General features: G+C 37.2%; 1 protein-coding gene across 1 annotated transcript; it reads left to right on the top strand.

Moving 5' to 3' along the window:
* The first annotated feature begins 20,109 nt into the window (after positions 1-20,109).
* TRPA1 (transient receptor potential cation channel subfamily A member 1) lies at positions 20,110-50,601 on the top strand. Its single transcript, XM_058034059.1, has 27 exons — positions 20,110-20,244; positions 22,637-22,799; positions 23,869-24,044; positions 25,760-25,867; positions 26,287-26,395; positions 26,732-26,877; positions 28,148-28,284; positions 30,612-30,660; positions 33,483-33,582; positions 34,372-34,472; positions 35,747-35,916; positions 36,017-36,181; positions 36,816-36,930; positions 38,178-38,344; positions 39,192-39,285; positions 40,226-40,285; positions 41,204-41,302; positions 42,101-42,171; positions 42,592-42,739; positions 43,332-43,421; positions 43,656-43,825; positions 45,901-46,030; positions 46,157-46,339; positions 47,284-47,352; positions 47,960-48,070; positions 48,531-48,628; positions 50,370-50,601. The coding sequence occupies exons 1-27, from the start codon at positions 20,125-20,127 to the stop codon at positions 50,599-50,601; spliced, it is 3,381 nt and encodes a 1,126-aa protein (XP_057890042.1). The 5' UTR covers positions 20,110-20,124.
* The last annotated feature ends 21,488 nt before the right edge of the window (positions 50,602-72,089 follow it).

Genomic DNA, 72,089 nt, shown 5'->3' with positions numbered 1-72,089 from the left:
TGCATTTTAGAGAAAGATTCTGTTGGACAACAGGATAAAGTAGTAATTGCTTCAGACTCACTGGTATTCTGGTGGGCTTTCTTACCTGTGGCAGTATATCCCACCCATGCAGGTTCTCAGGGAACTGAAGGTTCACATCTGACTGCACATACCCTGGGGTCCAGTGAAACAGAGTTTGTATATGCAGCTCCTCTTGACTCATAGCTTTTCTCCTTTGTAGTATTTTGTTACATCTTTCTTGCCATTTTGGTTTTTTCCTCCACACTCTCCAGTTTAAAAGTGTTCAGTCTTCCTTTCTACAATAAGGAGGAGAGGGGAAACAAAAGCTTGGGTGCTATGAACTCAGATTTACTGTGCAATGGCAGCTCCATTTCTCATGTACAAATGAACCCTGCAAGATGCATTTCTGCTTTTCTGTTTTCATTGACATTAGCATAAATTGTGTCTAAAGGTCTGACACTTCTTTTATGGACCATTTGGATGAAAATGTTCTTCCATATGTGCACTTCACTGCCTGTACAGTTTATATGGATGCAGCTTTTGCTGCACTGGAATGCATACATGGGTTTGCAAAAAGATAAGAGTGTTCAAAGGGTAAGCCCATGGATGGGAAAACATGCAAGGAGATTTAACAACTAAACAGAAAGCTAGATTAAAGGATGGCATTTTTCACTGTGTTCCTTCCTCTGCTAATGTAAGCTCTCTCTCATTTCCACTCAAACGTGGCTCAAGAAGTAGACCAGTCCCCTGCAAATGGGCTATGTCAAAACAATGTAAAGTAAAAGGAGCACAGGAACATTTACTGCCTTTCTTATTCCACCATAACCCCTTAGCACATCACACCTGGCAGTAATGTAAATATTGTAGTCTCACTGTATTTAAACAGACATTTAAAGTATAAATATAAGAAGAGAGAAAATACCTGAAGAGATGTTTAGAAAAGTGACATCTTTCTCATTTAGAGGCTGATGATTAAACAACAGGTGTTTTCTCATTTGGTTTTTGGTTTGTTTCTTCTTTTGAGATATGTTGATATTTCCCCAGATATATTAGGTTGATAAGAAAATAGTTTATTTCTGAGCACTGGACTGAAAGCTAACACTGCAGTGAACATTCCTTTTCCTTCCATGACCCTATGGAAGTTGTTTGACCTCTCTGCCCAGTCTAACAGGCAATCTGTAAAGCCAGCAGGAAGAATATCAACTCCCTACCTCAGTTTGATATTTGAAATACTCAGTATTTGCAAATCACTTTGAACTAGAGATCAGTCAAGCATGAATACAACTCCCCATCAGGGGCAGAAGACAGTAGCCTTCCACTGCTGTAATATCTCATGGAACCTTTGTCCTGCTCCCACTCATGCTTATAATAGAGTGATTACTTTCTCTTCTCATCTGATTGATAAGTTTCTCTCTTCATCTGATCACTCCTGATTTCTTTGGTTAAGAAACATTGTCATTAACCAAATTATTTTTGTGTATCATCTACTAGAGAATTATGCATTCAGCTACTTGAAACAAGTTTTTCCAGTTCCATAAGGATTTTAGGAGATTTTTTTCTGTCCAGTTTGAAACAGAGAAGAAAAAGTAATGTTTTTTGTGACCAGGTAGTTCAAGCCAAATTTTAATCTTAAAAGAGAAAGAGATTTTTTTAAATTTTGCCCTCTACATTTGCCTTTTTTTTTTATATAATTAGAAATTCAAAAAAGCTGTTTACAATGGTGCAATCTGTGGATTTTTGGAAGATGAAAATGGGATATTTTCCATTTTGAAGTGGGAGTGCTCCCCACACTTGAATTGATTATTTCCTGGATTTCAACACTGACATGATGTAGACTGAAGGAACTGAAGTATCTGAGGTGTGTTTTATTTGCTGAATCAAAACCACAGCACCAAAGAGTTCTCCTATATCCTTGCTGGTTTTGTATTTCCTGATGCAAATCATCTCTGTAAGTATTGACATGAAATCTCATGACCACAGGAGAAGCAGCTGTGAAACTGAGGCGTATCTTTGGAGGAATTTGTTAGAAAACCAGTGACCATAAATCCTCTGCAGGCTGCTCAAGTGCCCGCAGCTGCAATAGTACAGAGCCTTTCCCACAGTGGAAATGAAGGCCAGGGTGTGATGGTCTAGAGTTCCTCATCCCTATGGAATTAATTTCCAGTCAGTTATCTGCACGCCAGGGCTACTGACAGGGCTGCAGAGATAGCAAAGCTGAGGAAACACTCTGGCCTGTGTTAGACACTGTGGAGTGCAGCAAAGCCAGGAAGCTTCTCTGTTATCTGGGTACATCACACCCTGTAATGGCAATGTCTGCATCACCAGACGTTCTGGCCAAAGAGAAGGATCCATGTGCAATCAGAACCAGACCAACCATCCAGGAAATTCTACTGTCACTCAAAAGAGCCTGTCCCAATACCAGATTGTTTTGTTTCCTCAACATCATGAATGTATTTACATATTGCTAGTGCTATGTGTTGAATATCAACATATTGTTAGCCCAATACAAATCTTTAATTAATTTTAATTCCTTTTTTAACCTCAGTTTTTCAAAAGGCTTCATTCTGCTTTTAGTTTTACACTTTGTTTATTCTGGGTCATAATATTGAACATCAAATCATTATTCAGAAATTTTGTTACTTTTTGCTTTATACTAGAAATTCAAATTGAGGGGAAAAACCCCACAATTCTTTTTTAGAATATATGGAGAAAAAAGCAGCACTCACATGATATTTCTCATATGACCCATAAGAAATGCATGTAAGTATTTTCAGCCCAAATAATAAGAGGCCAGACAGTTTTGTGATGATGGGTAAGGTGACAACTGGTGATCATGGAGAGCTTCAAGATTTCATAGTCACTGCCACTACAAACATTTTCAGTTTCATTAATACAGTTGTTCATGACAGTTACCTAAACATGCCAGTGGATTGCACAAGTATCTGTTCATCCTGGTTTCAAATTATGTTTGGTGTTTCTCCATCCAAAGTTTACATGAGTTCAATCTCAATAATCACAGAGTCAGAGGATGAATAAGGTTGGAAGGGACCACAGAGGGTCACCTGGTCCAACCTCCCTGCTCAAGCAGGGTCATCCTAGAGCACAGGGCACAGGATGGTGTCCAGATGGTTCTTGAATATCTCCAGTGATGGTGTTGGATAAGGACATGCTGTTCTAAATCATAGAACATGCACAAAAGATGAGAAGACATGGTGTCCTAGGTTGTATTCAAATTTTCAATTATGCAAGATTTAATGGCTGGAGCTACTTCCAAGTTACTGCAGAGAATATAATGAATGTTACATTTGCCCATATCAACCCCTCAGAATCAACATTTAAATTGCCAAAATTACTTAGTCTACCTCATGGGAAAAATGTTGTAACACTAAACTAAATCCTCAACTACTTTGAAATGCAGAACAAAAACCTGGAATAAAAGGCACTGAGAATCTGTTTTGAATATGTGTTTCAAATGTTCTTTTCCAGACAATACACAAAAATTATTAAGAAATGTTAATAGCTAAAGTTCTGTGGTTTATTCTTTATTATGTTGATGGAATAATGTATGAGACAACGATCTAGCTCTACCAAATATTAGAAACCTAAGTCCATTCCTAGCTCCATCTGACTTTGAAGCCAGTGTGATGCTAAGTACAAAGTGTCTTCATGGATTTGGACTGCAAATTTTATGCTGCTTTTAAGTCGTGAGCTGAATTTTTCAAGGGATGCAAAAAAGTAATAAAGGTTCCTACTGGTACATTGGCCAGAAAGTGAAGGTCAAAGAAAACAATAAGACAGAAAATGTGACAACCAACATGGAAAAAGCTTAAGAACTCAACCATTTTTTTACTTATTTTCAATGGTAATCTCTCTTCCTACATATTTCAAGGTGGAAGCAGGGGCAATGAAGTCCCTCCTATTTTAGGATGAGACCAGGTTCAAGACCACCTGATGACCTAATCATATATCACACCATGGGACCTGATGATTTGCATCCCAGAGTCCTGAGAGAATTGGTTGGTGTTACCAAGACACTCCCAAGGATATTTGAACAGTCATGGAAGTCAAGCAAAATCCTCAGTGACTGGAAAAGGGAAACAGCAAGCCCATATTTTTAAAGGGTGAAAAGGATGACCCTACCCACTAGTGAGTCATATCCCAGTGCCTGGTAAGATCATGGAACAGATCCTTCTGGACATGTGAACAAGCATGTGTGATGGGGAACATACATCAGGTGAATAAGTCTCTTCACTGATGCTGTGGATTTTAATGAATACTTACATGGATAACATGAATCCTTACATTAATCCCTTCTCATGGAGGCAGTGGTAATTACTCTCAGGCCAGCATGGCACAGTTAAAAGAGTGGAGAATGAAAAAAATGCTTCAAAAATCTTCTTAAACCACTAATTTTTGGTAAAACTGGTTCTCTATTTGACAGACTTATGTACTCAAGGGAGATAGTATTCCTGATCCTAAGAGCTACCAACCAAAATCATTTTGTATCCAAGAGTCTCAACATACCCTTGGATGAAGTGTGAAGATCAGCCATTTGAGGACTTCAAACACAGACAAAAGATGTTTATAACTCCCTCAGGGTTAAAGATTTCAGGTCCAGGTGTCTTGGTGGATCTGGGCATATGCCAATGTCACAGTCAGAGAAAATATGGACAGTCTTAAAAGGCTTAATGGCTTGGATACACTAATGACTTGTGTTTGCCACCCTAGGGAGTCACTGGAAAAGCAGATGACTGAACTTGAATCCTGTCAATGGCAGGCAAGTGTCCAAACCAACAGATTCATTCTGCTACCTTGGGAGTTTTTGCTTAAAGTTCTCATGTTTAGAAGATTTTGGTTTTAATGCACTGTCCAGAACATCCATGGAAAAGTTGGATACCTTTTGCTGGTTTGGGCTGGGGAAAAGTTGGAAACACAGAACTTTCAGTTTCCTCAACCTAAACCAGCCATGGGTAAGCAATGCCCTGTGCAAAAATGTATTGTGGTTTTAGCTTAAAAAAAATCAAAAACAATTTTAGATAGAAAAAATGTTTCAGATAGAAAAAATGGTGTAGATAGAAGAAAGAGTTATAGATAGAATAAGCTAGTAAAACCTTGCCTATTTTCCATTGCTATACTGCACACAGTGCACAAACTGGGTAAGAAATTTTCTGTTACTGCTGAGATCTGTAATTACTGACTTTTAAAAATTCTATTAAGAAGCCATTATATTTTAAAAATTTGTTTTTAGACTATAATCTGAAAATACTGCTATGGCGAAGGCCAGTAAAAATCACCAACCCACAAGGACTTACATTGGCTATGTTCTCCCTTTACTCCTCCTACCTACTATATCCTACTTTGACGTGGATTGTAAGGCAGATGAAGTGACATCTGTGGGCTTGTACAGTGCATAGGGCCAGGAAGCCAGGATTATAACATCTGGATTCTGCCTCTGAACAAAGAGCAATTGCTTGGGGAATCTGCTTGCACTATAATTGAATATTGCCTATAATGGACTGTGCTGTACTTGAATTGTCTGGTTTCAGATTCCCCTGTGCTCAAGCATCTGCTCTTCAGTAGCCTAACCCAACCAATTCACAATTCAGCATAGAATTACTGCATTTTTTCTTGTTTTATTTCTCACACATTGTGCTACCATCTTCCCTAATGCACAGCAACATCACTGAGGTGAAATTTCTCAGTGCACTCCTTTTTGTAGCCACAGGACTTGGTTAGCTGTTGGGCTGTCAAGTCATAGCAACGTTTTAGCTACAATTTTCTGCTGCTTTCTTTTTACAAAATTAGATACTTGCCCATCTGGATTGTATATTTGGCTTGTCTTTCTAAGATTTTCTTTTGCCTTTCTGAAGTACATTAAGAATAGCACTTTTTTCATGGAAGATTACATCCCACAATTTGGAGCTGATCACTCACTATCAGATATATACAGCTGTATAACATACTACATATCTTGGCCCTATTTAAAAGCAACATATGTAGCTAAATGTAAATTTGTAAACGCATATGTATAAATATTTTTCTTTTGATTATGTAATCTTGGGACATTTTAATCTCTGGTCAAAACCCATATGTAAATACATCTTTTTAAAATACACTGGTGAATATAGTTCACATTATCTTGTGAGAATTTCAGCCACCAATTGTGACAGATCCAGCTTTGTTTCTCTTCTGAACAAGTATCAGCCACAAAACTCAAGTATTGACTCTATATTGGAAAAAATCAAGATAAGATGGATTTAAAATGGAAACACTGAGCCCATTAGCTAGGACAAACAGTACTGAGAGAGAATTTATTAGATCCACCTAGTAGTGGACCTATTTGCAAGGAATTCTAATGGACTGGCATGCCATATTGGTCTTTCTAAGTGGATATTCCAGAACAATCAAGGTTTTATTCTCAAAACTGGACTACATAACTGAGGTTATTTTCTTCTATTACTGCTATTACTTTCCAATTACATTGCTCTATTTCCTCTTTTTCCTTCAATTTGTCAAATCCTGAAGCACAGTCTATAATGATTATGCTGCTTTCACTAACTAATAAGACATTCCACTGAACTGAGGTTCATCAGCTTTATTGCCCCAAAGTTGATAATTGTTTTACACCAGTTCAGTGTAGGTGGCTTAAGCAGACTGATGGCTTTGTGCAATTGCATGTCAGGTTTTCTTTTCTGTCATTAGGGAAGTGCAGAAAGAAACTGTGTGTATGTACTGAACACTTCATCATCTGGGATTTGCTTCCTGTTGTATTGTTTCCAGCAGTACAATTTTTAATTTAGACTGAATCGGGAATTAAATGAAGTCAGTTTACTGTGTTTGTAAGACTACTATTAATATCCAAGCTAATATTTACAGTCCTGACACAATCCATGTAATAAAGTTTCTACTAACATTATAAACATTAAAAGGGCCCCAATGTAAATATTTAAATCACACAGATCCTCATCCAGCTTCAGATAAGGTATATGGAGGTGACAGATGCAGACAGTATTTCAAGCCTGATAGCCAGCTTCTGACAGAGGCAAGGCATGACCTAAGGCTGATGGAGAAGTTGTAGAGCCCATTTTTCCATCATCTGATAACTTAGTTTTTATGAGCCTGTTGAAAGACATGCAGCATTTTCAGACTTTTAGCTTGTATATCTGAGAGTCTTTTAGACACAAACATCTTACAAATCTCTCTAAAATGTTCTTATTTTTTTCAGCCACTCTCACTTGTATTTTCATTTTTCATGGCAAGACATTCTCAGCTGGAGTGAGCAATTATCTTCGTGTAGTTTTAAGGATACTTTTAATGAAAAAAATATTTTTCAAATGGCTTCAGACCTTGACTAAACAGAATGAGTCACACTAAGAGATGTGGTAATGCCTGTAACCAGATGTAAACACACTGATGTCTTGTGACTTCCTGTGCAACACCATTGACGGGCATATGGCTGTCGTCCTATTTGTGGCTCTGTTTAAGTAATGCAATCACTATGGGCTCTCCAAACACACGTCTGGAAGTTCAATGCAGTGGGCAAAGCTGACAAGTAAAGCATTTCAGAGTGTCTAAGACAGTCACTAACCTTTTTTTAATGGGGTATTTATGATGCTTTGAGAAGCCTGGTCTAGTGGAAGGTGTCCCTCCCCATGGCAGGGGAGTTGGAACTAGGTGGTCTTTAAGGCCCCTTCCAACACAAACCATTCTACCATTTACTCATGTGGGGATCCATGAAATGTACCAATAGGAAATAAAGCAAATTGGCTCCTGTCGTGGATAAAAAAATACCATAAAAGTCTGGATTGCTGGGATACTTATAAAAACTGATGAGTATTTACAAATCAATTCTTCATTGCCAAAGAGGAAGAGACAGTGTAGAAGCAGTAGCGGCCAAGAATTCTCCTTATCCTCCCCCTGACCTGCCTCCCCCTCCTTCCTGCCTTTGTCCAGCCTCACTCACCCTTGGCCTCTCAGCCTGTCTTCCCTCTCTTTCTTTTCTTCCTGACTCCCCTGATATAAGGTTTGAAGTTTTTCTTCTCATTTTAGAAATATCTGGTACTATACATATAACCTGAAGTCCTCTGTGTACTTATGAAAGATAGGAACTTAACACTCTACTAATTATCTGTCATTTACATGTCATTCCACGGAGTTTCTGACAAAATGAGAGATTTTACAGTTATTTAATTACCTAAAAATCCAGTGTCATTTCAGTTAAAATTACTGCTAGAATGCACTATAATAAGATGTCCTATTTTCCAGCAACTAAAGAGCGACTGTTGCAGTTTTAATGCATGATTACTAAATAATAACAATGTTAATATAGGTTTTAACTTTATAAATACTCCCATAAAATCTACAGGTTTTGACAACAGCAAATATAATGGTTAATAATATTGGAAACAGTTAATTAACCTCCTTCTTGGTCCTGAGACAAAGTATAACTGAAGCTGTTCTGAAAGTCTGCTTTCACATCATATTTCATACAAATTAATGCAGACATATATTTTGACATATAAGTTTCTTACTTGAAACTGAGCAAATTTGGAAAGAAGACAAATAAACTATGCTGATTGCTAATTTTAATTCCTGAATAAAAATACAGAATCTCTCTGAGGGTCAATATAATATGCTCAGGGAAATCACACAAGCTGATTAGACATAAGAGGAAAAGAAATTCATAACAGCTCATACTTTTTTATCACTGAATGTAGACTTTTAGATAAAAACACAAATATTTGTGAAGTTCTAATATCTACATAATTGAAGAATGAGCACTAGTTGCTTTAATCTCTTTAGTTTTGAAATCAAAAATACAGTTTCCATTTCCATTGAAGGTATCCTTTTCTGGTTTTTCAGGCTGGTGAAACCCCAAAAACGCAATGGACAGTTTTATTTACCCTGTATTTGAGAATCTGAGAATTTGAGAATCCTGTGCTAGGAAAGGAGTGGCTCGATGCCATCCTGCTTTCCCAGGGCAGTTGCAGAGCATGCTAATGTTCTTGGTGCTGAATCAGTAACACAAACCCTGGAACAGCCATTGTATTACTGGAACAATTTTGATTTCTAATGAATGCCAGAAATCCCATTCAAGAAGAAATGAAGGATTTAGAATTTTTTTAAAGATATTTTCCAGTTTGGCAATAATAGATGGGGTGATTCACAATGATCTGTATTGAAGGAGTTCTGTCCAAATGTTAGAATTCTTTAAAATACATGCTAATGCCTTAAATACCCTGGATAAAATATTTCACACTGTCATCCCATTGAAGTCACTTGCATTTGTTGTTATTAGAATTTTCCCCAAGTAAAAAAAAAATTTATCCAAGAAGCAAGTGTGTAACACCCTGTTTGCAATGTGATATTAACTATTATAGTTTAATGAAATTAAGTTACAATTAAATTCTATATTTAAAACAATCTGTTTTTTCATGAAAGTCACATATTCATTGAGAAGACAGCACAGTTCTAACAAGAAGCTTGAACTTCATACAGGTTTTATCTTCATATACACTCTACATAATTTTAGCCATAATTATCTTGCTTCTTGCTTTGAAATCTAGTGCAGTATCTCTACTCCAGAGAGCCAAAATGAAATCATTAAGAGACGAAAAAATTGTAAAATAAATGAGCAAATTAGCTAGAGTGTGTTCAAGTGGATGTATTTAGACAACATTTCTGATTAAAACCTTCTAATTGTGAACCTTCCAAATTGTTTCACCTTTTACAGTGCTGAGTACCTGGTGTGTTTTGTCACTGAGCATGCCCTGTGCATAGGTTTCCTCATCTTCAGTTTATAATTAATTTCATTAAAGCACAACTTGCCTTCAAGAAAGAAAACACTTGAATATTTTTAATGCTTTCTTAACTCCTCTTTTCTCTCCCTTCCTCAGAGCACCACCATATAAAGACAACCTCATAACTCCCTTTATCCTTTTATTCACTTTTTTTAATGTTTATGCAGTGAATCTATGAATCTCAGCTCTGTACATACTAGATGGCATTTGTAAAATTTTTCCTCTGACTTTGCCACTGCTAAGCTGCTTTTGGTGCTGTAATAATATTTTATTGTTTTCTCTAATGCAGTGTACTTTGCTTTTCAGCTTCTCTCTGTATACATTATCACACATGACACTGCTGTTTCCATCCCAACCTCTCCCTTAACTTGTGTCACTTCAGTGACAAGAAAACAAACTTTTCACAGGTACTTCTCCTAATCCTTTTGTGTCAGTTTTAAAAACTGAATTCTTAAAAGTGGGTAAAAAATATTTAAGCACTAAATACCCATTCATTTGAGCAGGGCTTACCTTTAATCTAGCACTTACTGACTTTTAAATTTGAAAGAATGCTTTTGATATTCATATGACAAAGTATATAAAAGATGCAATGTTTATTTCCACATGTATGCAGCCTGGGTACTCCTCTAGCTGACACAGTTGTATCCTGGAGGTTTTCCTTCATCATGTTATACTGTCTCTTCTTTGCTTTTTCCTTATAGTGGTATCTAGGAATTAGGGGCCTAAATAACCTTAAAGCATGGGTCCCAGTAGTTCTCAGCCCTCATACTTGATTTGTAAGTCCCTACCCCCAGAGGTATATGAGAACAGCTGACCATCAGTTTGGCCATCAGGAAAAGAGAGAAAGAGATAAGGGAGACACCTTTGAAACACTCTTAGTCTATGTCTTAGAAGTGAAAAGCATGACTACAATCTCAGGACAACAGAAAGGGTGCAACAAGGTCATTAGTCCCATTAAATGTTCAGAAATTGTCCTAATGTACACTCAGAATTCTTGAATGTGCTGTCACTTGCACAGCTACCTCTTTTAATATTCACAGAAGGCAAACCCTACAAATTGCCAATTTAGAAACTGTAAGAACAAACAGGTCTTGAGAGGCTATTGGAATTTTTGAAAATAAAATGAATGGTTTGGTTTGCTGAGTCTGACAAAATCGTGGCTGTAAAGGGCTGTATTGTCTTCTTCCAAGTAAATCAGAGCATAGAGAGAGATACCACAGTGAGGGAATGATAGGTTAAAACAGAACACAGTGTTGATCAAGAGGAAATTATCATCCCTAGATCATGAATAAATTTAATTTGGGAGAAACATCCCTAAGTATGAAAGCAGTAAGATATTAGGGAAAAAATAGAGGCAAGAAACTTAACAGGTTTCAAAGTAGACACTGTTCACTTGGCGAATGATATGAGGGAACACCTGGGCTATCAGGTGACTGAATTTAGTGAAAATCTCTTTTTAAAAAAATGTTCATTTTGAAGTTTCCTCAAAGAAAATGTCATGGTGACTTGGATTTTTAATTTTGAGAAAAATAGGTTTTCTAGCTGACAACCACTATTCAATATCCACAAAATTCCAACGATGTCCACATTAATAAACCAGTGCACTGTATTATTGAGTTATCTTCTGTAACAGCAGCCCATGAACACAATAAATACCATGCCTCAAGAATTAAAACCTGTACAGCAGCACTGGAAAACAATTCAAAGTGCACTGGTAAGTTCACAAAGTCTGTCAAGACCATTCTTTCTTGGTTCTATGTTTTTAAAGATAATCATGTGGTGCTATAAAACTTCAACGAGCACTTAGACTATTTTTGTGTTCATATCTACTTTGTATTTACCAAGACAGAGACTTCATCTCCAAAGAGACAGATAAATAGAATTACATAGTGATGCTAGACAGCTTTTGTAGGGAGAAATGTCCACGTTGCTTGACTGTTGAGAAGTTAGGAAGCTCCATCTGTCTCCCCAAGTCACTAAGCAATCTGGTCAAGGCCAGTACTAGCATGACGGAGTGGCAGTGCTTGGTGGGTTTCTGCAGGCTGGGCAAAGATGAGCCACAGAATGAAGAGCCCCAGTCATCCTTAGCCAATGTCAATTTAGAAGACTTTTCTAAATTTCTTTATCTAAAAATAAATTTAAATAAATTTTTATTTGAATTTTGAATAAGTATTTTATTCTGAAGATTTTATTACTGTCTGGCTACTATATTATCAAAATGGTAGAAAACTTGAAAATGTTACTCTCTGAACCACAACTCAATCCTTTGTTTGAGAATCAGCAAGGCTTATGGATTCTGAAAGAGTATGAAATCACACAGCACTTATATTTGTGATACTGCTTGAAGTATATGAGCTGCTTTCCCCTGACTGCACAATTATGTATTCTAGTTTATGTGATAAGACAATGTAATTGATAGGTGTTAGTACAAGAAAACTTTGTTCTTTATCAAAATGCTGACCACTATAACTATTTCAGCTTCAGGAAACTGTGTAATCTTGCTTTCAGTCTAATGCTGATGGGGCCAAGGAGTCCTCTGAGAATTAGTTCAAATGAACTGAGCAGTATTGTGATACTTTGAAAATAAAGTGCAGAAGACAAAGTAAGATTTATATTTCAAAGAGAAAGCATATGCAATTCTTACACTGTTTCATGTTGCATTAGGAATTGATCACAGTCCACTACTTTTTATATTGTAATTCTAATTTTTGAAACATTTATTAGTAAAGTGAATTTCAAAAGCAGGCAGTTTTCCTCTTCAGTGATGTTTAGATTTTCCATTAAAGGCAATTAGTTCACTGCAAATAGGTAAACAAGCACCCTCCTGTGACTACCTGACAAACTGAAACTACTCTAAGATATTGCATTAGGAAAAACCTTCTTGTATGGAAGGTACATTTGCAGCCAGAACTGAAATGGGGTTGGATTAGAGGTATTAAAAATAGAGAGCTTCAAGGATGCACCGATGCTCCTCCCACCCTGAGCAATGCATACCTGCCTCTTTTAAATAAGCATCTCTTTACACAAAGTGAGTCACCAGATGACACAACTGGTGGCTTCACCTGCCACAAGAACTTACTGATATAAACATCAGATAAGGATTCAAACTGTCAAATCTTTGTGTTCTTTATATATGTGTTGCTTCAGAGAGAAATCATCTGCAAACTTCTTGAATGGTAAGCGTAATATGGTTTTCGCTCAAATTCTGTCACTCAAATTTTTGTTGGGCCTATTTTTCTTTTGCTTTTAGGGAGAATTTTTTTGTTAAAAATACAACATAGAAGGTTTTGGATTCATGTTGAAATGTAAATTTGGCGTAATTTCAGCTAATTGGAAAAATGTATATACATATTTTAGTTGATTTTCATAAGATCTATCTTTTAAAAGTAGGAAAAGGCAAGTAATATACAAATAATATTACATCCTTTCATGTTCAGTATGGAATTTACATTTATTTTTATTGGCAAAAGTTTTTCACAATCTGTATTTTTTTCTTTTTGGCCACCATTTATTTTCCCCAAGATATCCATATTAAAAAAAACATTCTAAGTATTGTACCTACCTTAGTGGTAGATATTAACTATATTTCCAATTGACGCTTGTAAAAAAGGAAATATTTAATTAAATATGCTTTAAATAGAATAAAATAGACTATTACTGATGAGACTCTGGTCATAGTTTCATAACTACTAAATATGAAATAGAAAATATATTTCAAACAAATACCCATACCTACTCCATCTAATAAGCCTACATAACCTCATCTTAGGCAGTGAGACTGACTGATTTAGGCAGAGAGTCTGACTGATTTTGACTTAGGTACCATCCTTCAGTTAGGACAGGAATGGTCAGGGCTTGTGGAAATCAAGTCAATAGCCAACAAGTCTTAAAGAAGAGCTAAAATACCCAGTACTGTTCTGTTTCATTGTTTTTGCCTATTTCTTCTTTCCTGAATTATAGTTGTTTAAACTGACTAATTTAAAACAAGACTATGTATTTTAAAATTTCTTTTTTTTTTAGATCCAGGTATGTGAGCATCATTTTTGCTTCATTATAGATGTAACCATTTCCAAGATAATTTTTTCTTTTATGATATAATATTAATATATATGTATATATATACAGCTCATGTGCACCATATAAGTTACTTTTTAATAAAGTTAATTTTTGATTAGTCTTTTTTCTAACCTGATAGAAATATAGTTTAATACATCAAAAGTTTTCCTCCAGATTTCAGTGCAATTGTATGGGTAATTCATAGAGAAGAAATAGAAGTAATACAGAAAACTTGCAAAACACATTGTTGATATTTCAAAGAAGTGAAGACCTGAGGTATAGCCTGACAACAAAAATAGAAATTGCATTCTATTTTTAAGAACATGCTGCAGTCTGTGATGATCCATAGAAAGCGCTTACTGAAGATTTCTAGTGTTACCAATTCCTGCAAAATAGAGTCAGTTCATTATTCCCAGTTACTTTAACAAGAGGGTCAGGTTAACCACTGGAAAGTCAGGATCTATATCTCTCTTCAGATATCAGAAACCATGGAAGTGCTTTCAGAAAATGTGCGTCCCTAAGAAAGTTAGAGAGTTAAGTGAATCCTCTTTGTTTAAAAAAGGAGAAATTAGAGTCAGCAGAAGTTAAGAGGAAGACAGACTTTTGATGGATAATATGGACAGAAAGAAAATAATGTCAGGGGAAGAGAAGACAGTCAAGCAGACTTGAAATATAAAGAGAGAAGCCAAGGGAGAAGAACAGAAAAGATAGATAATAGGAAGGATAAAGAAATTGTCACAAAAATGAGTTTGAAATGCCAAGATGAAGAAACTGGAGATCATATGTGCTGTTGCTTTACTAATGCTTTACTTTTCCATGTTTGAGATTGTCATTCTTCATTTTCTATATTTGCAAACTGGTGGCAGGGGAAACATCCATGACATTATCCGAAACTAGTTCCCAACAACTTATAGCTTATAGCATGAAAAGGTTTGAGCTCTCTGGTTCAGCAGTGAAATGTACACTGCACTCTGAGGAAATATATGACAAAATGAGGGAATTCCAAGATAGCGAGCTTAAAATTTACTGCATATTTTCATTAGAAAATATGCATGGAAAAATTTGACAGAATTATAAATATTGCAGTTTATATACTTGTGTTAATAAATTATTCCTACTTATTTTGTCCTTCTGTTACTGCATATGGTAAATACAAGTGCATCCCAATAGAGAGCTATGAATTACTAGGACACATTCTGGCATGTTTTCCTTCATACAGTCATTTTTAAGAACTTCCACCTTTAAAGACATTTATCAATAACAGCTCAATATCAGTAACCACCAAAGACTATATCTTAGGAATGACAAAAGTAATGTAAGGCTCTTTTCAGAGACGGAGAGAGAGAGTAGAAGTTGTGTGATCAAGATGTTTTTGTAGATTTAGCTGGATAGGATGTCCATAGGAGAAAAGGATTCCTAAAAGACAAACTAATGAATGAAAAGCACTATTGCAATGACGATGCTGCGTTCCCCGACAGGCAGCAAATATATAGGAGGAAAGTTCTGTGGATGCATATTAGTGATGCCTTGGTCATGTAAATCACACAGCTGCTGAGGAAAGACCAAGCAGCACAAAGAAATAGTGTTTCTGAATGTATTACTGCTCATCAAGAAAGTGTTTGAATTAAATTGCCGGTGAGATTTGGGTTTCTGAAATCTAGACTGTCTTGCCCCAAACAAACTCTTGTCTAATTCTCACATGTATAAATACCCTGAGGCACCAGTATCTTCAGTCTGATCTAGTTGAAGATGTCTCTGCTCTTTGCAGAAGGGTTGGACTAGATGTCTTTAAATATCCCATCCAACACAAACTAATATTTAGTTCTAGATATTTTATCAAGATTCTCCTTTTTTTCCAGATATGGTACAACTGAAGGTGTATCTCCACAATTTCCAAAACCAAAATAAGTTCATTCAAAATAAGCAGTGTAAAGCATATATTCAATGCCTTAGTCTCATTGGAATGAGGGATCAGAAAGTTTCTGAAGCCTGATAATTCAGTTTTTCCTAAATTTCATGGTTAAGGAAAGCCCAGGATGGAGTTCCCGAACTTCACAGATGGTTTCTGGGTCTGGTCAGTGCTAACTGAATGTGAAACCACAAAATCAGTGCTGAAGGCAGGAACCAGAAGATGAGATTTCCAGGGTGGTGGAGAGTCAAACATCAGCACTTTGACCCAGTCTCTGGCTGTACATGGGCACAGCTCCAATAGGAGGAGGAGAGAGCATTGCTCAGAAAGCAAGCTGCCATTTGGTGACCATGATTGTATTTATTACGAAGTAGAGAGAGTGTTTTAATCTCTTTCATTTGAGGTAGAAATATGATGCCTGCCATGTAAGAGGCCCTTCACTTGTTTAAAAGGTAGTTTGCAAGAGATGGATCAGCTCCCAGGAGGATTTCTGTCTGAAATGGGTACTTAAGTCACCCCTCACCTGTACACGCTCCACTCTGAAGCATCCAACCCGCCCAAGGACAAGGGCTTACACTCACTTTTGCTACCATACCCCTAAACTTCTTCTAGATCCAGCACAATGTTTTTTCTCTAGGAGCTAATTTGAAGCCAATAGCTGGTTCAACTGATTGCTGGGCTGTGCTGGATACCTTAGGAAGTATCCTTACCAAGAATGTTCTTGTGGAGTGACACCTGCTTATTAAATAGATACTAACCATAAAATCAATTTATACTATCTTTCAAATAATTTTATTTTATAATCAGATTTACTCTGCAGGCCTCTACTTAAATTTCTTCTTGTCCAAAATAGTCAGAGTAGGACTCAAAATCTGTGTGATATTATTTCATATAATGTTTTATCATTAGAGAAAAAAAAGGCTCTGCAGTGTAATAAAATGAACTATTGTTTTCTATACCCCCATTTTTATTTTTTTTTTACAATTAGGCATGTAACAAACCTGTCAATAACTTAAATCCTTCTGCTGAGCATAGCAGCATATTCCTTACTACAGCAAAATCTCACTAACAAAGAATGCAATGAAAAATCCACAAGACATAAATGTAAAGTGTTAGTCAAGTTGACCTCACTAGTTTGACAACGACAGTAGCATTTTTTTTTCCTTGGTACAAGTATGTTTCTGAAAATTTGTAGGAGACAATGCATTCCTGCTTGTCAAGGCAGTAACAGATTCATTTCTGAATGGCTGTAATTAATATCTAAAGTAGCATCATGACTTCACTTGGCTTACTGAATTAAGCTGATTCACTAAATCCTAACGATCATTTTACACATCATAATTTATATCATACTGGCGCCAAATAAATAAATTCCAAAGCAAAAAAACATACAGTTCATCCTTTTCATTACTGCCACTTGCTTGAATTTATGGTTCCTGGGTCTGGAAAATTAACAAAATTGCAGTACTGTGTAACTCAGGCTCCAGTATTCTAATGGTGCATATTTACTGTATATACAATTTAATTATTAAACAATCATATTTTAATGAAATGCTGTGGTATGATTACCCTTAGTGAATTTTGCTAGTACTAATGGATCCACTCCCTCCATTAGCAAGATCATGTTTGAAATTAAAGGGTATAAATGTATTTTAATCCACTCTAGGGAAAAACAGCTGTAGGAAGGGTTGCTCTTCAACTACTTCTGTGAAGTAGTTCCTTATGCCAAATCATTTTGCAGAAATAAAAGCTGTGGTCAGACCACTTAAAATTCCATTTGAATCCTACTGGGAATGGAAAACCTTTGTACTATTTTTCATACTCTGAACATTCTTCTGAACACTTACTAGAAGACTAAAATGTAGCAGTAATTTTAAAAGATATGAGCAGTATTATCAGATTCAAGCAAATTAGTAAAGCTATGGTTGGTTGAGGTTCATCAATTCTATTGTTTCACAGTATTTCTTAGGCTTCAATTGAGAGGATTTTAAGAAGAAATGGATGATATTTTTACTAATTTTTATTGATATTTCAGTGACACTTCTATTTCCAGATAATGATTCCTACATAAAACTGCATTTATTTTCTTTATACAAAACCAGATGTTGAGTTTAATGTCTCATAAAGAGGACTGTGAGCAACAGAAAAGTCAAGGGCAGAGAGGGAATTCAAAGGGATCTCACCCCAGGAAGGTGAACATGCTCACCAGCTGGGGATGCTTCCAATCAAGGCACCATGAAAGCGATGGGAAATACAGAGATCTCCTCCAGTTCTTAATCCCAGGTCACATAATTAGGATCTCTGCAGGCACTAAGAGCAAGTTTTCCTGACTATAGCTTTCTTGCTATAGTATAAATATCCCTTTTTGTCCTAATTAATGATGATGTAGCATCAAAAACATACCTTAATGCACTGCTGTTTGCAATACCTGTGGCTACAGCAGCTTATGAGGGGAAGAAAGTTTTTGTCTCATTTTTAAATGTTGTTGATAATTGACAGGAATGAGGGTTTATACCACAAGCACTCAAACCCCCCAATTAATCTTAGAACTATTTCAGTTTATGGTCTTAAAGCTACTTAGTTAAGGATTTCAGCAATTTACAACAAACAATTCAGGAGTTACAGGCTCAAAAAAAACCAGGATCAAAATAACAAACAGCATTTGTATAGAGAAGTCTGGTGTTATGCACACCAGTGAAACTCTCTGAAGGAATCAGCAAGCAAACCAAGGTACAAATGATGCCAGAGATAAGCGGATTTGGAAAGTTTTTCAAAAAGGTCCCGTCTTGTAGTCTTTTAATGAAGCTAAACTGTCATAGGACAGGCAAAAATGCTTTTCTGAATTTGGTTAAGCACTCAAAAACATGGAGTAGGAATACAACCTTCTAAAGCAAGGAGGTTCCTTGGGACCCCTTAAAGTCAGTGATGATTTAAGGTGCAAAAAAACATTCTGGTGACTTGGAAGGCACTACTGAATTCTCAGAATGACCAAAAATACAGATGATTGTGGCAGATCCCAAAATATTTGTGATGAATTGTCAGATGAGATTCAACGTTGATAAATTCTAGGTAAGTACCCACAAGAAACATAACCCTAACTAGCTGCATACCTGAATGCTATTTATTGATACTATCACCAGCTAGAAAAGGGACTGTGGTGGAAAAAAATTCTAAGGAAACTTAGCTCAGTGGCATACAAAAAAACCCAAATATATTTGTGAGCATTTATGAGAGGAATGAAGAAAAAAATTTAAAAAAAGGAACTGCCTGAATATACCTTAACCATGTAAGTCTTCCCATTCCATTTCTAAAAGAACATGGAAAAGATTCAGAGTAGCAGGATGTGGCTATTCAGAGATAAACAGTGGCATCTGTAAGAGGGAAAACCACATGTGCAAGGCCCCATCAATGAGCAAAGTGCATCAAAGTGCATCAATGACTTTGTGAAATAATGAGCACTAACAGGGATGAAAAAAAGGGGGAAGAATGCTCCATTTTTCAAAATAAAAGCACTAGGGACCACAAAGTGAAGCCAGTGGTAAAAGAAAACAATTTTTTTCACAAATATGTAATGAAATTATGGCACTTAGTGCCACAGGATGTTGTGGCACAGACAGTATAAAAAGGATTTTAAAAGGGAATGAGCGAAATAATGGAGAATTGCTTGTTGACAACTATTAAATAGGCTATATGGGGTGCGACACTTGGTTTTGGCAGTCCTTAAGCTGCCGCTTGCCATAAACCATGAAAACACAGGCAAAAAATCACCTCCTGTGCCTCCTACTGCTGTTCCCAACCCACTACCCGATCTTTAGCAGAGCTACTCATCTTAGGTTCAGTAAAGCAATAAAGTAATACGAGTTACACGTATTTCCGTAAAGACTGACTCAGTTACGGGCTCTTTAGGATTAACCCTTTAAAACACCTCATGCTCTTTCTTTCCCTACTCTTCCCACAGCACACCTCCCCAAACTGCCCGGTCAAACAAATTCTGCGAGAAAATGTTATGGTTACTCAGAGAAGCTAGTAGTAGCAAACCCGACCCGCTTTTTTCGGGGCGGGAGGGCGGTGCAGGGCAGGCAGCATCACTTGGGGCGATGCCTCCCGTGGGACACGGGCGCTCCGCTCCCGCAGGCCCGCCCGGAGCCGCCCGATGCCGGCCCCGCCGGGATCGCCTTCCCTGCTCTCCCTGCTCTCCCTGCTCTTCCCGCTTTCCCTGCTTTGCCTGCTCTTCCCGCTTTCCCTGCCCTCCCTGCTCGCCCTGCTCTCCCGCTTTCCCCGCCTCCCCGCGGGCCGGGTCCCGGCGTCACTCGCGGTGTCGCCCTCAGGTCTGCGGCGCGGCCCGGGCGGGCGGGCGGCATGAAGCGCTCTCTGCTGCGGCTCTGCCGCTCCCGGGACAAGGCGGCCAACTCCAGCGCCTACCAGGGCGTCGTGTGCGAGGCCGATGCCGCCTCCGTCGCCTCGCAGGATGTCTTCAAGGTGCGTGCTGGGACAGAGGGATGGAGGTGGAGGGTGAGGTGGCCGAGGGGCCGGAGGGTCCCTGGAGCTGTGCGGGCTCGGCAGGGATGATGTCCCAGGGATCCATTCCTCCATGGGACCCTGTCCCTCGCTCATGGGACGCGGAGGGAGGATCGGTGCGGGATGGGAGACAGGCTGGGAGCGTCCCTGGCCGTGGGGTGTGAGGGCTGATGTGGTGCGGTGCAGGCTGAGCGGCAGCGTGGGGAGCAGGGAAAGGAGGATGTGGGTGGCAGGCTGCTGAGGCAGAGCTCACATTTTCCCTGGGCCTAGAAAGAGACCCTCTCTTAGAGGGAAGCCGAGGTCACGATGGAAATGAATAGATCATCTTAGCAAAAATTATACGAAAGAGTTTAGAAGCACTGGAACTGTTACAAAGGGAAAGGGAACCATCAGTGCAACCTACACGAGTGATATTGCAGCCAGAAAGGACAGAATATCTTCCCATTTCTAACAGAGATTAGGATGAGAAGTCATGTATTTGTGTTGCTGCTAGGGACACCTAGACCAAAGTTTAGTGCAGCCTTTTAAAGCATAAGAATAATTAAGCAAAGGAAGAGTTTACTTACAGGATGGAAGACTTGGATAACTTTGGAGATTTTAACAGCAGCCTAAACAAATTTGACAAAGTTTGTAAATTAATTTAAATACCTCCAGAGCTCATTTCCATTCAGATATGTTTTCTGTGTACTAGCTATAGACCTGAGCAGCACCTCTTCAGCATAATACAGCTGGTCGCTCTGGTGGGTGATCTGCCACTACAGAGCTGTTCAGGCACAGGGCAAAGGAGTTGCTGCTGTTTAAAATAGCTTGCTTTACTGAGAACACCAAATTGACTTCTTGCTTCCTTATTTTGAAACTCTGCAGGATTGGCTGATAAATCTTACTTTGATCGATAGAAATTATTATCATGCCACATTTTGTCTTACACTGAGAAATAAATCGAATGTTAAAAGCAGAAAAATGTGGTCTTGATCAATAGAAATAATAAAGGCAGAATGCTAGAAGAAATAGAAAATACCAGGCTCTCTAATAAGGTTTTCTTAGACAGCTTTTTGGTGGGTTTAAAATGTATAGATGCTGCATGTGTAATTGAGCTGTTATTTTTGTGACAATGGATTAATCTTAACTATCTTTTCCACAATTATATCACATGTTTCAATTATCTTTTTCTGATTGCACTATTGAAGCTGATACCAGCCCCATATTTGGCCTCAGTCTTATAAATGTTTAAACACATTTGTAACATTATTGACATGAGTAACCTCACTGAGGTCAGTGGGACCATTAAGCTGAATGAAGATAAACACGTGCTCAAGCACATGAATGAGCTTGCCCTGTAATGTACATTTGCTTATGGCTGGCAAAAATTGTTGAGTCTTTGACACTCAGGGCATCCTGGAGAGCAAAGTTTTCTTTTTCAGATGTGAAGTGATTTTAGGGAATTCCCTCTTTTCATTCTTTGCTTACTTACACACTATTTGATGGTTTGCATTTCTTTAGATAAGCATTTTTTTTCATTTTTTTCCCACCTGATGTAGTTGAACTGTTTTACTTTTTTACTCTCTCTTAATTTTTAGTGTCTGTTTCTTAAATTCCTGCCCATTCTACTGCAATCATGTTATTCTATCACTTTACATATAAATATGGGATTTTAATAGCTTTTACAAAAATATTTGGAGACTATCATAAAATAATAAACAGCAGTGTTTCCGTAGTGGGCTTTGGTTGTAAAACATAGTACCTGGAATATATCAAGCTGTCAGTGGGCTTGCTGGGAAGATACTGAGATGTTTCAGGCTGAGATAATAGTCTGATGTTCTAAGCATGCTGCTGAAATTAAAAAATATATCGGTTTCTCTGACACAAAGAACATCACAGAAGTCCAATGGCCGAACTTGAAAGCCAAGAACATAGTATCAATCTCTGTAAAAAGATCTAAAGAAAGGAATTTATCAAGACTATTTATTTTCCTCTCTGTTGGATTCATTTTACATGGCCACTGCAAGAAAGATTATAAAAGTGTAATGGATGAATTTGCTTGAGATTTTCCATGGTAAAGGAAGGATCTTGATCTCACTACAGAAGAGAGAACAGTGTATTCAAGATGATTTTCGGTTTTGTTCATTTTGCACTGTTTCTCATCTGGATCTTATAGTGCAGTCAGTTAAACCAACAACCAATCAGAGTTTCACTGTTGGCTCCATCAGATCAGGATTTGTGAACTTCTCTGTGAGCCCAGACAACTGGGCAGGAGTTATTGATTGTTCACATGCCCACAAAATCGCATTACAGCATTGGTAACTTCCTGCCTTTTAGGAGAATGAGAAAATGAGACTGTTTTTACCCAAAACAGGTTATTTCAGACGGAAGTGCCTGTAGGCTCCGGAGCTTCATTAAGAAGAATCGTTCTGGGCTTACAAAAGTGGATGAATTAAATGCCACCCCGCTGCATCACGCTGCAGAAGGAGGACAAATAGAACTCATGCAGCTGATCATAGATGATTCGTCCTATGAAGGTAACACTCATTTTATAAACTACTTTATTTGGCACAATAAAAAACGTTCAATAACCAAGATGTCCATTACCCAACTGAAATAGGACTGATAAGTGTTATCTCCATTTATAGATTCAAATCTATTTCTAATTGTCTATGGCAGTTTGCATTGTCTCAGGTGTGTTTTGGGTTGCTTTTGTTTTGTAGGACAGTTTTCTCTCTAATGCAGTGAATCAATATGTCTTGCTTTGTTTGACACTCAGATATATAGACTTCAGATGTGAATAACTGAAATTATTGAGCAGAGAACTTGACTTTCTGTCCTCCTTATTCATGTTATGTGTCACTGGTACAATCAGCCTTGTGAACTACATCAGACTCCACTGACAGACTCTGTGCTACTGAGTAAACCTACAATGGTCCTGAACAGCTGGGTTTTTTTCACCTGTTGATGGCCAATCTAATTTTAGATCAATCCAGCTGGAATATATATATTTTTAATTTTTAGTCTGTCATTTTTGTCCCAATTTTTTAGGATATTTGTAGAAGTTTATCTTCTGTTTTCAAGCTCAAAATGTATGTTTAGAACAGACCACTTTTTTTTAAACGGTGTGAATTGATTTACCTTTGTGTTCTGAAGCAAAACAGAATAGATATGGTCTTTAATTTTCTTACAATTTGCAAGCACTCATTTGTTACTCTTATTTAAGTTATTTGCACTCATTTATTCTGTGCAGTCTCTAAAGAAATTACTGTGAAGTCAAATAAATAGGAAAAAGAAGAATCAAGTAGAGAGGGAAATCAAGTAACTCTTGGGTGAGGAGAAACATTATAATAGCGGACAAGAAATAGACAAGTGTTTCACCACTTCCATTCCTCTCACCAATACTGTATATTCAGCACATTTAATCAATTTAACACAATGTGCTGCATCTCATGAAATCTTTTCCTTTCCCTTTCAAAAGAAATGCAGTACCACAGACCTAAACCTGACTCCGAAGACACCTTTTTTTGTTTCAGTTCAATCAGAACATTTGATGGTTTTGCTTTGTTGTTTTTGATGTGCTTTGTTTTCTCTCCTTCGGTGCAGTATTAAATGTGATGGATTCTTCTGGAAATACCCCACTGCACTGGGCCACAAAGAAAAACCAGGTCGAAAGCGTTCGCTTGCTTCTCAGCAGAGGAGCCAATCCAAACATTCTCAACTCCAATATGATGGCACCTCTGCATATGGCTGTCCAGTCCCTGCACAATGAAATTGTGAAGGTAAGTCTCAAGTCTGCCTAGATATGCACACTTGATGAGTGGCTCAGGCAGCAGAGCTATGTGTACCAAGGCCTTGTTGATATATGCCATATCTCCTCATGTGCTTTCTTTAGCAAGCAGGATGTGCAACATGATGCCTGTAAAAATGTTGGTGTCCTCTTAGCACTGCCGATAAAAAGTAACTTACTGATTTAGAGAAATATTGAAGTTTGTGCTATAATATTAGTCCTTATGTTTCACAGAAAATGGTTTTTGATTTTTCAGACACAAGGTACTTTCTTTAAAAGTTCTTTTTAAAATGGAAACTTTATGTAGGCATATGTATTTCAAATTATAATATTCTGTTTCTTTTTTTTACAAGTATACAGGGTGTCTTAGAAGTATTAACATTCTTGAAACTAGTGTATTTCAAAATAAAAAACAGATTAAAACTAGTCAAAAAGCACAGTCCTTAGAACCAGCATTCTAATAATCAGTTGAATGGTAGCAGAACTAAATCTGCAATTAAGAAACACTAAAATATATTGTGATGAAATTACCGAGGTGTCCAAGTTGAACCTTGAAAAACAGTGATAGCTATGAGATTTGAAGCAGCATAATTTTTTAACCATTTGTCTAAATGCAGTGAGATTTTTTTCACTTCATGTTCAGTGTTTTTAAGTTCTTTAATTTTTTAGATGAATACAACCTTAAAATTGCAACACTTCCTTGTCTCTTTAAGTTTGTCTCATTTTCTAGCTCATCCATGCAAAAAAAAAGAAGTACATATTATCTATATTCAAGACAAATAAAGAGTTCTTTGGAAATGTTTCAGTGTCCTCAAATCTTTTACAAAATCTGTATTTATTATGAATTAAGAACAATGAAATCTGGAATCAATGACATTTTTAAAATGGGCTTTTTATCAGTTTCTGTGCTTTGGTTCTTGTTTAAATCGGTGCTCTCATTTTTTCTCCACTCTGTTGTTTATGCAAACTAATTCTCCCTTGGTTTTTGTTGCCAAATTGCCTGAGAGTGATTAAATGTACCAGTTCCTCTAGTGCAGAAAAAATAAATAACTGAAATTACTGAAAGACAATTAAATAAATATGTAGCTAGGGGAATAAATAAGCCAATATGGTCATTATAATTTCCAGATCCTTTACTTCTCAAAAAGTGCAGGAAGCAGCCATAGAGATAATTTATTGTACTGATAGTTCAGTATCAGCTGTTAGCATAGAGACTGGAGCAAGATTTCAGGACTGCAAGGTCCAACTTTTCATCAAGACCCATGTCCCCTCATTTTACTGTTCAATTGAGCAGATTTCTAATTGAGCAGATTCCAAAATATTACCATTTGCCAGGGAATTTTCTGTTGAAAACTTCATTTGAAAATCCTTATCTGCAATGTGCTACAGAAAATACTTTCTCCCATTATTGACAAATTCTTAAATCAGACTTTAAATTATTTGCAGCTATGTGCAGAGTTTAACTTAGTTACCTGGCTGCCCACTGGAAAGAATTGTACTTCATATCTGTTCATATCTGTATTTTTCACCAGCATATTTTGGCATTCTGCAATTATCCCCCTCATCTGCCCATGCATTATGGGCCTTTGGCATGCCAAATGAGGAAGTTACAAGGGTTCTATGGGTTGTAAATAACAAAGATAATGAAATAGGCTTTTATTGTTGTGTTTGCCTTATGATTGACTGAATGTTTTCCTAAACATTTAGGTTTTAGTCCAACATAGCAGTACAGATGTTAACTTGGAAGGTGAAGCAGGGAACACACCTATAATGGTAGCGTGTTACAAGGACAATCCTGAAGCACTGACACTCCTGGTAGGTATAATTATCCATCATCTTTTGAGATTATTCTCTCTACTTTGATGCAGAGTTATTCTGTTCCTGGGTTTGGTCTTTGTTCAGTGCAGGAAGGTTAATCATGGACCTAGTGTTCAACTGGCTTTGCGTGGGTTGCTAAGAAACTTTAATCTTTTAAGAGGGTATATTATATCTATAGCTATCTGACTGGCCAACTCAAGCAAAAAAACTGATTTTGAAGGTCATGAGAACACAATGAGGCATATGCATTGTATGGCTATAACATGCAAAAGATACTTATATAAAAACCTCATAATCCATTTGTATTATATATTAAAAAAAGGAGACAGCTACCCAGGAGACTATATCTGTAATAGTATATTCATTTGTCAGATTTTTCTGTATGTCAATAAGCTGTATTGAGACTTATTTTTCAGATTGAAAATGGAGGGAAAATATGTAAACCAAACAAAACGGGATGCATGCCTATCCATGCAGCGGCATTTTCAGGTGCAAAAACATGTCTGGAAATTCTTCTGAAAAAAGGTAAATACAATGCTCCCAAGTAGTGAGTAGCAATTTGCTGCTTTAGTTCTCAAATAACTGTGAAAACAAGCAATTATATCTGTGTTTAAACTTACAAGATGTTATTGCAGTTATTCTTATGGGCGGTTTATGCTGACAACTTTTGTATGATTGCAACAGCAAATTAGCTGCTTTCCTAAGTGTATGTTCTTCCATTGTTAAATGGCAGATGTGACAGGTTCTTGTTTTGAGAAGGGAGAATATTATTGCACACTTAACATGCTTGTTTTGATAGCCTTTATATCTTCTGATATCTCATTCTGACTTAAAAAAAATCCATTTCTTTTCATCTCTCAGGTGAAGAATTGGGTCACTCTGCTAAAACCCACATCAATTTCACCAATAATGGAAAGTGCAGTCCACTTCATTTGGCAGTTCAGAGTGGTGACCTGGAAATGATTAAAATGTGCATTGAATTTGGAGCTCAAATTGATCTAAAACAGGTAAAACTCAGACTGGAGTGAAATGTATTTTTGATAAAACCTAGTACTTTCTAAAGCTCTGAGTGGTATGAAAAAAGATGAGCAGATAATCATTGTTCATTCTCTCTTCCAATACAAAGCACAGGGAGAGCAAATGAAAGCAAGTCTTTGGTTCAAATCTGGCAGAATGTGATGTTTCTTTACACAAATTATATTGGGTCACTCCTTCCCAGAAGTGGAATCTTAAATCTGATACTTTCTGATCATTCTTCTCTATCATCAGCCTTGCCTTGGCCTTTGCAGTATCTGCTTTGTAAGCACACACAAATTTGTGATACTACTGCTGCTCCCATGGTGTATGACTGCTGGTGTAAGGGTCTGTGCCGAGATGCATTCATGAATAAACATTTTTAAAAATATCTATTGCTAATCAAAATTTTTGCAAGGATGAAATCAACTCATGAGAGCAAAACTAAATATAGTTTTGCCTTCTTTTACTGGTTTGATTCTTTGAACACACGGAATTTTCGAATGAGATGATTTATGCTGCTAATTTTGTGATGGGCAAAACTATTTTGAGAATGCTTATGGCATTGTGGAAAAGCCCATTCCAATGCATTCATCAAAATGGTCCTGCTCTAAAAATGAGATATATATCAAAGCTGGTTAGTCCCATCTTGCTAAACAAAGATCCCATTTTGGCAAGTATTGTTCTATTAATCTGTATATTGCTTAATTATTTTGTAAATCTAGTTTATAATAGTTTTATAGCATATTGGACAATGTTATTTTTTACCTGCAGAAAAGTTGATTTAAGTATCACTTCTAAGGAGAATTCAATTTTAGGAAGCAAATGAAATTTCAAAATAATGCATTTTCTGTATAATATAGGCCTATTTGTTTGCTTATTCCTTTGTATTGGCCTAGATATGGTTTTCTGTATCTTTCATTTGCTTCATCTCCTGCATTAAAGGGTGCTGCAACTTTCTGGTTTTTAATTAAACTACAAAAGGTTGTTAAGAGTATAATTATCTCAAATCTTAGGGACTTCATACAGAGTGATAAGAAGCTTCATAGTAGTCCTTTAAAACTATCTCTTTAGTCTTTTTTGGTTTTGTCAATCTCTTTAGAATTCTACTACAGTTAAAGATGAAAGCTTTATTGCTTGCATAGAAATTTAAGCATTTGAGAATTACAAATCCTGGGCTGGTTGACCAGTGTGTTTGATAGATTGGAAGTTAGGTTTCTGAGGTTTAAATATTTGTGTTTTGTCTTGTTTCCCCATTTATAGAATGAAAAATGCACAGCACTTCATTTTGCTGCCACTCAAGGAGCGACAGAGATTGTAAAGCTAATGATGTCATCCTATGCTGGGGAGGAATCCATTATTGATGCTGTAGATGGGAATAAGGAAACATTGCTTCACAGGTAGGAAGCTGCTGTGCCTGCCAGATTTCACTATGAATTGTGAACCACGATATTCTTAGTTATTCCTTGTGTTTGGAGCATCCTTCCATGTAATTTGGAGCTTCTCCATGGTATGGGAGATGGTTGTAGTGCTGTATGAAAGAGGGAAAAAAACGGTCAGAATGTTAAAAATCTTGGTGCTGATACCAAAATGAAAACAGTTGCAGTTACCTTGGAACCATGTCAAGGAATGGTCACTAACAGTTTGCATTAAAAATTTACTCCAGTAAAGTTGTAGGGGAACAAATTTGTGGAATTGTTAACACCTGACAATGTGGAAGAAATGCCTTTATATAATCACTTGATGTTCTCCAGAAAATGAATGAAAAATAATATGAACTTTTTTAAAAAATATTTTCCTTTATTTTCAAAAAACTCTTATACCTGATCAGGTAAAAGGAAATGTTTGTACATTTCCCTGTGACTTCGAAGTTGCAGAGCTGGTGTTTGTGTATGTCATAATCCTTAAGATTTGTAGTCTTTCATTCTCCATTTAAACCCAGAGCACTAGACTGTGGAGAAGTTTCCTAAATCCTTTGTAGCAGAAAGATACTCTAAGTTAAAGAAGCTGGTTCCCAACTCTATGGAATATAATATATTTCCCTATCTATACATTTTTTTACAAGAAAGATATGTTTCACTGCATTTAACTGTAATTATTTGACAGTGTTATTCTACAAGTTTTACAGTATATGAAGTAAGTGGTAGAAGCAGTGGAGATGATTGTTCATTGGACACAGTATAAAGTGGAATGATTCAAAGATAACTGAAGACATTAAAAGAGTTTGTTGTAAAATTAGGGTAATGTTTGGGTACACTTGGAAATGTTACCATGGCAGAACATGATTATAGATAAAGTGATGACAGAATGCCAAATCAAATTTTGCAGACACATACTATTTAATAGATAACTGGCTGCCTTATCTCTGAAAATTATTGTCCTTGGAAAAAGCTTGGTAAAAAGGACAACTCTATTTTAGTCCCTGTGTCTGTGAAACAGTAAAAAATTATATTAGCAAGAACAATCATGAAGGTAGAAAGTCACCCAGATATTGCAGAATATAAAAAAATACTGAGTAGGAACATAAGCAACTTGTTGAGAAACAAAGCAGCAGTGAAGTATAGGTAGCACTTGATGCTTTTGCATTCCTACTGCCATGTTCCCAACTAAATATTTCATAAAATGACTTTGCTTTCTCTTCAGTCACCTTGGAATTTATTTTAGCATTTGTGCAGCATTCAGTATTGATGTGTGGCTGGAAAGGTCCACTATAGATAATGGAGGCATCTCTACATATTTGGAACCATGACTTGATTTTTAAAATATGTCTTTTGAGCAATCAGTTCTAACTATAGTACACCCAATGTTTTATTACCTCTTATAATGCTAAGGCAACTGTTATCATCTGAGATACAGTGCAACCTTGGAACTGTCCTTCTGTGTTGCTTATTGAGTCAAAATATTTCGCAGAGGTCTGACTTGAGGAAATGTTTTGTGTGTGTGTGTATTTACTGTGCTATACTTTCATGCTTTGACCATTTTTTTCCTGTAATACATAATTCAATGCCTTACTGTAGAATAAAACCTGTATAGAATATACAGTATATTCTATACTGTAGAAGAAAACCAGATTCCAAATGTATAGACAGCTTTAAAATATTTCTGGTAAATGCCATAAACTTTTTATCTGTATATTTAACTAATGCTACTGACTATGCTCCAAATGCACAATTTATACCAATTAGTTTGTTCATAATTTTTCAAGTAGACTTGCCTGCCACAGTCAGAATACATGTTTAGACATTGCCATTTTAACCTCACACTGCATTATTGCACAAAATACTTTTGTACTTTTGTATAAAACCAAATTATTTTTGAATAATGAAATGAATTTGAGGCTCCAGGCATGCTTGGAAAAACTGCATATGAAATTTGTGGAATTCTGTATTGGCCTTGTGTGGCACACTGAATGATCTGACATATGAAATTATTGTTTCTCCTAAAACTCGGTGGTAAAATACCTGTTTACCTACCAATAAGATCTTTGTTTCCTGCAGTGAGTTTTGAATGCAATGACTGAACTGAACTTAGTTTGAAAAGATAACTCCATGCAAAAATATAAAACCAGTTTATTAAGATGAATTATGTAATAAGGGTGTACCTCTGTCTTTTTATTTTAAAATTGATTTATTTGAAAATATTAGAAAATGGAGAAGAATGCTATTCTTTGGCTTGAAATGTCTTTGTCCTTTTTAATATTACTGTATTTTTGCATTTTTCTCCACAGAACAGCACTGTTTGATCATTATGAACTGGCGGAGTATTTGATTTCAATGGTAAATATTTAATCAAGCAACATGTTTAGAGAGATTATTGCTGTCTATTGCTGCAGGTCTGCATAGAGAAAATCATTAGGTAGAATGTGTTCTCAGGTATAGGCTAATTAGATAGGTAGATATATGCATTTCATAATGTATAATTGAGAGTTACAGTACAACAGTAGTTGTTGATCCATAATATCATCCCACAGTTACAGAGGATGAAATCTTACATTTCTATTTCCATTTTACTTACACAGAAAAATTTCATAAACGTCTTTTACCAAATATGGTGAAGTGGTCTGGTCATTCTACACTCTTCAGACATGAAATATAAAAATAAAGGCTAAACATGCATAGAATTTCATCTGAATTTTATCAAGATATAAATCAGTTCTTTAAAGAATGTACATACAATTAATATGGGAACATAGCCATATATCAAAGTTCGTGTATGATGTAGAAAAAAATTTTATTCTGTGTAGTTTGGTTGTATTTCTTCAGTGAATAATTATGAAGAATAAAGAGAAGAAATATAATCAGGCATACTACTGGCTATGTTCCCAATTTGTCCATAGCTACTGGCTATGTTCCCAATTATGTCCATTTGTGCCAATTAAACTATGGCTCATAATCATTTTGTGCCCCTCTCAGCTGAGGTCATTTTCAGAAATCATCAGATTTCTTTTTTGTTTTATGTGTGTTTTGCTTAATTTCATGGCAATTATACTAAAAGCAATTATCTTCTACATACAGCTTTGCTTTTCTCAGAAAGTTTGTTATAGAGATTTGATTTTGTTAGAACTAGATGTTGGGCTTACTTTTGATTAAAATACAAAATGGTGAGGTTTGACTACTCAAACTTGTCTGACAAAACCAACTGTCAACAAAACTTATTACCTGAGAAATGCAGGTGCGAGTTTTTTGCATGTGGAAGCTTGTGTGTGCAAAACATTTTATCATAAATATCTTTAACACTGCATTTGCTAAGAATAAACTTTTGTTCCTTGAGCACAATTTGACTAGTTTAGCCTAGGGTGAAAAAGAAAAGGCGCAGCAAGGTTACTGCCTGAAAGGACTAGCAAATTCCAGTTCATAAAGGTTTTCCGGTTTTAGTAAAGAACAGCATCTATTTTACACATTAAATATTCACATTTTGCTCAAAATAAATAAGCAGTAATTTCACATATTTTCTTCCTGGTTTTTGGAATTTTTTCCCCTTTTGCTTCTTTCGTCTTTTCTAAAAGGAAAATGAAAGATCAAACAGGTATAAATAATAATTGATATTTACAAAATTGGCATGATTGTTTTTATATTAATATCTGTTTAATTCATTTATGTTAATGCATTTGGGGCAACAGAAATGGAAAATTAAATGAAGTTCAAAAACTATTTTCCAAACTCTCAATTTAGCTGTATCATAAATAAGGTAAATATATGTGGCAATATAGAAGTTACTTCTTACTGAGATAAGTATTTATGAATGCTGCAAAATTCATTTTACTGAAAGCTGAGCAATTATGTTAGCTGGTGTGAAGATAATTGAATATTACATAAGGAGAAATTGCTGCCCTGTATTCATTGAAATAAATGAGACACTTGGATAAAAAAGATCTGTTTCTTAATAAAAAAAAAATAAATTTTAAGATGTTGTCTGACCTTGTAGAAAGGTAAATGGGGAAAGGGTCTTGCATATATTACTCCCAAATATTTAATGAACATACATTGTAAACTCCCTATTCTCTGTGGTAATCTTTGCACATTTATTATGTGCTTCTTAGTACCACGTTACAGGTGTTACCATCCTGGAAAGTAAATATTACTCAGGATTGTTATTAATTCTCTCTCAAATTAAGACTGGACCCAAAGATGATTCAAGTTAATGGAAAAACTGCCATCGATTTTTTTTGTCAATCATCTTTGGATATTATCTGAAATAAAATAGATTTTTTTTGTGTACTTTGTTCAACTCATCAAGTTTGACTTGCAACTCGGTATCTAGAAAAAATGATATCTAAACTGTCATTAAATATACATACATCTCATTGGTTCATTTGTGTGTATCTTCCTGCTCCCTTGGTGGGATCTTTTAGATAAATATATTTATGCTTATAGTAGTGTTTTGCTGATATGACCATAGTGATACTGTGACTATAGTGATCATACTGTCCTGGCAATATGTGTCAGTGCAAAAGTAGACAACACAGAATAAAATATGCCCCTGTTGATACAGCTGCTTTGGCATCAAAATGGACTTGGTTCAAATCACTTATGCTGAAGGATAGAAAACTAATATAGATTGAACTATGCAGATTGAACTATACTAAGTTCTGGATGCATTACTTCTTGAATTGTGTTCATAAAGTGTAGAGGTTTAGAAAGATCTTTTTTTGGTAATTGTTTGATAGGTAAGACCACATCATTGAAAGGGCCATTTTTGCATTTTTCCATAGCATCAATCCTGGTATTTTCAAGTTAGAATTTTCAATTTGGAATTTTATAGTAAGAATACATGGAAAGGTTCTCTAACAAAAGATCATGAGCTGTAAGTTCAGTACACCTAGAAGTAAGCCACTATTAGTTAGGCATCTGAATTTTTATATATAGATGACTGAACTGTGGCTGATGGTTAGAAAGCCTGGTAGTTTTACGGAGACATATAATGTGTTTGCTTATTTTTTGATTTTTTGTTTGTTTATTTACGTAATGTGAAATTACTTATCTGGACCATCTGGAATTACTAAGAATGCCTGTATTTCTGCTGTGCCTATAAAGGGCAGCACCATTTTAAAGTTCCATTTATTCATTATTCACCATAAACTTGGAATTCTTTTTCTCAGGGGGCTAATATTGATAGTGTTGACATAGAAGGTCGATCCCCGCTCCTGCTGGCCACTTCCTGTGCATCATGGAAAATTGTGAACCTACTGCTTTCAAAAGGTAAAAAGGAATATACACATACTGTATATACATCTATATATACATATATATGTATATACTTTCTTTGAGCAGGGTTCATTCATTTAAAAACTCTGCATGCCATGCTTCTCATGGTGGAGGTGGCGCTGGCACTTCATCCCTGCACTCCTTAGGAGCTCACAAAGTAAACAGAACTGCAGAATAAATACACCACTTAAACAGAGCTGTGTTTCATACCAGCAATCTTTAGATGTTAAAGCCCACCATTTAATCCTTACCTGAGTTTTATAAAATCACAGTCACCTTGAAAAATCTTTGAGCTTTATTTCTTTCATCTGCTGCATTTTGGTGCAACTTAATGATTATTACTGTATTTCCTCTTGTTAATAGTGTAACGGATTTTCTTTAAAAGACTTAAGTAAGTTTTGAAACTGAAAAAAGCTTACAGCTTTAAAGATTAGAAGAGGTGACTGCATCTTTAAATTTCCTCTTTATTTGTGGGTGATCAGCATCTTGGAATGTAAGGGCCCCATATAAAACTTAGTGCTGCTTAGATGAAATACAAAATGCATACACACAAGAAAATGCTGAAATCTAGTTTAATTACAGATGATTTTTTTGAGAAACAAAATTCTATGTTGGAAGGTTGACTTGAAAGAATATTTTATAGATTTATAAGAATTATTTTATAAAATTTTATAGATTAATAAACATTAGTTCAGCATTTGTTCCTTTGTCTTAAACGTCATTATGTAGTGCCAAGAACCAGCAGTTTTGAAGTTGCTGGTATTTATTTCCATATTTGTTTAGGAGCAAACGTGTCATTAAAAGATCACCTTGGTCGGAATTTCTTGCATTTGACCGTGTTGCAGCCTGGAGGACTACAGCATCTGAATGAGAAATATCTGCAGGTACAGTAAACATCAGTTTATGTCTTTCTGTTATTTTTTCTAGGAAAATGAAAAGAAAAAAGCAGCTACCATTTTATTTTGGTATGTTTGTAAAATTTTTTGGTAATTGTTAAATAGTCTAGTGTCACAAAAAATGGCTTGAAGAGGTACATATCACATATCTCTCATGAAAACATTTCAAAGCAAATAATACAGTTTTCTTATTGCCAGGCAAAGGAATAACATAATCCCATAAATTATTTTGCTGTTGGGGGATTGAATAGCTCAAGAGGTAGGCAATAAAATATAGAACTTTTCACTTCTGTTTTCCCAGCTTGCATGCAGTAAAGCCAGGAGATATCCTCCTAATCACTCAAGATCTACAACTTTAAAAATAGTTTGCAGCATATTCTGCAGGAGCTTTCTGTGGACTGGACCATAATGAAGTCTTGGATTTGGTTTTTTAAAATATTTCAAACATAAATTTGTATTTGGCTATGTTGAAATGAAGCACTCATATTGATAGAGCCCAAGCTTGTCTGAAAAAATTAAATTTGCTGGCCTCCAGAGCTCCAGAAATAGCCTTTGAATTGTGAATCAAATATAATTCATCTTACAACATGTGCTGAAATCTGTGAACACCTTTGATTGTTATTCAGAATGTATTTGACCTCCCAGATGTAGTGGATCAGTTTTAAAACAGTGATGATAAGCCTCAGCATTGACTTTCTGATTATTGATCTTATCAATAATTCAGAGAAGTAAGTGGATAAGATGGTGGGAGGAGTTTTTTAGTTGCTTAAACAAAGGTTGTAGGATAGCATTAGACAAGGAAAATGGGGAAATGAATATGAAAAAGAAATAGGGGAAATAAATTAACACTGTAAAACAGTGAACTGCTGGGTTTTGACAGTCAGAGGTTTTGCTACTGAATGCAGACTATAAGACTGCCTTTAGGTTTGGTACAAGCCTTCTGCTGCCAGCAGTGAGCATTGCATTGGAATGGCAGCAAAGAAGAATTTCCTTTATTGTGCCGTGAATGGTTTGCAGTGAGGATGCAGGATGATAAACTCCTGTGCTCTTTGAAGAGTAGTTGTTTGAAAAAATGGTGACCCACAAATCAGCAGATAAAAACGGTGCTCTTTGTTCCTAAATTTTATTTTAAATTTATTTATTATTTTTAGATACTGCTTTAGAGTATTAATGCTGTTGTTGCAAACTATTAGAAACTATGGAGCAGAAGAGATATACATGTAATTCTGTGCTTTTTTGGGGTTTCTCTTGGGGGATAACAGATGGAACATATTAAAAACCTTGTAGTGGATGAAGATAATGAAGGATGCACTCCATTGCATTATGCATGCAGACAAGGTGTGGCCCTCTCTGTAAATAATTTACTCAGCCTCAACGTTTCCATCTACTCCAAGAGCAGGGACAAGAAGTCACCCTTACACTTTGCTGCCAGGTGAGTAGCACGGTGCAGGCTATGGAATCCATGCCTTGCCTTTCATCCCTGTGTCTCTGACATTAATTTCTGTGCATTAATTTCTGTGCATCTTGCAAAGCTATGGGCGCATCAATACTTGTCAACGACTTATCCGAGACATGAAAGACACAAGACTTTTGAATGAAGGTGATAAGAAGGGAATGACTCCCCTTCACTTGGCAGCCCAGAATGGTCATGAGAAGGTAGTTCAGTTTCTTCTGAAGAGAGGGGCTCTCTTCCTCTGGTAAGTATACAGATTTTCATTCATTAAGCCAAAAAAAAAAAAAAACCTATCCCCCTATGTTTTATGTTCATCTGCTGGGAAGTTAATGCAATACAAATATAAATGCAGTATATTAAAATGATTGTTATATTAATATATGCAAATACAAACATATGGTGTAAGAGTATGGTTATAAAATACTTGTAAAACAGAGAATAGCTAGCTGTAAAACCAAGTCTTCTAATGCTAGGTTTCTCTAAATCCAACTGAGAGAAGATTATTGAACATTTTCATGAGAAAAAAAATGGTTTGGAAATGTTACAGTCATTTCAACTTCACTCACAGGCTTGAGAAGGGTTTCTTAGTTTACAGGCATTCTGCCTTGCACTGTAAGTTCTGCCTTCAGGTCAAAGATCCTCAGATCTCAGAAAAACATGAAAAGGGAGAGATCTAAGTACTCTTATTGAGTTGAGCCTTCTGCTTCTGAGTGGTGCATTGATCATCACATAATATTTGACAAAATGTATGGACATCTCTGCAGCAGTCATGCCAAAGAAAAGAGGTCTGAGTCAAAGGAGCAGTCATTTGTATTCACTTTAAATTTATAAAAAGCTTTTTTATTTATAATTTCTAATTTTATACCATTGCGTGTAAGTGATTATAAAGGCTGGACAGCCCTGCACCATGCTGCCTTCGGAGGATACACTCGCACAATGCAGATAATTTTGGATACTAATGTGAAGTGTACTGACAAAGTGGATGAAGAAGGGGTATGTGTTAACATTATTTGTTTCTTGTCTGCTCTTACTTCTAGAAGAAATGTCAGGGCTAGGCTATTGGTAGTTTTCCACTGTGCATTACATGTGTAATATTTTATTTCCTGTGGCAGACTCAGTGATAAAAGATTTCTTGGATAAATATATGATTGCTGAAATTTTTATCCAATTCTTTTAAGCAGGAGATAAAATAGATTCAAATATTCTAATAGAAAACATGAATCACTGAATGTATTAGACATGTTCCTCTTGCCCCCTATACAATGCAAGAATATTTTAGCAATGTAGTACAAACACTGCTAATGCAAATTTAAAGAATTTACACAGATGTGAAAAAATCTGGGATCAACTATAGCTCATTAACATGTTGTTTATGTTGTTTACTGCACAGTGATGTCCAACAAAAACAGCACCTGTCTTGCTCTGGAGTTTGGACAGATGTAGTGTGTTTTAGGTCAAAACAGAATCCCTTTCAAGGATGGAAGCCTCTTGTATGAACCTGTCCTATCAGGAGTATAGGGTGATCATTTTAAAGAACTGTTTAATTCTCAACACAGAAGCTGTTGCTAATTGCTCTTGAGAACTGGTGTTGAGAACATTTAAAGTACTAGATTAGAAACAAATCTTCAGTTTAAATTTATGAGAAGCCTTAATTTCAATTCATGAGAAGTCCTTAATTTCAATCGGAAAAATCTGTGTGCAGATTCTGTGCTCAGAAGACTCTCAAATGTCAGTTTTAGTGTATCTTGATTCCTAAACCCCTGATTCCTTTACTTTTTCTTGATTCCTAAACCACTTTTCCTTTACTTAAAATTTAAAGAAAAAATAAATATTCCACTTAGAAAATTTCACTCTCAGATTTTCTTGCAGATTTTTTTTTTGTATGAGCACATCTGGATATAATTGGATGCCTCTCTTGTTGATTATCAAATAAGGTGTTCTGTGTCTGTAGATGCCATGATTTTTACCTCTTTGTGACTTGAAGTTCATTAATTACAAAACTAAAAGATATTAATGATGTTACCTATAGTGAATTTCCTCTTCAGATTTTGCCCTAGTGTAGCTGTAGGCATAAAGATCATGTCTGTAATCTCTGTTAGAATCTGACAATATTCTAATGTTTTGTGTTGCTAGTGAAAGCATTCGAGACTTGCAGCTGAGAAAAGCATGTGGCTTTTCAATGTGGGAAAGCACTGAAATGTACTTTTTTTAAATTACTCATGTACTGCTTGTCTGCACAGAACACAGCTTTGCACTTGGCTGCACGAGAAGGACATGCAAAAGCAGTGAGGTTACTTCTTGACTATGGTGCAAAAATTCTGTTCAACAAAGCAGTGGCTTCTTTTTTCCATGAAGCAATACACAATAGGAGAAAAGATGTGGTGTCTGCTGTCATTTTGCACAAAAGGTAAAGTATAGAGAAAACGCTTCTTCAATTTGTTTGCCCACATGTTTTGTTTTGGTTTTCTTAAATGAGATTAAAGTTCTGAAAATCTGTTGTTTAATGAGTAAAACTGAGTACTTATTTTACAATTCAAGAGGTTATGTTCTATTCTAATGAGCTCAAATAAAAAATCGTAATTGACATGAGACATATGGCAAGTTGTTTTTCATATTACATTGAGTATTTGGATTCTGTGTGTAAAAAACATGTACAAGCCATCAGAAATAATTTTGACCTTTCACATAATGCTTTAATGCCTATGAAATTTTAATCAAAATGTGAATACAACTGAAATCATTCAAGAGATTTAATTTAAAATCATGCTTTTTAATGTTGCAAATATTTTAAATTGTAGCATTTCAACTGCAGTTTAGAAAATTTTAGGTTAAGGCATAGTGAAGCCCCACTTTTGGAATAAAGCAATGCACCATTGCCTAATGATGACATCTTTTGGTAAGAGTTACAGGAATACTGACAGGGTTTCACTGTATTTACTATTATTTGCGTAATTTTGTAACCCAAGATTCCAAAGTTCGTTCCAGTTTCATATTTTTTAGGAGGCCTAAGCATAGTTGAAACATTTCTGTTTAATTGATAACAGAATTTAAGATGAATCATTCTTACAAAAGTGTCCAGAATATTACTCAGCTGCTCCCCAAACAGCTTAGTTTCCATTTAATAGTGCATAAAATTAGCACATTATATATTACACTTTTTAATATCTTAAATGAAACTCAAATAATCTAAAAGTAGTTAATTTAGAGCAGCTTTAATTACTTAATTTTCTATTATCTGAAATAATTTTTTGCAGATGGGAAGAAGCTGTTGTGACTTTCTCTCACTCTTCCAGTGCCAATAAGTGTCCTTTGCTGGAAATGGTTGAGTATCTTCCTGATTCATTTAAAGTAAGTTTTCTGCACATGTTAAAGAAACAACTTCACAAAATAACCTTTGTTGTTCTGCATTCATTCTTCTGTTTGCTGTGCTCTCTAATACGTGTTATTATAAAATAGAAAGAAGTTCACCAAATTATTTAATAGTATTGTAGTGATAGTCTCAGTTTGTCCAGTTTAAGTTCTGTATTAGAAAAGTTCCTAGCTTCCTGAGATCAATGGAGTTATAAAAGTAACATAAAAATTATGTATAGATGGAATGAGAGTCATAAGTGAATTGGGTTCAAAATCATCTGAGATATTTTCACTCTCTTAGCTAACTGCTAAATGACACAGCAGAAATGATTTTTAAATAAAATAGCAAGTGGTACGCACATATATCACTGAGGGGGTACTGGGGACAGGCAAAGGTGTTATAGAGACTCTGTCATCAGAAGGCATGAAAAGGCACTTCATTATTAAAAATCTGTAGTTCTCATAGAAACAATGGTGGACCTAAGACCTGACTGGCTTTTGGGAATCTTCTCTCACACTGTTGGTGAGCTATAAGTAGCACACTCCGGAGAACTAAATCTATAAACAATGGTTACAGAAAGAGAGATAATAGTTGTTTGAATTCTTTCCTCTAAGTTTCCCACAGCTTCTAAAATCTTGGGAGAACTGTGTCTCTCTCTGTTCAGAGGATAGGTAATTACTACATAGGTATTCATAAACTATTCACACTTCATACTGGTAAACTGGCTTGTAGCCTTGTAAACTGCATTTACATTTAACTCCTACAGGAAAACTCTAGAATTTTATGTCTTCAAAACCTACATCATAAAAACTGACGGTCATCACTTCTGTTAGCTGATCATTGTATTTGACAGTCATTTTCTTCTGGTCTAAACATATTCTTTCTGTTGAACATTGTCTATATCACCTTAATTCACTTTTCTGTTCATCTGCAAAGCTGGTGTTGGACAACTGCATAATTGAGTCTTCAGAGGAAAAGACAAGTCGAGACTTCTATGTAAGTAGATGAAAAAGTCTGGGAAAGTACAAAACATGTATTTTAATGTACATGTCAAGCTCATATATATAAGGTACTGTTGTAGATGAATCTCAGATCTTTGCACAGAACACAGGAGACAGATTTTATCCTTTGGACTGTCAATAGTTTGAAGTTCAGTTTCTGTAATCTTCATGCTTACATATTTTGATAAGTGTGACATTAAAGTTCTACAATCCATAAACTGTATCTTTGCTGTGGCAATTTTTGCAATCAAGCTGGGTATCAGAGGTTATGGGTATTTCAAAATAGCAGTGAGAGAAGACATGTAATATCTATTTATGAATATTGAAAGTGTGCTTATAATATGTAGTGCAAATGTCATCAATACTTTTGAGTTCAACATGTTTCTTTGTTTTGTAAATTCTTGTTGAAAATCTCAAGCAGTAGATTGCTTTTAATGCTAGGGAGACATGAATGTTCTCCAGTTATGTTACCTTTGAAACCATATTGAAAACCACCTTATCAGTGATTATATTGGATGGTATCCACATCATTAACAGAAAACTTGCAAATATTTTGCTACTGTGCATTTTCTTTATATTGTATTATCAAAGCCATATAACTTTTAAAGACAAGCTTTTCTTTAAAGTTGGCATTAAAAAATCACAGTTATGAAAATGACCTTTCTTAATTGTAACATTTTAGCAAGAAATGTACACTTTTTTTTAAAATTCAAAATGGCTGTTCATTTAAACACCTGGCAGTCACAGATGTGTATCTTGATGACATGTGTTCAGCTAACAGTGAATATACATCTTGATTCTGACTACCTTGACACAATATGCTCTCTAAAAGATAGACTTTTTCGTATTAAGAACATCATCTAAGACTGAGATAATAATTTGTATTGTATTTAACTTCTGGTGCATTATATAGATTGAATACAACTTCAGATATCTTCAGTGTCCCTTGACACTTAACAAGAAAGTAAAGGATGGTGAAGATATTTTCTATGAACCACTTACCACTTTAAATGTAAGTTTTACTCTGACATCATCGCCTGCTGTCTTGGTTTAGATAAAATGAAATTTTTCATCATAATATTTCTTCTCCAAAGCCCATAACTTTGTATTTTGAAAGGATATTGAAATTAAGTATGGGCCAAAGTTCTAAGTAATAAATAAAATTTCTTTTAGATTTAGATAAAACTATGAATGCTCAAGATATTGTGCTGTACGTGCAGGTAGTACATCAAAGAAAACCACACTCCAGTCATTCCGGTGACCATGCACTGGAATGTAAGGCACTAAAAAACCTGACAAGCTGATTTGTTTCATATGGTAATTGCAAAATATTTATAATATGAAACAAATTTGCTAGTTTTGTAGCATTGAAATCTGTTCTCTCATTCTTTGTCAGAAAATGTCTATATAACAAACTTTCTGGCTTAATATGTTTGCTTTTTGGGATTCCTGTTGGCAATTCATTGTTATACTGTCTAATAATAAATAAATAAATAAATAAATATTTTTCTGATTGAATGTAAAACTTGGTCTCACAGGTGTGGTTGAAAATAGTCTGTATAATTTTTGAAGCTTGAAATAGACTAACAGAGTTTCAGCAGAGAAACTGAAGGCCTTAGCAGGCAGAGGGGGCAAGACAGTGATGGGTTTGGGCCAGGTGCTTAATCAAAAGAACTTTGCAATATCTTACACATATTTTACTTTTCATTAGGCTAATAATCAGGTTAAAAAGGTGGCCTAGCCAGTTTTTTTAAACACTTTGCTTGCCTGGATGAATTAAGTTTGACCCTCCTGTATTTGTATTTTGCAGGCCATGGTGCGCCACAATCGCATGGAGCTACTCAGTCATCCTGTGTGTAAAGAATATTTGCTTATGAAATGGTTGGTCTATTTCAGTGGATATAAAATATAATACTGCATGTCAAGATAAAGACTATTTTGCCTGAAAGTTGTTTATTAAAATGTGCATGTTTATGGAGCTGACTGAGAAATGTCTTTTCCATAAAATACAACTTAGTATTTAGTAAAGATTTTTTGATATTTACAACAAAGGCAGCTATTATCTTTGTTTCCTCTTTGTTATAAAATATATAATTAGGTTGCCAAGTAAAAGTGAAAGGAATGGTTTTTCAGAGTGGCAAATACACTTTTGTCCACATAAGTGATGAACACATTCATCACAAAGGGACATTTTAAGAAATGCTTATTCCCTTGTCTTGAAGACATTATTGAATGTTAAATTTGAATGCATGCTCTTCTAAATTTGAAAAGTGTTGTAACTTTAACATTTTCACTTTCAAGGATGGCCTATGGGTTTCGAGCACATTTAATGAATTTAGGCATATATTCTCTTGGTCTCATCCCACTGACTCTTCTGGTCACTCACATACAACCAGGAAGACCTTTGAATGGAACAGAGCTCTATGAAGCAAGACCATTAGAATATGAGGTACTTTTTATTAATAGTTACAATCTGTTTAAGATTTTTACACCAAAAAGGTATGATTACTTAAATAATGTCTAGATTAATTTATGATCTAGCAACTCTATGGAATAAAATTGAAGTATATATTTCTAAACATTCAGCAGCAACCTCTGCTGATAGATAATTTTCAGTTTAGATAATTTTCAGTTCCCATTTCTTATTTTTTTCTGAGAAATTTATATTTAGTACATGGTTACTTCAGTTTTTTCCCTGAAGTGAATAATATTTATTTAATATTGAAGAAAAAAGATTCACACGAGAGAAAAAGAATGAAACTGAAACAGGAACTCAGAAAATATATGCTAGTAGAAAAATGAACTCAAGGGATATCAAAGGTTCATGAAGATATCCTGATCTATGAAAAAATCATGAGATCACATATACAGCTCAACCCAGAACATGGACTTCACAATAAATATTAATTAAACAGAATATAGATAGTAATAAGTATATGATACAAGCTAACAGGCAATATAATGTATATATAATAGGTAGAGATCAAATTAACATTCCTTTAATAATTTCTAATTTCTTTTGTGCTCTGATTTTGTTGCAGGACTCATACTTCACAAGAGTGTGTATGTGTTTAGTTTTAATTATGAGTTTACTGGGCATCTGCAAAGAAATATTTCAGCTGATTCAGCAGGTTAGTACAGAGAGAAATAACATTAATCAGACAATTTATGTGCATGGCAGTTTGTATGATATTGAAATTATCTGTTTTTTTCCTGATTAGAAGTCAAATGTCAATTTATACTTTTTAATTTATATATATAATGATTAAAACTGATTTTGAATGGTGAATTTAAATAGTGTATTGAACTCAGTGTTTTAATGATGGATGACTGGTAAATATTAACCTTTCTCTCTTAAATCCTAGAAATTGAAATATTTGTTGGATTACTCCAATCTACTGGACTGGACCATTTATACTACAAGCATAATTTTTGTATCTTCTTTATTTATTAATACACCAGCTCATTTGCAGTGGGAATGTGGAGCAATTGCTGTGTACTTGTCTTGGATGAACTTCTTGCTTTATCTTCAACGGTAAAAAAATTTTACAGGCTTTACAATAAAATATTTTAATATTTTCAGATATTTTACATACTCTAAATTGTGAAAGATCAAGTTTGAGAGTCCCATTTTTTATTTTTATTTTTTTTCAAACTATACAAGTTTCCAGATTAGGACCATAGGAATTTTTTATCTCTGATGAGCTGTAATTTTCAGTGTTTTTCATGTAGGTCATCACAACATATGTTATAGCAACTATAGAAATAACAATATTTATTTTAATATTAATTAAGCACAGCCATGCTGAATTTTATCTTTTTTAAATCATCTTTCACTACACTATATAGACTTTAACTTTAAAAAAACCCAGAAGGATATGAATTATGAACGGCATAAGGAAGTCAGGTTTTATGAGTAATACCTGGGAGAAGGTAAATTCCTTTATCATTTCCCATATTAAATGGCATGTCTGACTTTATGCTGTAGTGTCCTGTAAAAGAATTGCAATTGATGGAATTGTAAATTTCTTGAGTTGACATCATGTCTGTTTATTGCCCTTAGTTATCTTAAATCATGTCACTGGCACAATAGTTTCCAAGAGTTATGAACCGCAGGAGAGCTGGCTGGAGGAAAAAAATATTGTGGGTGTAGTGCTTGAGACAAATTAAACACATTTGTGTCTGAGCAGGACTGAATGTGGTAACTGCATAAATGTTCTTCCAATTCTTGTTGTATAAATGCACTAATCACCGCCACGAATTCTTGCAGACAGACAAACGCAACATTTGCTGATTAATTTCAGGGCTGTTTTACTGTAGTAGGGATGTTTAAGGACACGGTTTGTAAGCAGAGTTAATGTCAAAAGAGAGGACCTTTATGGTCTTGCCTCTACTGCAAACCTTTTCCTTAACCCCCCACCCCCATGTCTGGCCTCAGGTGACCAATGAATGGGTGTGTCCTGTCTGCTCCAAAGTAAACAGGTGATTGCACAACCTTTCTTCTGCTGATGGATGAAATGCCTTCCTGGCCTGACTGTTATTTCAAGTGTGTTGCAGTAGAACTCTACACATGATTTTTCTAACTCATTCAGGCTCTTTTCTCAAAGCAATATGTGAGTCCATTGACTTCAGCTGAATTTTGCCTAGTAAATGCCTAATATGTAAGGGAAGATTGGGTTTGCTTTATTTCCAGCTTGACCTTTTCAGTCTTGCACATAATGTTTCAGAGTGAAAGATACCCACAGGGATTTTCACAGTTGCTCCTGAGAGCTTAAAAAATCTCTTGGTCCCTGGATATGAGAGGGGACATAAATTCACAAGTTCAGGTTTGAAAGAAAAATTAATGTGCTTTATGGTAATTCCTGTTTTCATATTTAGTTTTCATTTTATTTTAGTTTCATATTTAACCAAGAATAGGAGAGGCTTGCCAACAACAGATTGTTGTTGGAAACACAGGTGTCTTAAAATTATGCTATTCTCCTTATCTTCCTGAACAGTGTGTTTCTTTTTGTTTGTTTGTTTGTTTTCTATTCTTTGTATTACACTAAAACTACATTATATCATTTCTTTCACATCTTGTAAAAAGTGAAGTCTTTTAAATCAGGCATGTAGCTGCTACATGGATTATGGTGCCCGTTGTCCTTTATTTTGGTTGCTGCTTTGCTTTGAGAAGCAGAAAAAATTTGGATAGTTTGCTATTGTCTTTTATTCTGAATGTAGCAGTGGTACAATACTGTACTGCCTATGCCTATGGAGGGAATAAATGTTATCCATGAAAAATACTGTGTTGAAAACTGTTCCTGTGCATTAAAATATAAGACTATGCAGTATGGAGTTGCTGTGTGTAGGATCACTTGCACTCTTTTGGATGTGAAAGTAGAGCAGGTTTTGTTACCATCACAGAATCTCTCAGAGAGGCAGTGTCCCTTTCCACAGATGAAAATCAGTGTTACATACTGCCTTACAGAAATAACTGAAAGGGACTCAAACTTCAGTATTTAATGCTTTAGGGGTAGACTTGGCTGTGCTAGATTAATAGTTGGAGTGAATTGTCTTAGAAGTCTTATTGTATGACTGATTCTCTATCTTTTTTGTTTACTTATTGCCTAGATTTGAGAACTATGGAATCTATGTTGTGATGTTCTGGGAAATTTTGAGGACTTTGATTCGGATTGCTGTGGTTTTCTTTTTCCTGATACTGGCCTTTGGGCTGAGTTTCTTTGTCCTTTTGGGTTCACAGGTTAGTTCAATACTCTAGTTAAGTTTTTATCATTATAAATATTATCTTTGACTAAAGCATCTCAAGACTTTATTTACAAATTCCATCAGTTGGGTTTTATCTTTATTTTGATGTTTCTTTTTGCAGCAAACATACAGCACACCTCTGCTTTCTGTAATGAAGACATTTGCAATGATGCTGGGAGACATTAATTACCATGATGCATTCCTGGATCCTTTACTAAGCAGTGAATTGCCATACCCATTCCTGAGTTACACAGTTCTCATTATATTTACCTTGCTTATTCCAATCCTTCTTATGAACTTGCTAGTAAGTATAAGCTATTTATTAATATACAAAATTGGTTAAACACGAGTATGTGTAGAGAATTCTAGAGTACTAGTAATTCTAGTATCCAATTACTTCAGTAAGTGACAGCCATTCATTATTTAACAAATATTTTCAGTAACATATTAAAATGTCCTTGTTCTCTGCACTTGTTTTCCATCCAGTGTACTTCTCTCAGTATTTTCCTACACCTCACTTCTACAGGAGTATTTTTATATGTTTAGGTAATAACTTTGATGGAATTTGAATTGGAGCTGCAATGTATTATTCTGAGGTCTTGATAAGGAAAATTGAGGAACAATGATTTTTGTTCAATCCCTTGTTGTGTCATAACCTAACACTAACAATAATGTAAATTAAAAAAATAAAGCCCAAAAAGCCCAAATTCACATATTCACTGTGCACAAAACAGCAATCAGAAGTAGTGAAAGAACTAACTCACAAACCTAACCTGAAAGTTAAGAATCAGAAAACACAATAATGGTGGAAAGGGGGGAAAATACGTAATATATCTTCAGCCATGATACACTGAATATAACTTTTGTTTAGGAAATCACATTTTCACTTGAGCTGGGCAATAAAAGTCAAAAACCTCGTGTTTTTTAAACTTGTTTATTGCAGCCATGATTCTACTTAATCAAGAGATCAACTGGTTTCTTAACATTCCAGCAGTAATGAAGAATGTAAAAGATGGGTTGTTATTTTGGCAAAACTAGCACTTCAGTGCCTTACCAACAGAGTTTTGTCAGTGAAAACACTCTCTACATTTATTGATACATATTACAAATATGCAAAAAACATTTCGAAATTCAAGTGAAAAAGTAATTTAATTCTAGAATATTTTCTTCTTTAAGTGCGAAAGAGAAATACAATTGAAATCACAGACTATGAAAAAGTAGATAATGAATGATGTCTCTTTTTCCTAGATTGGTTTGGCTGTTGGTGATATTGCTGAAGTACAAAAATATGCTGCACTCAAAAGGATTGCAATGCAGGTGAGTAAGACCATAAAATCATCAAATGTTGGAAGTACATATCATTGCTAGAACACCTTTTAGATAATTAGTTGGTTTATCATCATATTCCCAACTATCGTTGGTTATCCGTAAAGCAGATTTGGCAAGTTTGAACATTCTGAATCTCATTTTCACTCATACGAGTCATTGCCAAGGAAATGTACAAGTAAATGCATTTTTAAGAAATTTTTCAACCATCAGTTCAAGAAATTTTGAGTTTTTCCAAAACCAGAATCTCAGAATCAGTCACTGCAAAGCCTGAAATTGCAGTTTTCTTCTAGTAGAGAGTCTGTGCAGTGGAAAGAAGGTACACAAAAATCAAAAGGATACCAAATTCATTCTGCTGGACTAAATTCTCATTAGAGTGCACATCTATGTGGAGAAATTAATTCTGTCAAGATACTCAATACTGGTCATGACAATGTACTTTTAGTGTCTGGGCTGGACTATTCAGTTATTATACTGCTGTTTGCAGTGTGGGGTAGTACTAGTGAATGGAATAAAATGACATGATTGTTATTTTCGCGTATAATGTGTATTTATCGTAAGATAACATATCTCATTCTAAATGCAAAACCACATTTAGGTTAATCTTCATACCAACTTAGAGAAGAAGCTGCCATTTTGGTTCTTAAGTCGGGTGGACCAGGAATCAATCACTGTATATCCCAACAGGCCAAGATACTGTGGATTTATGGTAAGGTGGTGAATATTAGATAGAAGGATTCTTACCAAAAAGGGAGGTGTGCACACATTGCTAAGGACATTGTGTTATTAACTGACATCAAGGGAATTGTGGTTAGACCTTGACTAAGGTCAGTGAAAATGATAAATCTGTTTGAGTGCAGCTGTATTCAGATAAAATTAGTGTTTGAGTACTCAGTGCACGGTAACTTTATTAAGTAAGTCAAGCTACAAAAGATGTTCAGATAAAAAGTAGAATTACTCCCTTTTGGCTTTTCTTCTTTTATTTGAGCTGTTGTTGATAGACTGAATTTTCTTATAAAACAAACATATATAAGCAAATAACATCATAACAGAAAATCTTTTCAATGTTTACACTGTGTGAACAATGTTCACATATTTAATCTGTTCACATATTTATTCTGTTGTCAGACTATAGGATCTATTTAAGTTTGGTTCCATGTTTTGTTTAGAGCGTGTTCCAGTATTGCTTTGGGTGTGAGGACTCTACCACATATGCACAGAGCCCTGATACTACACTAGAATTGGAAGTTCTGAAGCAGAAATACAGGTATTTTTGTGATATTTTACAGTTTTAAAAATAAGTAGAACAAATATTACAAATATACTCCTATTTTTAAAGGTATTTTAAAGCTCCATACTGTATCTAAAAAGTAAAATGCTTAAAATTCTGTGTCCCCAGCCCAAACCAGCACAGCTTGTTGTGCATTAAAGTAATCTGAAGTAATGGAGAAAATGGATTTTCATTTTAGAGAGTTGCAAATGGAGGTTTGCAAGGGTTATTCAGAACTCTCAAGTGATGTAATTCCAGTTGGTTTGCAAGTATATACAATCTGTTACTGACTTTCCACTGGGTAAATCAGATTCAGATTGTTTCCCCAAAGTTTGATTGGTGTTGATTCTCTCTTAAACAAAGCATGTTTCCCACAGCCTTGGGAGGAATTCTTTGTACTTTCTTGATTTACTTGTCATACCAACATATCCATAAGAATGGTTTCAGAAAAGCTTACTCTGAATGTACAACGAGAAAAACACATTGTTTCTCAATTTTTTTTCCTTTCCCTTTTTTTTTTAATCTACCAAATTTTTGTCCACCTGCACAGATTCAGATTGCATTTTTTTTTTTGCATGAAAGACTCAGCAAGAGTTGAAGCATGTGAGACTACACCCTACAGATATAGGCAAATCGTGGACTTTAGCAAGTCTTTCTTAAACTGCATACTACATCATTATAATATAAAACAGCATAAAACAGACTCTTCCTTGGTTGGGATTTTTTTTCCTACAGAGAAGGAAGAAAACTATAATTTTATAAAATTATTTGCAATAGAATAACTTGTGACCTTATCATTATGGAAAGTCATATTTATTTCTCTGAAAATATTGGCTGAAAACTCTTACTATGTTGCCAGTGTATTTTTACCAGAGTTCAAAACTGAGTTCAGTTACTACTGGAGCTAGTGTCAGTGCTGGGTGTATGTATTTTTGGATTTTGGTATGGGGCAGGGTTTTCTTTTGCTTTGCATTTTATTACTTGTGATTCTCACATATTTCAAGATGTATTACCATTTCTTGTTAAAAAAACCAACAAAACAACAAAAAACCTAACTACATCTAAAGCCCCTCAACTGTTCTGCAAAAGCACCTTTTCAGTCACATCTTTTCTTGTTGTAATTTTGTGAGTGTAGACATTCAGAAAAGTAGATTTTCAAATGCCTCTTTGGTAGTTCTGTAAAGACAGTTTATAGTCACAATTTCCATTTATTTCCCTGTTTCCTTAAAGATAACAGATACTGTGTTCTGTATGTGTGATGCTAACTTAGTTTAACTACTTGATTGCATCAATTGCACTTTGGATAGCACTTTGAAAAAGATCAGTGAGTGCCTCATCAGTATTTCTCATATGCTGTAAAAGTGATTGTGAATTTCACTAAATGTTTTTGGTTGCTGGCCTTTTTCTTATGGAAATAGGTTAATAGGATAAACTTTTGATAGAGCAGTCAACAACTTTATTTTAAGAGTGAAGTTGCTTAATTATATATTAAGTTACTTTGCACAAGAACCACAGATTTGTTCTTTTATCCTATTTCCTCTAACATGGAGAAGAACTTCAGCCTAAAGAATTAAATGTATTGTAAATAATAGTCTTTGTTAGCAGAAGGGTTTAGTTAAGTACTGTCAGAAGGGTGAAGTACTGTCAATTTTTGCATCTGTAATTTTAATGACTTAAATGTCCTTTGAAATCAAATTACAAGGTCCGATGTGTATTTGTTTGTTTGTTTGCTTTTTAGGCTCAAAGATATATCGACATTGTTGGAAAAGCAACATGACCTCATTAAACTGATTATCCAAAAAATGGAGATAGTATCAGAGGCTGAGGATGAAGACAGCAATGATTTATTTCAGCACAAGTTCAGGAAAAGGCAGTTAGAGCACAAGAATAGTAAATGGGATACAGTGTTAAAAGCTGTTAAAACAAATGTGCCTAACCCAAGCACAGAAAAGAACAATACCTTCTTCTAGACTTGGCTATGATATCATGTTGTATTATCATTTTGTTCTACTTTAGGGTCACTTCTCTTATTGTCTTTGCATAATGTTAATGTGATACATCATGTACTCGAGTATAAAAAAAGGCCAGATCCAAAACCAGGATGCAGGTGCTCAAAACAGTATTTAAAGAGACTGGAGATGTCTATGTCCAAAACTGTGATCCTAAAAGTGACTGGCTAATCAGGAAAGTGCCTAACTCCACAGAGGCCAGCCTTGCTGTCCTGGCTTCTGTCTAGATCTGTTCCTGGGTTTGGCCCTAGTACACTTAGGTCTGTATGTAATTACATTGTTTTCTGTTACAAATATTTTTAGAATTTCTAAATTTTTAGAAATTAGATTCTAGTCATTTATTATTCAGGTGTTTGGAGAGAGCCAATGGGCTTTGTGTAGCTTTAATAAAAAGTACAAAACTAATCTGACAGCGTGCATTGGAAGTTTTGCTGAGTAGGGACTGCAGGATCAGGCCTGAAAGGTAGGAAATCAAGGATCATGAAGTTGTAATGTAAGGGAAGAACTACTTTCTTTTCTAGATAGTGGAAGCAGTTCACAGCAGGATCATTTGTACTAGCATGCCTGTAGCAGTGGTAGAATGACATGTTTAATATTAGTCATTTACAACTTGCTGTCCTTATACTGCTAATGTGATTTTGCCCTTCCTGATAACCTAAAACTGATCTTGCTACTTTTATCTGCACTTTGGTTTCATTATTAATTTACTGAATATTCAGTGCATTATGTAATATATGGTAATATATTAAATTTAGTAAACATTAATTAAAATGTGTTTGAGTACCTGAATATATTTGTTTCAAAACCAGTGCTAATAAACTAATTATGACCATGCATGGTGGTACGGCTCTGTGGTCTGCTTTTGAATTCAGACATTTTCTTTAAGAATTTAGTATACATTATTCTTATACATAATTCTTCTCATAAACACCAGTTATGATTCCTATTTATTTAAAAGGTAGTCATTAGGAGGTAATTCACACTGTACAGAACTCGTTCAGTCTTCAGAAAACACTGGAAGCTGCACTGTAAATTAATGTGACTTGTGCCTTAAAATTGCCACAGATGTTCAGTAGGCAAAATTCTTTCTCACCCAACTGCTCTATCCCAGCTTTGAGACTGTAAATCCTTGCAGGTAAAACAGAGAAAGGAGGAGGCTGCTGGAGGAGCAGCTCTGCTCCAGGGCAAGCCTGGTGTGACACAGTGAAACAGGAAGAGAACATGTAAGCAGAGTCAGAGCAGAAAAAGTGAAAATGTAACTATAGTCTCTGAAATTGTGGTGGCTCCTAAAGTCAGATCTGTTCCTGTGAATAAACTGTTCAGGTTTTCTGCACTGCTGTGCATCTGCAGCTCCCTCTGTCAGTAAATAAAATGGCCAGGTTCTCAGGATAGGGCCAAACTTGAAAAATGTAATAAGAGCAATTTTAAATTCCTGGCAGTCTGTGCCATTAACACTAGATGGCAGTGAGTGATAGCATTTTTTGGGTAAGTAAATGGGACCTAAATGCATTGTTTTGAGTGAAGAACAGTAGCAGGAAAAAAGTAGTCAGCACTCATAGTTTTAAAGTCTAAGCCTTTCAAGCCTCTTTAAACAGAACTCTGAGACCTTTATATACAGCTGCCTCTCAGCTTTCCTGAGTGTTCACAATTTGAGAAAAGTTTTCCTTTCCAATTTTATATAGACAGATAGAAATGAGTTATTGTATATTTAGCAAATATTACAACATTGAATTAATGATGCAGCTTTCTATGGAAATTCTCAGACTAATATTATTTATTTGTATGTGGTAGAATGATCTAATAGAGCCTAAGTACAAAAGATGTAGAGTTTAAAGAAAAGTACAAGTACAACTGGAATATAAATCATGATTAAAAATTTTTGCAGACTGAGCTGAAGATACAGGGCCATTTGAGCAATCTCTATAAGAAATCCTGTTAGAATCATTATGGTTGGAAAAGACCTCTAAGTAAGGAAAAACCATTGAGTACAAACATTAACTTTACACTAAACCATGTCTCTAAACACCATATCTACATGTTTTGTTAAGTCTTCCACAGATAGTTATTTCATTTTCCTGGGCAGCCTGTTGCAATGCTTGACCACCTTTCCAGTGAAGGAATTTTTCCTAATATTCAATGTAAACCTCAGCTGGTTCAGCTTGTCCAATTGCTTGCTGCATGGGAAAAGAGAGCAGCCTCCACCTGTCTTGATGTGTTACATGTTAGGTACAGCTAAATGTATGTTAACCAAAAGTGTTACAATGTGAATTTTTGAATTCACACTTAGGGATTGCTATTCAATGGGAATGTATCCTCTGAGTGTGAATATAGAATCTGCAAACTGTGATGGGTGTGTATCTGTATTCAATACTCACCCACTTCCCTTCTGTCTGTATGGAAGTAACACCTTTTCAATTGGGGTGCTGGCAGTTCTGTAGGCACTCATAGTCACTGTATATCAAATATTGCTGATAGTGAGAGTAAATATTCTATTTCATTTCCTGCTGCTCATCAGTGCTGTCACTGTTTACTCCTCAAGATGAATGGCAGCATGGTTCAGGCAATGGCACCATCTCCTCCCACCAAAACCAGATAATTCCCATAAAATCCTGTTGGGAAAACTGATTTGTGCCTCATCTGTGTGACACACAGGAGGGTCACAATCTGGGACAAGAAATGACATTTCTGTGTGAGTTGGTAGTCTGAAACAAGATGGCAATCCTTTCCTGAACCCAAAGATCCAGTTGCCTGCCTTTCTAGCATCTGACTCTTGCTAATAAGAAGGGCTATCAAAATACTTTGCCCATTTAAATTAAAATTAGCTAGAGCAATAAAATACACCCTTAGCAGAAATCTGAAGTGCCCAGATTAGAAGTGGATTAGAGTGAGACTCTTTTCAATATATAGGAAATAACTTGCTTCAAGCTGTCTAGTGTACATACTGGTATTCTCCATGATATGCTGCTGGACCAAAGACAAAGCCACTCTGTAAGTGAGTCTCCATAATTTTTTGACTCACTTTTTTCTTCAAAGAAATAGCCTTGAATTCTCCTTGCTCTGATATATAAAACAATTTTGTTTTCTGCAGCACACTGAAAATGTGGCTTTGTGAAACATTTCACAACAAAATGCTGTCTGAAAATTTGTGTTGTAGAGGATTGGTAGGGGAGAACATCCCCACTCCCCAAAATCAGCTGGGAATGATTTCAAACCCTTGAGGGATAGATATACTCAGAAAGAAGAGGAATCCATATGAACAAAGAGGTGGTCCTTCTCACTGGTTACGTTTTTTGTTTTGTAAGATGAAATGCCCATAAGCAGAGCATGTAGTAAGAGAAAGAAAAGATGAGAAAATATCCTTAATCTGTAGAGGAGAACCCAAGAGAAGAAACCAGAGGCAGATTTTCCCTTATATCAATGGCCTTTTACCCTGCCCTGTAGGTGTAAGGAATCACTTAGGCTACAACAGGGCATGCATCAGTTGTAACCTGTCTTACAGACTGGCTATACCTTGTCTGTCTGTCTCACTGTGGGCAGGAATTAGGCCCATGTAAAGAGCAGACAAAGTACAGGAGTGTAGCAAACCTCACCCTGGGGTTGCAGTCAGCAGGAGAGTTTTTTGAGCTTTCTCTTTTGAATGATTGAGAAAATACAAAGAATGACACAGGAGCTGAGAAAATCTCTGATAACAAAAGTAGGAGCTCTGCTTTAAATGCAGCATCTTCTGAGCAGTAAAAAGCCTAAAGCAGTAAAAAGCACCTACATTCAGGTTGGTGCCTAAATGTAAATCCATACTGACCCAGGCACTGCAAGAGAGATTTGTATAAGCCAGGGCATGGGTTGATCCATGAACTCAGGCACATCTGAACCTGTTAGGTAAAGATATTTGCATCCTTGTAGAAATGCACCAAGACAATTTCACAGTAACCATGAGAGAAGATGCTTCAGATGCTTGAATGAATCAGTGTTGTAGAGATTACCTCTATCCAGCTGAAACCAGGACACTCAGGCAGGGGAAAATCTAAGCAATGGTAAGATTTGGTTTAGAAGTCAAGACAGGAAGTAATGAAAGTGATGAGAAGTGATGCATTTTGTGTTGCTTCATAATTGGGAATCACAGCTTAAAAAGCAGAGCCAAGTTTAAGGCTATTCATTTCAGAAATTTTTAGTACTGTTAGTATTTATTTTTCCAGAGACATGACTGCAGTCTAAAAATTAACCAGCAGCAGGAAACAGGACTGTGGAAAACAGAAGGTTCAAACAGGCCAGTAATTTGGAGTAAAGGCAAAAGGAAAAGGAACTGGGACTGACATTGACATTAGTGATCACATTAGAAAGGACAGAAAGCCCCAAGGTACCACTGGCCCATCTGAGTACAACAGTGCTGCTCACAGCAATGGCAAATTCAGCTGCATTCAGCCACGTGGGATCAAGGACAGGGAGAGTTAAGAACATTTAAACTTTTAAAAGCAGAAAGTGTGCTTCCCAATTCAGTCCTGATGCTAATCCCTGGAGCTGGCAATGTCCATGGGAATGATTCAGCATGGCAGCATGGATGCTGTGAGAGATAGCCATGATGCACCTCAGAGTGGCTTCTCATCTCCTCAGACTCACTTCCTGCAGAATCAGATTTTACCTTTTCTTGGCACGTCTGCCTAGTTTGTGAGATAATTACAATTGAGTTAAATGGCTGAAAGTCATCATGGTTCAGTGCTGCCACTGGCACTGTGGCTCCCGCCCCAGGCAGAGCAGTCCATGGAGCTCTGGGACAGGCTGGAGTCTGGCACCCCAAGACCCACCTGAGAGAGACATCTCCCCTTGCTGGATTTTAGTTGTGCTGGTGCCAACATGCAACAAAAGGAAAGGCAACAGCTTGGATCTCAGATGGCTCTAGTGAGTCTGTAGGGTGCTCTGAATGTGCTTACCTCATTCAGTTTTGAGGAGATGTAGGATTAGTGTTTCAAACCTGTGTCTGGTCTAAGTTTGGGCCCTGACTATTTCTCCCTCAAGAAATCTGGCTGATAGCCCTGTGAAGTGTTTTATGGACAAGTTTCACACACAAAGGGAAAGTTACGGAGTCTGCATCATTTCAGCCTTTAAACTCAACCCAAAAAAACTTTGATACTTAATGGAGCTGGACTGATTTAATTTCATTTTATTTAGATTGTATTCTCTTCCTAGTTAAAGTCTTTCTTGAGTATGTAAAAAAAAAAACCCAAAAAACCTGTTATTCCATATTTCTTCATAAATTTATAAAGCTAGCCAAAAGATTTGTCTATTTTCTTCATTCCTTCATCTGACTCAAATAAATGATATTTTGCTTTGAAAAATTTTCTAATATTTTGTAACATAAGCAAATGAGTACTGGGGATAAAAAAAAAATACATGCTACAATTAGGTCAGATAAAGCAGAGGCAGACGACCACAGTCAGAAGTGTGCACATTTACCCTCTTACCCACAAGTGGAGGGATGCAGGGGCAAAAGTGAGGCTGATACAACCACAAAAAACATTTGGAATAGTGAAAGAAAGTGTTTCCTGCATAAACTTACAGGAGTGCAAGGCAGAAATACTCATTTCTAAACACTGTAAAAGGAGCTTAGAAAGCAAAGGTGGCTGCTGAAATCCACCTCTGCTGCCCCAAGACCCAACATCCGCTGTGGCCTGAAGCTGGGAAGTCTCCCATGACCTGGGGGATTATCCTAATTGTTGCTTCACAGCAGCTGAGGTGGATCTGCGGTGCCTCCTTTGCCTGAGATCAGTTGTGTGGCTGTAGCTGTTGCTGTGTAGCTGTTGTCACACAGAGAGGTCACACACAGGTGGCGCAGAGGATGCCATGTCTGAGTCCCTCCTCCTGGCCGTAGCACACCCTGAGGTGCACAATCTAATATCACTTTCGCCAGAAAGCATGAGCAAATGAACACTCACTGTTAAAACTTTCCTTAATTGTGAAATCTATAGATATGAGCAGAGAGGCTAAGAAAAAACAGCGTGGAATAGTGAGTGTCAGATGAGGAGGAGCTGCAAATAAAAAGCATATCTGACCCAGCCAGGGCAGGCAGGCAATTATGGCAGATCTAAAGGAGGGGAGAAAATGTGTAGAGATGTGTGACACTGGCTCAGAGGTCACCTGGGACCTCTGGGTTTGGGACAGAAAAGTCATCAGTGCTATTAAAGGTTCTTAAATTTCACTGGTGAAAGAAAAGGCAAGGCATGCCGGGGGAATTAAGGATGGAGCCAAGAGTCCACAAGGGCTGTGAGTCACAAGGGAGGATTTTCTGGTTTCCAGAAGAGACAAAAAGCGTCATCCACTTATCTGAATAACAACAGCAATACACCAATTATTCCTGAGGAACTCATAAAACATGTATTAATCACTCTAGAGTGAAACAATGGAATCCTCCTTCCAGCATGCATATATTCTGATGTAAAAGACTGCTTTTTAATGTCTAAAATCCTAACTTACAAAACAGCTTTTAAATAAAGACTGAATAATTGGTAAGGAGCTTACTGTTGAGTTTTGAAACAAAGCATAATAATACATATCTAGGTCTGTGGACTTTTTCCTCCTAGACTTTAAGAAAAGTAAAAACTTCTAATAATAGAGGCTGAAGGAAATAAAAATGAACATCACAGAATCACAGAATGGCTGATGTAGGAAGGTGCCTCTGGAGATCATCCAGCCCAACCCCCCTGCTAAAATAGGTACAACTGGAGCAGGTTGCACACTATCTCATCCAGAGAGCTTTTGAATATCTCCAGAGAAGGAGACCCCACAACCTCTAGATAGCCTGTTCCAGCGCCCTGTCACCCTCAGAAGGGCAAAGTTTTCCTCATACTGAGACAGAACTTCCTACATTTTAGTCTGGGCCTGCTGCCCCTTGTCCTGGCCCTGTGCATCACAGAGGAGTCTGGCCATTGAGATAAATATTTGTATGCATTGGTAAGATCCGCTCTCAGTCTTCTTTCTCCAGGCTAAACAGGATCAGCTCCCTCAGCCTGTCTTCATGTCCCAGCCAACTAATCATCTTTGTAACTCTCTACTAAACCTGCTCTGGTAGTTCCTTGTCTTTCTTGTACAGGGGAGCCCAGAGCTGGACACAGTACCCCAGATGCAGCCTGAATACCACACCAATGTGATGGGAATTGAGCCCTCACCCAGCACAGGCAACCTGCTCTGAGCCTGTTCCATGCCAGAGGTGGCTTCCAGGTCCATCTCTTTCCCTGTAAGCCAACAGAGTGGAATATGCACTTGCTCTGCTGCTTTGCTCAAAAGGAACTGAGAGCCTTAGGGTAGCTTACTTCAGATACCCCATTTTTTCTTTGTAAGAGCTGGTTTTTGCAGTGACTTTACTGCCACATTTACCCTGCACATTGCCTAGGAATTTAAGAAATGTGTGAAGGTCCTTCTTGATTGCAGGTGGTAATCCTGGTTCCTGCCAGGGGACACACACTGAACATCACCTTAGTTATGGTGCAAGTACCAGGTGTGGCATTCCCAGCCTGAAAAACTTTAGAAATGCTGGAGAAGTTCAAGCAAACCTTCCAGCAAATTATGCCAGATTTCAGAGCATGTGTAGGATGTCTGGATACATCCAGAGGAGAACTACCACTGACATTTTGCCCTGTGCTACACAATCCCTGACCAAGATCATTCTAATATGAAGAAGCAGCAAACCTGTACTTCTGCCAAAGTGTGAGTAGAGTATGAGGCTCAAAATGCCTCATCTGTGACCACCTCCATGCTAGCACAGCACTTGGCTCTCAGCTTCTATCAGCAGAGTCAGGTCAGCCAGAGCAGGCAGAACTCACAGGGATGTGAAACACAATCACCAGGCACCCCCAGACCTCCCATCTCCATTTATGGGGTGCACTTAACAACCAGCAGCCAGGAAAACCAAACAACAGGTGCTGCAGTGTGAGTTATATATTCCAGGACAAAAATAACCTCCCAAAGCTGTGGTGGCCCCAGTGGCCACCCTGAGCAATTAGAATCTTCTAATCTTCTGTAGAAACTGAGCTTCTGGCGTTTGGCTTTCACTGGTTCAGTGGCCTGCACTCTTTCTGCAATGCAGCCTCAGAATGTTTATGTGTATTACTGTGGTAATGTTATAAAAATAAGAAGATATTTTTCAAGATCACCTTCTACACCAGAACAGCAAGGCAAGGCAAGGCAGTGACTTGCAAGACGTGTAGCAGGTGTCACAAGTACTCCAACATGTGTGGTCTTTCCCAAACTGAGGTCATATGATATTTTCTGAGAGGCTTTCAGGCTTGCAGAGCCTTGTGGATGCCCTTTCTGCAATGCCACATCTTGCCAGCATTTGTAACACAGCTTGCAGCTGTGGAAGTGGAGGGATGGTGAAGCTGCCTCAAACCCACCAGTGACTCTTCATTGCCCCATTCATATTTTGCTCTTAGGACCATGTTATGACCATGGCAGAAAGCCCCACAGGTCATTGAAAACAAAGTTCCATTTTTACTTCAGAGAGTTTGAAATCAGCTTCCAGAGGGGGCTCAATGTAGGCAGCAAACTGAACATGATTCAAGCATAGTCAATAAAATGGGTCAATTAAAGGAAAGCACGTCCCAATAGAGAAGGAGAGAAAAATAGAAAACACTAGCCTGTTCTTTGTAACTCCTGAATTAATTCAGTTGTCATTGCAGACTAAGATATGCCTTGATTTCCTTCTCTGCTATTCTGACCCTGAACGAGGCTCCAGGTTGTTCAAAGTTTCCTTGGCCCAGCACAGAGCAGTGACGCCCATCACAGAGCCTTGCTCTGCTCACAGGGAGTTTCAGACAATAATGTTCACCCACAGAAGGTTAAAGCAGGCTCATGGAACCCAATTCACCCTTTGTGCATGTGCAGCAGGGCTGGGTAAGCACTCAGCTGACTGTGGTCTGAGCTGGTGACAGGGCTCTCAGGCCTCTTCCCACCCTGCTGCATCAGCCCAGTGCAGGATGGAGAGCCCTTGGTAACTGTGGAAACTGACCCTTAATAAATTGTCCTCTCTTTTGTAAATTTATCCTGACCACACATTTGCCTGCTGGGGCTGTGCATTACCTGGCCAAATGTAAGCTGCCTGTAGCCAGTTCCTCCACACGCCAGTCTGGTGTGGCAATCTCTGGGAGCAGTTAAAACCAGTTTGATTATTTTTCTATTGCTGTGGCTGAAAACCATAGCCATTTTTTATTTCCTAGCCAAGACAGAATTTGTGTTTGCTATTTTGTTTTCCTTTTTCCCATTTAAAAAATTAGTCTTTTTATATGAAGATTTCACCAAATGCAATAAAAGTTCCCCTTATTCTAACCCACATAAGACAATACCACTGATGCTGGGATGCTCTTCTTCCTGTCTCAATATTCACTAGAAATGTAAACTGGATATCTGACAGACAAGGCAGTAGGATTAGACTCTTACTTCCTGTGAAAAATGAAGAATTAAATCTGGGTTTCAGTCAATCAGCATGCACAGATTGTATGGTTGGCTTTAACAAGTGAAAATTTAGCAGCCTGAAAGATGCCTCTCTGTACAGCCTGAGGAAGGTGACGTTGCTCAGTTTGTACTCCCCTCCCCAAAAAACAGAGTGAAGATCCAAAGATAGGGCACAAGGCCAGCTCTCTGGAGTGCTGTCTTAAGCCTTTGCTGCTCCAGCCAATGTTTTAGCATGATTGTATCAGGGAAACCAGATAAAGAAAACTCTTTTGTTCCTCCTGCCAGCTCTCAGTTAACCTCTGAGCCCTTTGGATTAGCAATATAGTGAGGATGTGTGCCTTGTACATTTTTTGCTGACTTCCAAGTTGCTCTGTAATTCTTCTTTCTGGGAAAGTGAGCAGTGAGGACTGGCTTAAGGGGAATTGCAGTTTGATGGATGTGGGAGGTTTACATGTTTGGAAAGAAATGTCCTCATTTTCTTCTGATTTCTCTTTATATACATGCCCAGAGATGTGGCTGTGAGCCCACTTAGAGCTAATGAATGAATGCATTTGAGGCTTTGGGTGTTTTTAGGGCAAAATTAACCTATTCAAACCCTCACTACAGAGTTGTAGCACCAAGAGGTTTGCTAGACACACTTTTTGTGACAAAAGCAGCATGGAAGAGCTGGAGTTTTCCCTCTTCATTGCCATCTCCTAGTCCTGTGCCTGACATTCATATTAGATTCAGAAGAGAGTGTCAGCATTAGAAAACCAGGAGCCATCAGTGGCTCTGCCTGGCATCCTTTCCTTCTTTCCTCCTGGGCCTCTCCATCTGCCCTCTGAGCAATGTTCATTCACTGCAGGACATCAGCCCTGCTGTCCCCTCTCCCCTGCCCTGAAGGACACTGTCCCTAAATGTGACACCCTGCCCCTCTTCTGTCTTCATCAGAGAGCCCAGGGAGCAATTAAAATGCTGTTCTAAATCATAGTTATTAGCCAAGTGACTCATCTTACAGCACTGAGAAGGAATCTCCCATCTCAGGAGTGCTGGGTGTCTCTTACAGAGAGGGCTGGGGTGTTGATGAGTCTTTATGGTATCCTTATCTTGCATTTCCAACAGCAAAATCCAACCTGTGTTTTAGTCATGCTGTTTATATATCTAATCAAAGTGGGTCAGGAAACGTGGAAGACAGCACCAGGGCTGCCTGAGAAACATAATATTTGTCAGAGAGCATTAACTCAGCCTCCCTCTTTCAGGGAATGATAGATGAAGTGTGCCTGAAACTCTGTTTAGATTATGTGAAGTAATGCACTGGTGGTTACATTCATCCTAAGCAAATCATTTTCACTCACTTGAGCTGCCTTACAGAATTTTCCAATAACACTTTAAGCAGCCTTAAACAAAATGAAGTCCTCACAGGTCACTCACGTGGGAGCTCCTCCTGGAGCCCACTTGCACACAGACATGTTCAGAGGGCTCTGCACCTAAAATAGAAATGGGTCCCAGGCTAAAGCCTGCATCAGCCTCAGCACCAAAGTTTGAGAGGTGCCAGGGCTGGTGTCCATGTCCACTGCACAGCATTTTATCTGGTTCAAGCAATAGAAAGACTGACATTAAAGAAACCACAGCAGCTCTTTATGAAAGGATAAGGTGACCTTCATGAATGCTCTGAGAACTCTCTGAATGCCTGTGGTCACCTGTGTCAGGGCAGTTACCCTCTCCCTGCTGGGAGCTGTTCCTCCCCTTAGTGGCATCACCCTCAGGTAATGAATAGTGTGGGGGTATTTCCTGAGCCCCTCTGTTCAGGGACCATGCCCTTCAGGCAGCTCTGCCAGTGCTCCAGCTCCATGAGCTCTTGGGAAAGAGGAACAAGCCAGCCTGACAGTGCAGGGAGCCCATGACAGGTCACACCCCAGCAAAATGGGCTCTGGAAGGACCAGAGCCAGCCTCGAGAACCATTCCTGCTTCTCCACAAGAGTAAGTGAAAGGGTTGCTCTAAAACTCAGCACTTCCCTTACTGAAGCCCTGGAAATCTTACTAGAGATAATTATGGCTTGCTCAATTTAATAATTACAGAGGGATATATTTCATTTGCACTCAGTGCCAGTTTTAAGATGAAGTGAATATACTTGTTCAAGTTTAATATTTTTTAGGGAAGAGTGAGTGCTATAATTTTCAGGGGAGGAATGCAATTAGATGAAGCCTAACAATGTTTCTGCTAGCCTGCATATTTTTAAAGTGTTTTGCCTTCATTTTTTTTTAAAAGGAACCTTTGTTGATATCAGCTCCTGCTTTGATACGTGCTGTGGCCCCAGCAATTAAGAGTTCTGGGGATTAACTAAAAAGTCCCATTTAAGACTTTTCAGAAAATACTTTGAACGAGAGGGGGAAACCACTTAAGTCAGCTGCTTCTGTGCATGTCTTTTTGTGCTATGAAATATGACTTCAAAGAAAACCCTTCTCTTTCCATTTCAAGGTCTTTTTGTAAGGCAAGGAAGATAGGCAACCAGCGCTGGAATGCTGCCACTGGGAGATTTATTGGAAGTCTTGAAGGGCTCAGTGGGCTGGGAAGGTAATTCTTGTATCCTACTGCACTCAAGACTGATTTAATTTTGTGTCAGTTCTGGAACTGCAACCAGAATATGAGCTGTGAGTTTATGAATTGCTCCTCCGAGAGCCTGACCTTGCAGGGGAGGAGACTCTAGAAGGAGTTAGAAGATAAAGAGATCTTGCACAGCCAACCAAACACATTTCACTGGGTCAGTGGACCTCTTGCTTGTGCCTCATTTCACCCTCAAGCTCTCTGGCTTTGACAGGATGCCAATCTCCTTGACAGCATCCATGCTGCAAGGGTTCCACTGTCCATCAGGGTACATCTGACATACAGATCAGATTGTTTTGAACAGAGGACACTACTACTGCAACAAAAAACAATAATTATGTAGGAGTATCATAACAATATCCTATATCACAATCATTATTAAGAGTAATTTTTTATCTTATTATTGAAATATGTATAAATCTTTAACTGAAGTGGAATTTCAAAGAAAACATTTAAGGGCAGAAAATTTAATTCAAATAGGAGGGACAAAAAAGTTAATTGGTTGATTAGATTTGGGAATATTGTCTAAAGAAGACTGTCAGGAGTTCCATCACATGAGTGATTTAAAAATATATTAGACAAATATTTTGGGAATGCATTTCAAAAAGCAGTGTTCTTTTGGCCAAAATTAAAGAGAAAATTACCTAATAGCGCTGTAGGATTTTTTGTTGTTGTTGTTCAGTTCCAGCTCAAAAGTCTATGATTCAAGTTATGAAAAGTGAAAAATCTATGAAGTCCCATTGGAAGCTAAGCTTCATTTCCAAAGAAAATTTTATTAGAATAAAGTGTGCTCTCTTGGCATTAAATCATTGCTCTTCATAAGAAATGATGCACAGGGTGACTGCCTTTGAAAATAACTTCAATAACCTGGCATTAATATAAATTCCACACTATAGTTGCCACAAGTTTTGATTTCTGTACAACTGATCTTCTCCAAAACAAGCAGAGTGGGGTTTAAATAACTCCACATATATTAAAATAACACAGTCCTATTGTGGACAAGGTATGAGCACCATGACATGGCAGAGCCTCCACATGGTGGGTGCCTGACACAGGACAGGGACCATCAGCGGCAGCCCCTGAGCTTGGCTGGCTCACTGGTCACATGCTGCTGAATCCTACCATGGTTCCCATGCTATATTTTTGCCAAAAGAAAGCTAAATTATGCTACAGACGTTGCCTGAATATCAACTTACTGTGTAAGCACTCATTGGTGCACCAGGAGTGCTGTGCAATCAGTAATGGAAAGCCAAGTGATCTATAAACTATGCTGGTGAGATAGAAAAAAACCAAAATCCCCCTGCTCCATATCAAATCAACAAAGCCTTTCTGTATTATATACAGTTCATTTATAAGTGTCATGTGTGATTAGCAGTGGTGGAGCTGTTAGGGAAATACATTTTCTGCCTTTGTATTTGCTGCCTTGTCCATTTCAGCAGTCATTTCACAGTTTTATCTTTTGAAGGAGTTATCTCAAGACCAGATGGGAGGGAGACCATGTACTACCTTCTGATTCCCCCACATCTTGTTCATTTACCACTGTGAACCAGAAGCAAATATTGATTGGCACAAAGTTTTTCAGGGAGAAGTGTCTCTAGCATTAAGATAAGCCACTAAAATGGGAAATTCCCTAGAGAAATGAGAGAAAATGCACTACACTCCTTATATTCTATGTCTTTATGGGGTCACCAGACTCTGTACATCTGTGGCAATGGAAATGTACAGAGTCTGCCACACTCCCCTTCCTCTTTCCATTCTCCATTTCTTTTTATTTTTGTCATCTCTCATTGTTCAAGCACTTTTGAGATTTTTGGGTACCAGGAGGGATGGGTTATTCTTGTAGCTGATCTATTGCAGCACTAGTGCAAGAGTCTGTTGCCATCCAGAACACTCTGAAAGGTTCTCAGCATGCAAATCCCATGTGAGACAGTCTATCTGATATCATCTTGGGATCCTTTGAATTAATTTACTTTATTCCCACTGGCATTGGGGAGTCCAAGTCATGCAACATGCTGTGGAAAGTGTCTGACACAATGGTTGGTTGACTTGCTACCTGTAACTAGCAGTGGAAATAGCAAATGGAAATTATACATTTTTGCCTCAGATGGGGCTGAGTGCCATGCTTCTCACAGTCATGATGTGATCATAGCTCTGCACTTGATTGTGGTGACATTTTATATTTCATATTCAGAAGAGTGTAGAAGACAGTAGAACTCAAAAGACCACTATTTAATTCCCTTTAAATTGGAAGCTGACCTTTCAAGTGTTCAGCTGGACTAAATGAGTCCCTAACTGAAAAACACACTCAAAAAAGCAAATGCTGCAAACAAGAATCCTTAAATAAAGTTTTTGTTATGTACAGGCCTGTGTTTGCTAAACATACCTATCCTAGCTGAGAACTGCAGAAGGGCCACTGAAAACTGTGTAGGGAACCAAGTCAAAGGAGATGACACAAAGCCTAAAGCTTTATTGTTACAGCTGAGTTATCCATGCCATTTTGCTTGGCTGGAGACAAGCTCTCTTCCTGACCAAGCTAAACAGAATCTGTCACATCTCCACAGAGGACTGAGATCCATCCCCATTTAGGATCCAGGCTTTTGTTTCCATGACAAGCATTTAATTCTAGGTGCTGACTTTGCAGGTGTCTTCTCATTTGAGAGTGTTATGTGGTCATGTTTTGAATGAAGAAAATAAAATTACAAAAGAAATATCAGAGAAAGAAACATGACATCACCTGATGCATATTTAGCATTTCCCCCATACTCCATCCACTTTTGCATCATCTCTAAGAGATCAAGAGATGCAAGCAGCTCTGCAAGGCCATGTCTGTCCAGGCAGAGGTTACCTCCATTAGGACCCTTCAGGAGACAGTTGTGAGTCACCTGCAGAGGACACCAGATACCCAAACTATAAGTACACATGATTCTGGTGAGGTGGAGCTACATCTCTAAGGCTTCAAGTGTTGATTGTCCATGCTGAGAACACCCCCCACTCCTCAAAAAAAAAAAAAAAAAAAAAAAAAAAAAAAAAAACAAAAACCAAAACACTGCCCTCTTCATTTGAGAGAAAGGTGAGGGGCAGAGAGGAAAAACAGTGCTATCAAGCTCAGTCTCCCCTTAATGTGGTTTATCAATACATGAGAAAATTGCCAACAGGGTTTAAAAGCTCTTGCATTGTAATAACTGCTTTAAGGATATTTTTGTGGATGCTCAGTGTTCAGATACTTCCTTTTGGTGAGATTATTAATGACATGTTCTAAATGAAAGCGTCAGGCACAGATTTAGTTTGGAAAAATGTTGTCTTTGCTCAATATGTAGAGCTCTGAACCATTGCAGAAAATTGTCTATGGTTGGCAGCCAAATGAAATCTCCAGGCTGTGTCTGCACTGGCTGTCTGTGCACAACACTGATGTCTCCTTTCTGCCTGCCCATGCTCAGGCTTATTCCACAAGAGTGAAATATTTTTCCACTGTCTACCTACAGCGTCTGCTCCTGGAACATTGTCAAAGTAGTAGCTGCTGCCTACTCAGCTCTGCAAATACGTGTCTCTTTTGAAAAAGGCTGCTGCAATTGCAATATTAGCTGGACTGTCGACATGAAAGCTGAATTAACACTTCCATTAATACTTAGACCTGTCATGCCCAAGAGAAGGTTCTGAGCTAGCATGTTTTTGTATGCAGCAAAATCAAAAATCATGATGTTTAAACTGAGATATAGATTGATGTTAAGAGTCATCTCCCATCATGGATTTTTGCCTGAATGGAAGCTCAGCAAACAGAAAACCTTTATAGAAGTGGCTCTGATGGGTATCATTAGACATTGGCTGGCACTGATTTTACTAACCTTGCATATCTGCTCTTTATTTTCTGATGTGCTTTTGGAGAGTTATGCCTCTGGGATATTGCATGTTTATAATAGGTAGCAGCATTGAGGAATTCTCTATGCACTGGCAGCTCACCAAGGCTTATGCACAGATAATCATATTGAAATAAAACTACTTCTGTGGCCACAGACTGGAAGATCTTTTCCATTTTTATTCTTTACTTCTCACAGTATGATCCATGTGCTGTGTCTCTTGTGTGAGCAATTTGCAATGTGGGGTTATGCATGCAAAGAAGAAACCTGTCTTACAGCATTTTATGGAAGAAAAAACAACTTGTCATTTTGTAATTATGGGTCTCCCAATTCACCAGCTACTTAATGTTTCTCTTTTGCCTCCCCCAATCTAAATTCTCAGGTATAACCTGGGATGTTTGACAGAAAGTATGTTCTGGAAAAAAAGAAAAAAAAAATACCTGTGCTACAAAGTTCTTTAAAAATCTTTGTTTTGGTTCTGTGGCATTACTATTTCAGTTTTCACATACATAATTTTCTTCCCAAAATGAGAAAAAATGTTACATGATATTCTGGTTGGTTTTCCCTCTTGGCAGTTACGAGGAACTTTCACAAGTGGTTCTGATAAGTATTAAGTATTTTTGTTAAAATGAATCATGTCAACTAGCTAAAGAATGAAAAAACAAACTTAAATAAATATTTTGGGCAAAGAAGGGGAAACATTTTGAAAATCCTGCTTGTATTTTCCTGGTATCTGATCTTTTATGGTTTGTCAATGAGCAAGCTGAAAATCTTTTAGTTATTCCTAGCTGAATTCTGCTTTGCTTTACCACTCTTCTCAGCTGTTTATTAAAAACTATAAGTGATCCTTGGATATTTTGCTAAACTGTTATTCAGTCAGAGGATGAAAAGTCTGAGGAATGCCATGGGATTATTGTAACAGTATAATTAGCTGCAGACAGCTCTCTTCTCAGCAGCTTTGAAAAGCTCTTCTATCCATCTCACTTACCCACATAATTAATTAAACACAGCTGCAGACTAGAACAACTGTTGCAAACAAAAAAGAAGTGTTTTCAATTTGCTTTTCCTGCTCGCTTCTAGGCAGTGGGAGCAGAGGAAGCCGTGTAGGAGCAGTGAGGACAATTAGGGACCGTGTGCTTTGCTCCGTTGCCTGAAATCCTGTTATGGAGGAGAGAGGTGCAAAAGCATCTGTGGAGCACAGCTGTTGCTGCGGCCAATTCTTGCCTGAAGCAGGGGCAAATCTTTTAAAATCACATGACTGTGTCCTGGAAATGACCCAAGGAGGAAAAGCCCTGAGCATCCTTGCCAAAACTCGCGTGTCGTGTCTTTTTTACACAGTGTTAGAAATAAAGTACATAAGTGAGAAAAATGGAATAACTGAAGCAGTCTGAGTTTGGAAGGGAACTGGCAGGAAGCTGGAGCAGGTGATTTTAATACTTTCAAATGTTCCTGGAAGCCAGCAGTACTAAATAAAAACAATACTGGAAACAGTGCTGTCTTCTCAACTGTTATATGTAGCAAGATTGAAGGTGCAGGGGTCATACAAGGAAAGCTTTTGGGATAACTAAAAAAATCCATGGAAGAATGTGACTATGGAAAAGTGTATTTTGTGTCCAAGAAGTGATCTATGAGGACAAATGACTGAATATTGAATATTCAATTATATAAGAGTGTACAACTCTTATTGTATATAAGAGTTATACAATAAAGGTATCATGAAATGGGAACAGTAAAGCTGAGATAACAGGCAAGCTGAGCAATACATGGCAGCTCTTTTGTTCCTTCTTTTTAATGGCATCTACCTGCCAAACATAGCAAAGACTGCAAAGAAAGCTCAACTGAACTACCATCAGTAGCCAGTGTTACCTGGTTCCTGCAACAAGAAGAAGCTGTGGTTGTAAGGACTTGAAGAGTGAATGATATTGCATCTTTGTGGTTTTTCATGCATTTGGTGCTTTCCTAACAGAAAATTTAGAGAAGGGCAAGAAGCAAGCATTAGTTTTTCCAATGGCATCTCAGGATATGGTGTGGTGTCACAGCCTTTGCAGTTCCACATTTACAAATGGCCTACCACTGCACAAAGTGTTTTATGACCTGTTTGATTGCTTTTCCACAAAATGCCAACACTGTCAAGAGCTAAGGAAGCCCTATATCCAGGGTTCAGCTTTTCATTTGTATTTGCTGTGTGTTCAATGGCAGTGATTCTAGTTTAAAATGAAAAAGGGATTTGTCCTGGAAGAGGAAACCATTTATCCTGACAGGCACAGGTTTTGCAATGTGTGGAATTTCATCATCCATGTACCATCCAGCTTTCATCACACTCTCCATGATGGTGGAAGTCCTGCCTGCTTGCCCTGAATGAGTCAGGGACTATAATGAGATTTCCAGAGGCATGGCTAGAGCCTACAGCTCTTTCCAGACACTTCTGAAGATATTTTAAGGGCATTCTAGACACAAATATACTTGTCATGAGTTCCTGTGCAGACATGAGGATGAGAGATGCAATTTAAAAATCAGTATTTAAAAGTACATGTGTAGACTCTAAATAAGTACTTGAGAGGCTTTTGCAAATTTTTATTTGTGAATCATTGAATAGGTTGGGTTGGAAGAGATATTGAAGATCATCAGTTCCAACCTTTCTGCTACGGGCATGGTCACATTTCATTAAACCAGGTTGCTCAAAGCCCCACACAGCCACTTCCAGGAATGGAGGATCCAGACCTTGTCTCCTACATGAGGTGTACAGAAGTCATGCCTCTTTTCTCCTAACTGGCAAACAGGACTTGGAGAAACCACAGTGTTTTTCACTGGTGAACTAAAGACACTGTGAATGAGGTATTTGAGAGGTAATCCTGGAAAAAAGTGTAGGACTGGCTGCCCATATATTGCATATTACTAGTGGTACTGAGTAGCACTGTCTCACAGGAGAGGCTCAGAAAACACAAAATTGGTTAATAAAGAGATTAAAATGCAAAAACAGGCCAAAACCCAAATGGCAGCCCTTAGTGTGCTTCTTCAGGGAAGGGGGGATTCTCCAAATAATGTATTATCAATAGGTAGCTGGTACTCAAATTACACAGCTCTGGATTTCCCACAGGCAGCAGGAGGGAAGAATGCCCACTGCAGGAAACCATCTCCCTTCCCAAGGTCCTGCAGTGGTGTAGCTTGCAGGACCCCAAAGCTCTGCTCTTTCCAGTCCTTGAGCTCTGACAAAAATGGAGGTAGAATAATTTCCAGACTCCTCAGAGCACATATCCTGATTTATTTTCAGACCCTTCTTTAGCCAGTGTTCTTGGTTTATGCTATTCCTCCTTGCTCTAAGTGAAAAAGCAGGCTATATCTGATCTTCAGTGATTTCCACTGTTACAACGTCATTTATGGGCTCTCCACACATTTAATGTGCACAGTGCCTTCCTTACAGGATGTGGTAATAGAGACTCAGCTATCTCCTTACAGCGTTTCTCCTCAGGCTAGTTAATAAAGTCATGCCCTGGAGGCTGAGGATGGGACTCCATTTCTCTCTGTCCAGCACCCCTCATGTTCCTCCTTCACTGCTGTTTAACTGCACCATGTTTTAAATGAAGGGCTTCTTTCCTCAAAGTCTGTACCTTTGATTAGTAGCCAGCATTTCTTTTCCAGTGTCCCACACGTGCTGCTTGGATGGCAGTGCCTCTGACAGGGACTCTCATTGCACCTTTGCAATGCACCAGCAGCTGAGGGCATCCCTCATTGTGATTCTCACCATCTGGAAAGTTTCATTCCCACTGCAGGCTGGGTGCCTTGGTCTCCTGCCCCCATGTTTTATCCTGTCAGGCTGAGTACAATGACAGGGAATAATCAGTAGTCAGAGTGCACAGCCCTGGCACAACTCCTCAGGAAAGCTTCTCTGTCAGCTCTTACTGCTTCAGTCTCTGCCACCAGGCAGAGAGCAAATGGAAGGCAAATAATCTGTGTGCCACACATTTACAGGTAAAGTGGTAATAAATGTGTCACTGCCAGTGCTTTTCCACTTCCTCCCAAAGATATCAGGTAACCTGAGCTGAAACTCCAAAGAGAGGAACCCCAAGGACTGAAATCCAAGCATTTACTTGGCAAATGGACGTGCCAGCATCGGTGCAAGGTCCTGTTGGTGCTGATGTTACTCTGTTTTCCTGAGTAGGCCTTTGGAGATCTCTGATTCTGCAGCAGTGACAGTGGGCACGTTCTGGCATTGAGCGTTCTGCTGAGGCTGGCAGATAGAGCAGAGGTTACAGCAAGTTTTCTAAGCTGGAGGGGGTCTCAGATCATCCACCTTGCCCACACAGGCTGTAAAATGTGAGTTGTAAACAGCTCTTAATATAGCTTGATCCTAAAGTCAAAGAAAGGGCTTAAACCTGGAATGCACACTGTATGATTACTGCTTTCGTTATAAACACATTCAGAATTTAGTGAATTCAGAAAACATTACCCATTAATCAGGTGCAGGAGATTCAGCTCAAATATGCCTCTAAACTACTCTATTTGCCTTAATTCAAATATCTTGCAAAAATAAATAAAGCTAAGTACAAATGTATCTCAATGTCTAGCTCTGTACTTACTCTTTATTCCAGTTTTTATTTGCAATGAAGGGGAAGAGATAAAATATTGGGGTGGATCCTCACTGCTTTAGTCATCACATTCTGAATGAACCAATTTTCTACTGTATACCTGCTTAGTTGCAAGTATTTCTTAGATTTTGATCTTTGCTCTCTACCAGACTATGGAGAGGCATATTAAAAATAGGGAGCACATACAGTCTTTAGAAAGTTTTGATACAAATTTTTCAGCTTGTGTTGCATTCTTTTAAACATTCCCCCTAGCAAGTTTTTCCTGTATTAATGTACTTAAGGTTTTATTTGCTCCTCAACAGCATCTTGAGATCTCAAGACTTTGCACTTGCCATGATACATTGTTTGGCAGACAGACAATGGCACAAACTTTTCACAAGATAGAAAAAGGATAGGTAAGAAATGAAAAAATATATACTATCCCAGAATTTTAAAGTGTGAAACAGAAACACAGGGGAGTCAGACACCAGACACCTGTCCAAAACCACCCAGGAAGTGTGGCAGAATCAGAAATTAAATCCAGATCTTCCCCATTCAGATCTAGAAATGTGTGAGCAGGCTGACTACCATAGCACATACCATAGAATATAAGATTTTATTCTGGACAACCTCTACCAATGCTGAACATTGCACAAGTCCCAGCTGACACTTTCTGGGAGGTGTGCTCACATGAAAGTGAATTTTGCATCCTTTCTCCACATATTCTAAGTTAATTAATTGAGCAGGCTGTATTTCAATCATGAGCTTGCTGCCGTTCACAAAACAGCTTAGGCTGTCCCCTCATAGTTTATGATGTCAACAGGCCCCTTGATTGAAATACAGCCTTGAAATCCACCTCTTTCTTCCAGACTCCAGTATATATTATTCTTGTAGTTTTTAAAGACAGCTGTGTGAATTAATGAACTGATCTGAGAATCGAGGTTGGCCAAGAGCACCATTTAAAAGTCATGTAGATGACCTCATAAAAACTGCAAAGAATGCTTACAG

This window comes from Melospiza georgiana, chromosome 1, assembly GCF_028018845.1.
Source record: "Melospiza georgiana isolate bMelGeo1 chromosome 1, bMelGeo1.pri, whole genome shotgun sequence".
NCBI classification, from domain to species: domain Eukaryota; kingdom Metazoa; phylum Chordata; class Aves; order Passeriformes; family Passerellidae; genus Melospiza; species Melospiza georgiana.
Note: the sequence above shows the minus strand (reverse complement) of the source record. Positions and strands in the feature narration are given on the sequence as shown.

Coding starts and splice junctions, on each gene's coding strand:
- TRPA1 (XM_058034059.1), top strand. CDS start 20,125: ATGAAGCGCTCTCTGCTGCGGCTCTGCCGCTCCCGGGACAAGGCGGCC. Junction 25,868..26,286: donor CTGAAGCACTGACACTCCTG/GTAGGTATAATT, acceptor CTTATTTTTCAG/ATTGAAAATGGAGGGAAAAT. Junction 30,661..33,482: donor CGGAGTATTTGATTTCAATG/GTAAATATTTAA, acceptor TCTTTTTCTCAG/GGGGCTAATATTGATAGTGT.